At 36.3% G+C, this 72,089-nt stretch overlaps 3 protein-coding genes across 8 annotated transcripts; 1 reads left to right on the plus strand and 2 right to left on the minus strand.

Moving 5' to 3' along the window:
* The first annotated feature begins 12,782 nt into the window (after positions 1-12,782).
* On the plus strand, positions 12,783-13,963 carry LOC131164296 (uncharacterized). The gene is made up of 2 exons (XM_058121382.1): positions 12,783-13,008; positions 13,126-13,963. The coding sequence occupies exons 1-2, from the start codon at positions 12,949-12,951 to the stop codon at positions 13,723-13,725; spliced, it is 660 nt and encodes a 219-aa protein (XP_057977365.1). The 5' UTR covers positions 12,783-12,948; the 3' UTR covers positions 13,726-13,963.
* Positions 13,964-15,845: 1,882 nt separating this feature from the next.
* Positions 15,846-32,505, minus strand: LOC131164417 (uncharacterized). Of its 6 annotated transcripts, none has more exons than XM_058121586.1 (8): positions 31,970-32,505; positions 22,956-23,015; positions 22,738-22,820; positions 17,251-17,315; positions 17,131-17,164; positions 16,470-16,540; positions 16,262-16,374; positions 15,846-16,174 (listed from the first exon to the last, which is right to left on the minus strand). In XM_058121586.1, the coding sequence occupies exons 1-7, from the start codon at positions 32,250-32,252 to the stop codon at positions 16,284-16,286; spliced, it is 687 nt and encodes a 228-aa protein (XP_057977569.1). In that variant the 5' UTR covers positions 32,253-32,505; the 3' UTR covers positions 15,846-16,174; positions 16,262-16,283. The 6 variants fall into 6 exon arrangements, with proteins under 6 accessions (XP_057977569.1, XP_057977570.1, XP_057977573.1 ...); XM_058121587.1 differs by having other exon boundaries at positions 16,270-16,374; positions 31,970-32,459; XM_058121590.1 differs by lacking the exon at positions 17,131-17,164.
* Positions 32,506-47,568: 15,063 nt separating this feature from the next.
* LOC131163727 (uncharacterized) lies at positions 47,569-54,223 on the minus strand. The gene is made up of 7 exons (XM_058120429.1): positions 54,089-54,223; positions 49,829-50,241; positions 49,559-49,728; positions 49,402-49,482; positions 49,134-49,209; positions 48,951-49,043; positions 47,569-48,015 (listed from the first exon to the last, which is right to left on the minus strand). The coding sequence occupies exons 1-7, from the start codon at positions 54,106-54,108 to the stop codon at positions 47,813-47,815; spliced, it is 1,056 nt and encodes a 351-aa protein (XP_057976412.1). The 5' UTR covers positions 54,109-54,223; the 3' UTR covers positions 47,569-47,812.
* Between the last annotated feature and the right edge of the window lie 17,866 nt (positions 54,224-72,089).

The raw sequence follows: 72,089 nt of genomic DNA on the forward strand, positions 1-72,089 counted from the left end.
ATTCTCTCAAATATAATTTAAAAAATTATTAGGGTGTGCTAATTTCAATGTACTTACTTGGCTTGTCTTTGTTGGGCTAAGCACTAGCTAGTGCTGCTGACTAAGAAAAAGAAAAATATTAGAATTGTTTATAAATTTTCTTTGTTCAAATATGATTACAAGTCCTAAGTACCACTAGATAGGAAAAAGTTGGACATATATAAGACTTTTACAATAGAGATGGTGGAAAGAGAGAGAACAAAAAAAAAGTATTAAGATCACAAGTTCAAACATTAGGATGAATGTGGAAAGAAATAAACATTAGACTATGCTATTGCTTAGTCAAGCCCAACGAGAACCTTTTCTTCTTTTTTTAATTTTTTTGGGGTCCATTGGATGCTTGTTCAATCAAGGATCGGCTATACAATGGGACACAGTCAACCTTTTGTAGACACCCCATTTTATCCGAGATTTTATCTAGTAAAACCTTACATTTTCTTTTTTGTTTAATTATGTATGTTTTAATTTTGATGCCTCTAGAGTCTTCTCCTAGGCATGATCTCTCATTTCACTCATTCTCACCGCCCAATTCAAGCATGCATATAATAGATTATTTTACAATATTTTTCAAATACAATAAAAAATAATAAATAATAAACATAGAAAAAAAAATTATAAAAAAAAAAAAAGCTTCAAGGGGCCCTATATTTCAATGGACGTGTATGCATAGAAAGAGAGTTTTCAATTTGTAATGGATTGATAAGTGTAAATAAATCAAACATAAAAAATCAATCAATCAATATGAGCAATCATTATCATTGTTGACTTTTTGAGTCTGATTTCTGATTTTGATGCTCACGAAACACAAGAATCTTATGTGTGCATCTTGTTTATAAGCAGGTTTACAATACAATACACACATGAGAGTGGATTTATGGAAGCCTAAGGAACTTAAAGATCATACTCATGGCATATTTAATAGGAAAATGAAGAGCAAAAGAAGAAGACTTGTTTGTGCTTCATTTGTAAATGCATTTATTATGTTTGAGTCTATAATTGCATCTGCATGCATGATTTGAATGAACTCAAATGACCATAGTTTGACCATAGGGAATCACAGAACCTTAGGGATCATCCTTTGGTCGACTGATACCTTAGATAGATTCTAAGTCCTTGCATATACACTTAGAAAAATCTCCACTATCAATCAGGGGTAAAAACAGGACTTAAGTGTTAAAATTTAAAGGGCTTCGGGCGATCGAACTTGTTCGTTGAAAATGCCTCGATCAACCGAATTTACGAAAAGTCAAAATGTTGACTGAAGGTCGGGCGATTGAACCGAAATGAACTGAGTGTTCTCGGTCGACCAAACATTTAATCCTGACTTTTCCAACAAACCGAGCGACCGAAAGTTGAAGTTCGGCAGACCGAACTTAGGCCCAAGCAACCAAACTTCGAGCAAGTTGGAAATCACCTTAGACTCAGCCACTCGAAGCTTTGACCAGGCACTCAAATATCAAAAATGCACTTTTCTTCATGTGTCTATTCGGGCGACCGAATCTCTCAGGTTACCTTATTTTAACCGCGGTAATTAGGGTAATTTTTTCATTAAACATTTTTAAAAATCCCTAATATGTCCCTAACGGTCAAATTTTCGAATGAGTCTATATATACCCCCTCCATTACTCATTTTTGACAATTAGATTAGTGAGAAAAATTCTCCCAAAATTTTTTTTCTTCAAAATCTTTATTATACATTCTCTCTTATACTCTTTTATTTGAAAATCGTTTTGAAGAAGGAGTTTGATTAATTCCTTTACTTCCTTCACTAGCAAGCTCTTTACATTTGAAGGTTGTTGAATAGGAATATTTATTTTTGGGCATTTGGTTTTTTAAAGCATTATAATTTCACTTGTGTTTATTTGTTGAAAACTTTTTTAAAAGTGAGCTTATAAGTTTCTCCACATATTTCCTAGGTAAACAATCTTTGGAGAAATACTTTCTGATTTGGAAACCTTTTTGCACATAGATTTCAAACTCTCATATTTTTGTTTGTGCGAGATCATTTGAAAAGCATAAACCCTAAGTTCTCCTGTATTTTCTTTGAAAAACACTTTTGGAGAAATAGCCATTAAGGTTTTATATCTTTGAGGTACTTATTATATATATCTCACTCAAAGATTAAGAAAATTATTTTTTGTGAAAATATCACTTGAGCTTACTTCATATCATATGTGAGTGCATTAGTTGATTGTGCATAGTGGTACACTTCTGCTTGTATTAGAAGCAATCTAGTTGTACAAAATATTTAATTTGAATATTGGTTGTATTCCTGATGTATGATTAGAAGAGGGAGACTAGCCCTGCGAATAGTCCTGGACTTGCTCAGACCCGGTTAGGAGAGCACCGGACTGGTTCAGACCCGGTTAAGAGAATTAGGTGCACCCTCCTGGTAAGGTGTTGTAAATGGTGTCGCTCCACCCGCAAGTGAGCAACCGTAGTGGAATCCTTTTACTTGTTAACTTGAGGCGGGGACGTAGGCAGTATTGGCTGAACCCCGATAACATATCTAGTGTCAGTTTTATTTTCTACAATTTACTTCCTATACCTGTATGTTAATATTTATTGCTTTGAACGTTTGATATACTAAGATTACTTTAATTGCTTACATATCTACTCAGTAGTTTATCTGTTTTACTATTGTGAATGATTGGAAAATACTTAGACAAACCCTAGGTTGTGTACTACTACTGCTGGTTAAATTGAACTTATGAGAAAAATTTTAAAATACCCAATTTACCCCCCTTCTTGGGAATACACCAATTCCAACAATCATTTGTTTTAAAATTGATTGATTATTATTCACTTTTTCCTTATAAATAGAGCTTCTCAAAGAAAGAAATAGGAGGTGGAAGGATTTCCTATAGTGAGAAAAGAGAGACAAAAAAGTAAGATTAGGAATTGTTAAAGGGAGAGAATAAATAAATAAATAAAGGGAGTAAGACAAAAGGGTTTGGAGATATTGAAGCAAAATAGTGTTTGCTCACAAAATATTGAAAGAAAAAAAATTGGGAAAGACTTTGAGAGAAAAAGATTACCAAAAGAAAGTGCAAAGGTTATAGAAAGTAATTCAAGAAGGAGTAAACAAGAGCCTAATAGGTAGGTACCCAAATGATCTCTCTCTCATCTTAACTAAAGCATGAGTCGATTTGACTACGATTAGGATGAATGCTTTAGATTAGGACTCGTTGAATGATCGAACAGAATTCAGAATTAAATTAAATGGCAATCTATGTTGGCGTGATTGGCTGCTAGCCAATCCATACCTAATATTACATCAAACCCCTGCATATCTAATATCATGAGACCAGTAGGTAGTACTTTTCCCTAAATGGTCATTGAAAAATTTCTAAGTACCTTCCTAAACCCCACAATAGATCTAGTCAGCGTGGCAACAGAAAACTTTACATCTAACAGTTGTACCTCAATCCCAGATACTTTAACATACCCCGACGATACAAAGGAATGGGTGGCACATGTGTCAAATAAAATAATAACTTTATATGATAATACAGTAAGAATACCTGTCACAACGTCTACGACAGTCTCGACGTCTCTTGGCGTCAGAGCATGAACCACCGCTGGGACCACATTCCTTTGCTGGCTACCACCCCTGGGTGCCTAATTATATCTCTAGATCTGTCTAAGGGCTGGTGCTCTTTTCGGTGACCATTGACATTCCCATTTTATGTGTCCAAGTCTTCCACAATTGTAACAAGCATTACTCCCCAACCAACATGCTCTTGTATGCCTCCTACCACAAATAGGGAAAATAGGGTATGCCTGCTCACCCCAATACCCATGATCTCCTCTCTCCTGTCTCTGAACTCTACCAAATCTATTTCCCTTCCAATGGCCTCATCTAGAACTCATATAAAATCTTGAAGATGCAGGCCTTTTTCTCTAACTCAAGGTCCCCACATCCCTGTGGCTCGGTGCTCTGCATCCCGTCTCAAACCCCTCTCAAACATCCTAGCCTTTTTCACCTCATCTGAAACAATATAAGGAGCGAAGTGTGACAGTTCAATAAACTTCGCTGTGTACTGTTAGACTGTAAGATTTCCCTGAGTCAATCCTAGAAATTCTACTACCTTCGCCTCCCTTACGGTGGCGGGAAAATAGAAATCAAAGAAGATCTCTTTAAATCGGCACCAGGTCATAGCTACTAGTACCTGTCTCTGTTCCACCAGTAATCTCGTAGACGTCCACCACCTTTCGACCTCACTTGTTAGTTTATAGGCAGCATAAAGAACCCTCTACTCATCGGTGCAATGGAGGGCCATCAGTATTTTCTCAATCTCCTGCATCCAATTCTCAGCCACTACAGGATCGACTCCTCCTAAGAATGCCAGAGGATTCATCTTTGTGAACTTCTCAATAGTACAGCCCCGATCTATCGATGGTCCTCCCTACTTTCTGGAGCTATGTGCAATCTCATCCATAACTTGCTGAGCCACGCTACGCAGTACTGCGTCTGAATCACCACCACCCACACCAAAGCAACCTGTACCATCATCTCCACTAACGTGAGTACTGTTGCCCCCAAGATCCATCCTACAATAAGATAAACATAATCTGAGGACCTTATTTGTACAACATAACTAGTATATTCATCAAATTTTAAAATCTAAAAACATCAATTAATCTATTGTCCTTATCCTCAATTAAAGATTCAGTCCAGTAATTGAGAAACACAACCTGACCATAGTTTACTATAGCTTTCCTGAAATCGTCACCCAAGGAAAGGCACAGAAAACCACAACGAAAATTCTGCTTCCCAATCACTAAAAAACCCTAAATACTTGCCTTCATTTCCCTAACATTGATTCACCAAATTCCTAATCTATTCCTATACACTGGTATTATTTTCGCTGCACTCTATAGTCTACAAAACCTAGCAACCTAGGCTCTGATACCAAATAGTAACGACCTGAAATTTTCATTCATTTTTTTTCTATTTTAATATAATTTCTAATACCTTACATGAGCATAGCTATCATCATCACGGCCCAGAGTGGGACCGTGGAATCTTGTGCATTTCATATAACACCTAAGCAGCAGAAGTACAAACATATCCAACATATTCCAAAATACAATACTAGAGTACTATATACCTATCTGTATCCATACACACATATACATAACACTTCCTAAAAGTCCCAAAACTACTGTGGGCTCCACAGACTAGCCTAAAACTCACCCCAAAAACTACGCCAACTCAACACCTCCTCTACCTCTAAGCCGGCCTTGCTCGCCTCTCTGGATTACCTGAAATGTTTAATAATGTTGGGGTGAGACACCTCTTAGTAAGGAAAAACACGTTATTACCAGTGTGTGGCATATGAGTTAGTTGACAACATACCATTTAATTAATATTGTATACAATATACATCAAGGAAAACCATCTGCTTAATAACACATGCTTATGTCAGTTAGAATATGAAAATTTCCGAGTTATCTATTTGAAAGTAATTCTATCTATAACAAGTAATCTTTGCTTTTTGTGTGCACTATACATATACATAAATCTATAAACTTCCCCCTAGATGGCTATATGTCATGACTTACCCCCTCATTACTAGGTTGTGCGGCCCATAGGCGGGGCTAAACACTGATTGGCCCTCCAGTGCTATCCTAACTAAATGCATATATGTATGCCTATAGCACGAAAGGCCCACTCCACTTGGTCGGACGCTAGGGAGCTCACAACTCTACATGAGGGCACAATCGGTTGTATCATACTCTATCTGAGATGTATGGTTGCACTGTCTATACTGTATCGCAATGGTACTATGCTCTATAAACTGCTGTGTTCCATCGGGGTCTGATACTGTATAATAATATTTCTATATAAATCTAACTGTTTTACCATGACTCTATATTTCTATAATAACCATGATTCTGTATCAACTGTATAGCCATGACATTGTAATAATTGTATGTCTGTATATTCTGTAACTCTGTAATTCTGTATGTCATGGCTCTATGTTCTATATAATCTGTATTTTTGTATGTCATGATTTTATGTTCTACATAATCATGGTACTGTATAATTACTACATAATCATGGTTCTGTAATGTGCTGTAAATTCATGGTTCTATAAAAACACAGTATCATCACGTTCTGTAATTCACTGTATAATCATGCTCTGAAACATAACATATTTAATCATGTATCTGTAAATCTGTAAAACTTAATATGGTCATAGCCCTGTAAATAAAGTTGTATAAGTATTATCTCATGACTCTATAAAAACTATATAATCATGTTTCTGTAAATTTGTATAAATATTCTATGTTATTCCAGTATTTCTCATGCCACACAATTAAATAAAATTCTATAAATATATTCTGTAAAACTGTATAATTCTCATGCTCTGATCAAATACTATGTTATACTGGTAAAATTTCTAATAAAGCTAGCATAATATGTATTCCCCTTACCTAACTATCTAGCTATAGATACTATTTTATAATCTCACGCATGAGGCATTCATAATTTTCAACACCATGAAATAACACTCATGTAATTCCCAGTCACACAACTGAATTTAATATAATAATTATCACATTCATATTTTTTTCCCAACTCCACATATCCAGAATTTCTAAACTATAATTTACCTGGACTCCTAGAAAGATTCCTGCTGGGGTCCTCAACCCATACCTGCAGGGTCCCAAAAACACCTTAATCCTAAAAATACAACACCCCTATGTTACTTCATAAAATTCCAATATATCCTCATACCATGCAAAATCTAGGCTCAAATAAACCTGATAATACTAAAAATACCCAAATAATCTACTTACCCTGATTTTGCGATGGTGCCTAAATTGCCAAAACCAACAATCTATTCCAGCAGACTTGTAGAGAATCTCTCCATGATCAACGTGGCGGCTTTTGATTGTCGAAATGGGGAGAAATAGAGCCAGAAACATAGAGAGAAGGGGAGGGAGGGAACCGAATTGGAGAGAGAAAATGTTTTCTCTCGTTGAATGTGATTTTCGACTATTTATAGACCTCTGGCCACGTGACCTCGTCGACGAGCCATGACACATTGTCGACGAGTCTAGGAAGGGAGTCGTCGAAGAACACCCAAACCTTGTCAACGAGTTTCAGGCCTTGAAATCAGCCCTCTCGATAAGTTCTCGTCGATGAGACACGTGTCCACGTCGACGAGTCCAAGAAAACTGTTTGTCGACGAGCCCCTGTAGAGCCTCCTTAAAAAAATTATTTTCTCTCTCCTTTCTTTATTATTCAATTTCTATAATTATTCGGCTTACTACATATCTATATATGGCACCACCGTGTCCACCTGTTTGGGAGGTGTCGTGGCGTAATTTGTGCCGTCCAATCTATGCTTTCTAAGGAAGGTTGGATCACTGTCACATCAATGATATGTTTCCTTTTTCACTAAGTTAATGTCATGTCGCCACATAGAGGGTGACGTCATGCTAACGTCACCTACCACGTGTCAACCTTTGGATTCAATATTAAAATAAATAAAAAAAAAACCATGCACTGCCACGTGTCTCTACAGATGACCAACATGTGGCAGTCTCTGACTTTTCCGGCCTTTCTCTCCCTAGAATTGAGTTAACCTAGTTTAGCTCGGATCAACTTAGATTGACCACTGAATCAATTTGAACAAACAACTAGATCGCCTAGGTTTTTTTTTTTTCTTTTTAAATTTATTTTTAATTCAAAAAATTAGGAAAATAGTAAAAAAAAAATTCAGCAAAAATTAGAAAAAAAAAAATTTTAAATCCCAAGCCATTGTTTACTCAGGGACCAAAATATTAAAAAAATGAAAATTCCAAAAATAAAGAAAAATGAAGAAAATTCCCTAAAAATCTTGAAAATTTCCAAAAAAAAAAATCTAGAAATTTTTAGAAATTTGGGAATGTTTTGAAAATCCTTTCTACTTGAATTTATTGTATTTTCATAATCATTTTACATGTTTGATACTCGTATGCATCATATTGTGTGTGTGAGTGTATGTGTGCCTCATGTTGATAAAATAAAGGGTAAGGAGGTGTTTTAGATCTCACCTATATATAACAATTCTGAGGGAGTTTATCTAATAAGATCCCCTCCTTAGAAGTTTTTATTATACATTCCTAAATCCATTCGATTTTGTATTCTATTTTGAAATTTCAATATTCATTGAATTGTTAGGAGCTAATTAGTAAGGACTATCTTATCCAATTTGAGATAATTCATCGTTAATTAGGTATCGTTCATAAAACGGGTGTGTAGGGGATACTAATACCTTCTTCTCACATAATTATACTCATGATTGATCTCAATTTTGGTAAAAATAGACTGAGACTACTAGTTCCTTGACCTTAAGATTAGCCTAGAGACCAATCAACGAGTAGTAATTAGGAGAACTAACTGCACAAAAAAAAAATAACAGGTTAGTGGTGACTCCATTGAATCATCAAATTATTATCGTCCCTCATAATCCTGAATCCTTCTTCAAAACATTGTGACACCTTTCATCTCATACTAAATTGTATTCCCTTTTAAGGTTATATGAAAGAGCTCCAACATAGCCCATCTCGCATTCCATACCCATTCACACCTTTCTCAAGATTCAAAGACAAAATTTCTAACATGCATAAAAGTACCAACTTTTAACAAAGATATGCTTGAGGGATGAGTTTGTTTTGATTGGCTATGGTTCACAGAACTAGACGACCAGAATAGTCGCGATAGTTATCCAATTTTGTATCTAAAGTACCATTTATAAAGAACAAGATAGCTACAAACTAATCGTTTTAAAAACTAAAATATTTTCCAACTCTATTGCAATCTTTGTTACTTGGGTATGTACTTAATTAAGTTTGTATGAAAATGAAACTAATTGTCAAATATTAATCAACCTCTCAAAATTGTAGTTATGAATTAATACGTGCATTATGACTCTAAATTCTAATTCGCATGTAAAATTCCTAAGCACAATTATAAAATGAAGTAATTGAATCAAAATTCATGAAGCTTTAAGATCATTTGATCTTTTGCACTACAAAATCAAAATTATAAACTAGAATAGAGACAGCTTTCACCGAAGAAGGAAAGACAATATTTGCTCTCTTGCTTCTTCTTCGAAGGCTTTGAGTTAGGTTAGGAGGGAAATTTTTGTCTTTTCTCTTCTTATGTTGGGTTATGGAGATTGCTATCTGGGTTGGTTAGTGGTGGATTATTTAGCCATATTCCACATAAATGGGCTAAATCTCCCTTCTTGTCCAGTCTTATCCTATAATTGGTGCATATATTTTCCAAACATGAGTTAAGGACGTAGCCATTGAATCAAACACATCCTTAAAAGATTGAGAATATAAAGGAAAGTCTTAACATCTAACTCTCTAATTATTGAGATGTTTATTAATTAATGACGGCAAAGAAAAGCCTTTTAATAAAAAAAAAATCATTTAGCAAAGAAAAAGAGATACAAAAAGAATTAAGAGCCTTTCATTGAATAAAAAAATATTTAAATAAAAAAAGTAGAAAAAGTAAAACATATTCAATGTGATAATGAAAGCCCTTGATTTTAATTAATATATATATATATATATATATTTATATATATATTAGATATTTGTTAGTGTTTTAAGGATTTACAAACCTCAAACCTCTTTAATTACAATACATTAAGACAACCCAAACATAAGTGGGAGGTGAGCACATAGAAACTCATTTAACGTACAAAACAAGTCATGAATCCATAAATGACAAAAATTAATGACAGAGCCACATTTTTCCTCCAATCAAAAGAGAGCCCGAGTCCCGAGAGAAAGAAAAGGACCCCACCCGCCCAAGCATGACCCACCCGTATGAAGGCATAAACGGGTCAAGGGGTCAACCCGTCCAGATGCCAACCAACAGAAACAGCAGAGGCAGAGTCGGAGCATATGGGTGCACGAAATTCAGAGATCGCGTACGGAGAGACGTACGAGGGCAGCGTCCTATAGGGGACGCTGTTGGTTTGAAAAGCTGACTCATTCAAATGAAATTTTTTTAAGGTTAAAGAAAAGTTGTTGCTTGTTTTGCGTTGACCCATCCTATGGTAGTGAATCGGAAAATGGGTGTACGTACGGGGAGCCTCATCATTTTGAACTTTGAAGTTTGGAGATGACCTAATTTTCTTTATTTTTTTTAATTAAAAAAATAATGATGGGTGATATCGTGATTCGTGCTTTATAGATGATTGTCCCGTTATCTGATATCTTCACACCATGAAAAGCCTCGAGTTCAAACTTTGATCATGAATCAAAAATATTACAAAAAAGATATCATATATATCTTACGTCATTTAATTTAGATTCAATAAATTTTTAGACCATCTTATTTTGTTTGAAAAAATGAAAGGGGAGGAAAATAAAAGAAAACTTTATTTCGATTATGTTTTTATATATATCAAATAGTATTAAACTAAATTTATGATATGATTAAAATTTTAAAATTAAAATTTTACTCGTGTCGTGATTAATGCTCTATACGTCACATATCGTGAAGATTGGATCACGAAAAATTTCAAGTTCAAACTTTGATAATGAGTCAAAAAAAATATAAAACAGATATTAAATTATATCCTCCATCATTTAATTTAGATTCAATAAATTTTTAGACCATGTTTAATTCAAGCATTTTATATGAAGAAATGAAAGGAGGGGAAATCAAAATGAATTTTATTTCTATTATATTTTTATTATATATCAAATGGCATTAAAATAAAGTTATGATATGATCAAATTTTTTTAAAAATAAATGTTAATAATATGTAAAACACTAAAGTAACTCATGCCATAGTCCAAGTAAATTTTTCTTTTCTTTTTCATATATTATTTCAAGTCCAAATAAGACTTTAAGGACAAAAAAAAAAATGAAATGACATCATCCTCTGTATAAATCATCCGAAGGGGATCCAATTTATATGACAAAAAAATATCTACAGAAATGCTTTGAGCACTAAATAGTCGTAATTCTTTATTTTCATTCTTATAAAATTATTTTTAACCATCAAATATGGTCTTAATAATACCATGTGTAAAACATCATTATTATTATATTATCAAAGATGCTTAGTTGCTTTGACTTAATAATCTTATATAACATATATAGCTTTAGCGGTCGTCTTTTTAAAAACTTATTAAGTGGACTAAGTCTATTAATATCATATGACCGTATATCGAGCTTATGAAGATTAATTGTACGTGTGTTGGCTTTTTGTATAGTCATTAAAAGATCGCATGAGACTTAATTTAGTCAATAAATTTTTTTTTTAGATATGACATGATTATATTTGAGGTTAATGACATCAACAATGGCGATGCTAAAGTAATGTTATTAAAAAATTATTAAGCAAAATAAGTTGATTATAAGACTATAAAAAAAAAAAAAGCTATCTACATATTTATTAGCTTTTCACTAACTTGAATTATATATTTTTCAATTAAGTACTCAATACACCTAATATAGCTCATAATTTTTCTTAATTATGACATAATTATGTGTTTTATTCATGACATCGATAATGTTCGGTAGCTAAAGAAAATACAAGAAAAAATAGTTATGTAAAATATTGGGTCTACTAATTAAGTTGTAGGCCCAATGGATGTATCTCCTTGCCACCTTTGCTTTGATAGGTTGAGTCTAGTGCTCTTGCATTGCCTTGATCTATAGCCAATAGACATGCGATTTATAGGCCCAATACCACTATTTTTTTAAAAAAATTAGGACATAATTAATTATAATAATAGCTTGTTCTATATAAAAAATTATTAAAATCACATCATGTAATGCTATAAGACTCTCATGAACCTAACTATAAACTAACACAGGTGACCAACAACTATTTTTACTTTTTCTTCTATTGGAGATTAATTAACGAAAAAAAAATTATAATAGACAGTTTCTACACATAAAATTTAAAACATATCACACTAATAATAAAATGTTACTTTAATAATTAGACTCCCACAAGAAAAAAGATGGTTTGGTGAAAAATCTAATAGTGTGAGTTTCTTATATGCTTAAGTCCTCTAAATAATAGCATAAGTACTGTATAACATTTGATGTCTTGGTGGGTTTAAGGTCTTATAAAGAATTATTTCTTCTCAAGAGAAATAATTAATTATAAGGGATGTAAAATCTGAAACCCATAATGTTATATTAATAATTATACTAATTAAAATAATATAATCTTCCAATTCATAAGTAGTCATTTCTTACGAGTCTCTCTCTCTCCTAAAAAGCCTTTATGAGTAGAAAATGACAGGCAATAGTGGAGGAGGGAAATGAAAATCCAAGGAGATGAGTGAGAGAGATGACATGGGGTGGATGAGCATTAGTAAATTTACCAAAGCTGAAAGATCAAAAACAGCAATGATTAAGTCGGCCGCTCTCTCTTCTTTCCACAGCTACCTATATTAATTTGGTACCTTCTCATAGTGTCATGGCAAAAGCTTAGCTCAGCTCCCTTGCTAGATAGCTAGTGCCCATTGCCCACTCAGATGGTTAGGCCTTCTCCTCGACAGAGTACCCCCAACCCTCATATATGGTTATTTTAGGAGGGGCGGTTCAGAGAGACTTCATAGAAATTAAAAACATGGGCAGGGGGGGCGGGGGGGCCAGGCTGGTCTCCTTGGGCCTAAGCCCTCATCAATAAATTACTAATCCACAAAATTGCCATCCCAATCCCACACGTTGGATTGAAGCGGTGCAACGTCAACGCCCCACGCCCTCTCCCAACCTCCATCTTTAAAACCTTCACCTCTTCCAAATATGCCAATTCACTCTTCTCTTTTCTGAGCTTCCGTCCAACACTACCCAAAAACAGAAAACACCCTTTACGAAAAAAAGAACACAGCAACCAAGAGCACAAGGAATTTTTAAAGAACAACATGAAGCTGGAGTGGTCTCCCGAGACAGCCTCGAAGGCTTATATCGATACCGTTAAATCTGTACGTACGCAGCCTTACTTGTATGTAATTTTGATTTAATTTCTGGGTTTCGCTTGATTCTTGGTTCTGATTGGACATCGGCGTTTTTTTTTTTTGGGGGGGGGGGGGGCCCTGCAGTGTGAAATATTCCAGGAGTCGGGTGTGGCGGAGCTGGTGTCGGCCATGGCTGCCGGGTGGAACGCAAAACTGATCGTGGAAGCGTGGTCGCGGGGCGGGGTTGTTATGACGAGCGTGGGGCTCGCCGTGGCCAGCCAGCACACGGGCGGGAGGCACGTGTGCGTGGTTCCGGACGAGCAGTCGAGGGCGGAATACGCGGAAGCGATGGAGAGGGCGGGGATGTCGCCGGAAGTGGTGGTGGGAGTAGCGGAGGAGGCGATGGAGGGGCTGCCGGGCGTAGATTTCTTGGTGGTGGATTGCCGGCGGCGGGACTTCGAGAGAACGATCAGAGCGGCGAAGCTGGGGCAGCGCGGGGGGGTGGTGGTTTGCAAGAACGCAAGTTCAAGAAGCGAGGGGTCGTCGACGGGGACGGTGTGGCGGAGTGCGGTGGGGGAAGGATGGAGGGTGGTTAGGGCGGTGTATTTGCCTGTGGGGAAAGGGTTGGAGATCGCGCATGTGGGGCGGAGCAGCGGGGCGGGGGAGAAGGAGATGGGGAAGAAACGGCGGTGGATCAAGCACGTTGATCAAGAATCAGGAGAGGAGCATGTCTTCCGAAGATGAACTCACTCTGGATCTAAAACTGAAAGGGGCATTGATGATGAGTGGGTTTTTCTTTACTTTTTTATGAAATGAAACTCATGAAATGTAGAGGATGATATGCGGATATGTTTGCAGGTTTAGCAGCTTCTTTTTCTCTTTTTTATCTTCTGTTTTGAATCCGCTCCTGCAGACCACCGATGACTTGTATTGTGTTGTATTGTACATAAATTCTATAATGAAAATGAAACAAACACGTTCATGAGTCCAGACCATCCTCGCTGGTTATCTCCTTTGATCTGTGCACCCAATAATAATAATAATAATAATAATAATAATAATAATAATAATAATAATAATAGCATTAATGATAATATACTTTGAGTGAGGAGATATTTCGATGAAATAGTTTGCTTTTCTTTCAAGAAAAAAAAAACAATAATGATAATAAGGGGAAAATTGGATCTGCCATACCCCGTCATGATGCTTAGTTGCCCAATCTCCTAAGGTGCAAATAAAAACAAAATCAAATCTTAGTTCCACTAAGTGGGATCGATTATATGAATCATTTTTCGCCAATTTATATGATCATGGATCATTTCTTTTAATAGAATCAAGAATATTAAATTCTTATTCACTATCTCCTCCCAAGTTATTTTAACTACAGGTCTACCCCTACCCCTTCTACTGCCTCTTACAGTAATTAAGTCACTCTTCCTCACATGCATTGTGTGGCCTACGTTACAAGTGTCCATATCATTTGAATCGTCCTCCCTTATCTTATCTTCTATAGGAATTACACATAATTTACCACGAATATGTTCATTCCTTAATTTATCTTTCAATGTTATACCACTCGTCCATCTAAGCATTCTCATCTCAACAACTTTTACTTTTTGGATATTATATTTTTTTATCACCCAACATTTCGATCCATATATCATAAATGATCTTATAGCTGTCCTATAAAACTTCCCTTTCAATTTTAGGGTTATTCTACGATCACATAGCACACTTGAAGCACTTCTCCATTTTACCTAACTTGCTTTAACTCTATGCATTACATCATCTTCAATTTCTCTTTTAACTTGCATAATAGATCCAAGGTATCAAAATCTACAAGTGCTATTTATTTTTTCATCATCATCAAGTTTAACTTTGTCTGCAATATTCCTCCTATCATTAATAAAATTACATTTCATATATTCTGTCTTATTTTTACTTATCTTAAAGCCTCTAGATTCCAAAATTTCTCTCTATAATTTTAACTAAGCATCTACTCCATCCCTAGTTTCGTCAATTAATACAATATCATCTGCAAACAACATACACGATGGAACCTCCTTTTGAATACTATTTGTCAATTGGTCCATCACTAAAGTAAAAAGATAAGGACTCGAGCAAATCCTTGATGAACACTTATGGTGATTAAAAATTCTATATTTCTCTATCTATAATCCTTACATTAGTCATTACTCCATCGTACATATCTTTAATGAAATCGGTATACCTACTACATACACCTTTTTTTTCCAAAATCCATTATAGAACTCCATGCAAATGAAACGAGGGAAAATATTTTTAAAAAATTTTATAGTTTTATTATATTTTTTCCATATATAAAATACTATTTAAAATAGAATTTTTTATTATAATTATAAATTCAAAAATAAAATTGTAGAGAGGTTTGTTTATAAATTTATTACATATTTTATTCTCACTTTGTCTAAACAGTAAAAGACAATCTTTTATATATGTTTATTATAATGTTTTTTTAGGTCCAAAAGAGAAATAGAGGTATAGTTTTTATTTTTTTAAAAAAAATTAAACAATTACAAAAATTAATGTTCATTTTTCAGTTTCCAACATTGGTGCATTAAAGTGGCAAAACAACAAAAAGAACGTTTCCAAGCTTCCTAAAAGCAATGTGTCAATTTTGTAATTGCTGAATGAAAATTCAAAATTGTACTCAAAAACCTAAACTTTGCAATTTAGACTTTGATACATAGAAGCTTAGATTTGAATTTGAATCAAATATAATGTAACATTGTACTGAAATTCAGTCAAATTCACCCAAATATCTATTTAAATCCAAGGTTTGAAACTTACTCCCAATCTCGAGAATTTTGAATCTTCAGAAAGCATTGCAAACCCCGAAAAAAGATTTGTTACTCAAATCTAAAGTGTACGTCCACAAGGACAATTTTCTGAATAAAAGCGAGTCCAATATGTCAATGGTAGCGTCTATCCTGTAAAATTCACGTCTTTTTGCCAAGTCTACAATAGAATAGTTGTTACACAGAAGAATGTCAATTCTGCCCAACATTTGGTATATATGCTTAACGAGGAGTGCAGATATAGCGTCCTGGACTCCCCTCCCCAGCTGTGATTGCTGACATCTCTCAATCACTCATATTGCTTTGTCATATCGTGCATTTTCAACAGCTCTATATCTTCCCTTTTTCATTCCCACCTAATCAAAATCACGAAGATGCCAGGAGAATAAATATTTACCAAAAACCAGAAATATAAAGTGCTAATGAAAGGAGATAAATCTGACATTTATACAGGGATCTCAGTAGTTAATCCCAACTGTCTCGGGCTCTTCTGAAAGCCTTCTTTTGTGAAACGGCCTTCTTGCTCTCCAGCCTTTTCCGCTCCCCAATGGCAGCCCTTCAATAAAAGTCGAAATGAAAAATGGAAGTCTAAGTTGTTGCCCTTCACAATCCATGTGACAATACTAAGAAATGCAACATTTAAGGCCTTACAACTTGGCAATTTTCTTCTTTTGCTCTTCTGAAGGAGGGGGTGGGACGTATGAAGCAGCATCAATGATTGCCTGTTTTGCTCATTCCAAAAATAAATAAAAAACATCATATGAGTGAGCACAAAGAAATACCTTGGAACCATTAACAATGGGTCACACTATTTTTTTCTGAACCCAAACTATTTGCATCTTAATTTGGAGGCATTGGAACTAAGCCCTGTTCATTTGTTGGAAACAATTTTTGTTTCCATTTTCAATTTCTCAAATAAGTATGAAAATGTCACCTTGATTTCCTGTTTTCTGGAGTCAAACAAGTTCTAAAACTTCCCCATTGTGATTTAGGTGTATTTCTATATGCATTCACTTTACAAAAGGACAACAGCAGAAAATGGTAATGGTCAACCTAACTGCAAATTATTCAGTGGCCAAATCTCATTTTTGGATTTCTCTCTTCAAATTCCACATAAAATACACAAACCCACAAAGCACTCATAGACAAACAGACCAACCTCAGGGAGATGAACAAGTGTTAAGCATGTTTTCGTCACTAATACCTTCCCCATTTGAACTTCATGATGTAGATGCATTGGTGGATGTTATGCTTTCCAAAGAAAACAACTAAAATTTTTGGTAAAAAGGAAATAACAAGCTTCATTTGATACCTGTAGTTTCCCTAGAGCATCTTCAATGTTACCCCTAAAGAACAGCAGAATGAAACCCATTGCTTTCACAAAATACAAGCAAAAATGAAAAGACACAAGGAAAAACGAGCAGAAGTTAACTTCTGTGTTCTGGTTTTTGTTGAAGAAATGACGAGCTCCCCATCTTTATTTATCCGATTCTTTTCCTGTGCATAACCAGAAAAGTTGACAAGAGCACGTCAAGCAATGGACAAAAAATGGAAAATGTGTATTGAGCAAATTTAACCAAGCATTCAAAAAAATTGGTATACAATATGCAGGGATGCAATAGTAGTGTACGGTACAGCACAAGTTACAGAGATCAAAGATGACCATTTCTGGGACCAAGGCCATTGTTAAGATTTTGATTAAATGAAATGACCTAATGCAAGTCAAATACATTCTTAATGACCATGATACCCTACTACCTACCACGAATTAATATACTAACGCACTTAATAATAATATTTAAAGAATAAAATAACCATTAACACTCCCCCTTAAGCTAGAGCATAGATATCATATGCTCCTAGTTTGTTATAAATAAATTTAACACGAGCATCCCCAAAGCTTTGGTAAACAAGTCAGCAAGCTACATATTGGACTTCACGTAAGTGGTAATGATGAATGTATTTTGTTTGCTCATGGAATACTAGGTTGGAGGCAATATGAAGAGTAGCATGATTATCACACATCAACTTTATAGACTAAGAATGTGAAAAACCCAACTCTTCTAACATGTTCTTCAACCAAACAAGTTCACGAGTAGTGTATGCCATAGCGCTCTATACTCTGATTCAGCTCTTAACCTAGCCACCGCAATTTGTTTCTTACTCTTCCAAGAAACTAAATTACCACCAACCAAGATACAGTACCCAAATGTGGATCTTCGGTCAGAAAGCAACCTAGCCCAATTTACATCTGTAGATAAAAGTGTGACCCTAATCTCGATATAAAAGGCAACTCCCAAGTATACCTTTAATATATTTCAAGATGCGAATTACTGCGTCCCAGTGACTTGCCTAAGCCTTGGAGAATCCAAAGATTGACTTACAACACTTGTCGCAAAAGATATGTCCAACCAAGTGACTATGAGATAATTCAACTTTATAACAAGTCTCTGGTATTGTTTAGGATTAGACAACAAATCACCCATTCGACACTAACTTGCTATTAAGATCTATGTGTGTATCAATCGATTTGAATCCTAGCAGTCCAATCTCATCCAATAGATCAAGAACATACTTCCTCTGTGACAAAACAATTCCCATACAAGATCTAGATACTTCTATACCCAAGAAGTATTTCAACGGTCCCAAATATTTGGTTTGAAACTTAGTCTGTAGCAAATGTTTAAGGGTCTGAATACCTTGATCATCATCTCCTGTAATAACAATATCATCCACATACACAATGAGAAGGATCCTACATAATAAAGTATGACGATAAAACACAAAGTGATCCACTGCACACCGTCGAAGGCCAACCTAAGTACTACAACATTGAATTGACCAAATCATGCTCTAGGAAACTATTTTAAACCATGTAGTGTCTTCCTAGCTGACACACACTAAGCCTAATTCTCCCTGAGCAACAAACCTAGGTGGTTGCTCCATATAGACCTCCTTCTTAAGATCACCGTGCAAGAAGGAATTCTTCAGGTCTAACTATTGTAGAGGCCAGTGACAAGAGGTAGCCAAGGATACTGATGTAAGTTTGGCAACCAAAGAAAAAGTGTCGGAATAATCCAAACCGTACACTTAATTATCGCCTTTAGCAACAAGACGTGCCTTTAGACAAGCCACAAAACCATCAAGGGTTGACTTTCATAGTGTATACCCAACAACAACCAACCATAGACTTGTTAAGAGGAAGAGATACCACGTCCCAAGTATCATTGTCCTATAAAGCATTCATATTTTCAACCATAGAATTCCTCCACCCATAGTGGACTAAGGCTTCCAAAACAGATTTAGGAAGGACAGCAAATGATATAGTAACAAAACAATAATAGGAGGATGATAAGAATTCATAGCAAACATAGTTGTAAATGGGATGTATGTTGTATACATGTGCGTTTACCTTTCCAGACAGCAATGAGAGGATCAACATAGTGGGAAATATAATCATTAGACAAAGAAACATGTGCATTTACCTTTTTGGATAGCAATGGGGGGATCAACATCATGGGAAATATGATCATTAGACGAAGAAACCAAAGGTGTGGTAGTAGAAACAAGAGGGGCCTCTCTTCCTTGGACCTGCCATCGTGACTACACCTGCAAATTAGGAGATCAAGCTGATGAAAAGGACTCAAATTATATAGAGACATAGGTGGTTGATTGGATAAGGACAACAAACTAGAATCTATAAGATTAGGCAGAGGAAGAGACTCATTGAAATCAAAAGCACTCAAGGACTGAGCATAGTAAGGTGCAGACTCAAAGAAGGTAACATCTACAGAAATAAAGAAGTGATACAGCATAAGACTATAACAATGATATCCCTTCTGAGTGCATGAGTAGCCCAAAAAGACACATTTTATAGCATGCGAATCCAACCTATCCACCTTAGGAGTTAGTTGATGAACAAAGGACACACGCTCGAATATACGAGGAGTTAGAGAGAATAAAGGTAAATGAGGTAAGAGAATGGAGTAGAAAATGTTACCACTAAGAACAATGGATAGCATCATGTTGATAAGATAGCAAGCAGTAAGTACAACATCACTCCAAAACACTTTAGGTACATGCATTTTATAAAGTAAGGTAGAGTGATTTCAAGGATATGTCTATTTTTCCTCTCTACAACCCCATTCTGTTGAGGAGTGTGGACATAAGATGATTGATGAACAATACCAAATAGAGTCATATAAGTAGTGAACTGAGTACTGAAATACTCTTTAACATTATCACTCCGAGGTATTCGAACTAACAAACCAAATTGAGTCTTCATTTTAGAACAAAAGGCAAAAAATATATGAAATAACTCAACAATTTTTATTAAATATAGCCAAACCATCCTTGAATAATCATCCACAACGTTTACAAATTACTAGAAACCTAACTTGGATACAACTCTACTAGGACCCCAAACATCAGAATGGACTAACATGAAAGGGCTTGCAGCCTACTTATTGACTCGGGAAGCAATAGGTACACAATGATGCTTTCCCAACTGATAAGACTCACAATCAAGACTAGACATAAAGCACAAATCAGGAACTAGACTTTTCAATTCAACGAAGGATGACCAAGGCAACAATGAATTTGGAAAGGTGTGGCAGCAACAGTGCATGCAGTAGAAGGCTATAACGGCTCAAAGTGATAAAATCGACCAGCTTCATGCCCTTCGCCAATCATCTTCCTCATCTTCAAATCCTGAATAACCATAGAATCAAGGAAGAATGTTATTAAACACTTCATGGATTTGGTAATTTTGCTAACAGACATAAGATCGAAAGGAAACTTGGGAATATACAAACCAATGGACGAGAAATAAAAGAAGTGGGATTTACAATCCCAATTCCTTTAACGCAGTGGTGGATCCATCAGCAAGAGTAACACAAAGGTAAAGTTTCAGGATTCTAAAGAGTAGAAAAGAAATTAGGATACCTATAATAAGATCAGTGGCGTCGAAGTCAAATACCCAAGGACTAGGAAGAGAAGTACTGGATAATAACCATGCTATGGGACTACCTGTTTGGGCAAGAGAAGCAATGGGAAGAGAAACTTGTTGTGACAATTGATACTGTTGAAACTTGGAATACTCTTCCTCTGACATAGATACGAGTACGTTGCCCCCCACTTGGCCCCAAAGGTATGGAGTCGGTGGTGCTGGCTGCATTGGCTGCCTCCAAAGGTATGAAGTCGGTGCTGGCTGCATTGCAACACATGAAGGTCTACTGTGGAGATCCCAACATTGCTCAACAGTATGATTATGTCATTCACAATGAGCGCACTTCTTAGGAGTGTCTTTACTTCATCTATCTCTACCATCACAATCACTCAAACCACCTCAATAACTTCTATGGTTGTTTAAGGATGTCCTCTTAGAGCCAAACGCAAGAGCGGGAGTATGTCTGCTAAAGGAAACATGAAGGACACATGAATAAACATTGGCAAATGATGGCAATTCTGCACTACCACGTATCTAATACCAAACTACCTCAAACTTGGTTTTCAAGCCCGCTAGAACTCGAAGGACAGTCATCTACTCCATTTGCTTCTACATCTCACAAACGTCAGCGATTGTAGGTTGCACGATGTAAAGTTCCTCATGAATATGTACCTCTCCAAAATAATCCGCAATGCTCCCAAATTACACCTAGGATAAATAATACATACATGTAATGTTACTAAAGTACAGAAGCTTGGCATAATCCCAAATCTCCTTGCATGTATCTAGATGCATGCACATCCATGCAATCTGGGGCTTCATCGAACTCCACAAAAGAGAAACAATCAACGCATCTTCCTAAATCCACACTTTTTTTCTCTACTCATCAAAAGGATTAGAATGGAGCAAGTGTTTAAATTTTCCTAATCCTACTAAATAAACTCGAATAACCTTAGACCATTGAACATAATTCTTTCCATCCAACTTTTCAGTCGTTATATGTGGCAAAGATGAAGGACACATGCTTTTGGGATTCATAGACTCCATTCCAACACTCACAAATCAGTAGCCACACCACTGTCAAACAAGAGAAACAATCAAAACTAATCAGGACAACCATAAACTAGGTGAAGCACCAAAACAACCATTGACGAGGTGAACCACCTTTGAACTGATACAACACTACCACAACCTCACAAATCAACTTATGAACACTGCCACTGCTCCAAGAAACTCATAAAAAGCCTTTATGAACATCGAACAACATACAAGGGCATGGTCAAAAAAGGTTGGATCTTTGGAGCAAAAAACATGTCCAACAACTTGATAATATGGTCTAGGGAGGGAGTCAAAACATGATGGAGGGTAAAAAAAGAAAAAGGCAGCCAGAATCTTTCACGCACTCCAGCATAGGGTCAAGATTGCTGACAATTGGTCAGCACGTGGCAGCGATGAGAGGGTGTTTCCCAACGGTGGTTGAGAATGATAGAGTTTAGGATGGATCACACTTTGATACAATGTTGAAATTTTGATTAAATGAATGACCTAACTTGAAGATAGGTCTCTCCCTCTATTTATAATATAAATAAATAAAAAACATTCTAATGACCATAATACCCTTACTAACTCTCACTAATAAACATAATAACGCACTTAATAATAATATTAAAGACTAAAATAACCATTAACATACATCATCCACTAGAACTTGGTTGTTAGTCAAACTTTCTCAAAAGCAGTATTTAACTAAAAACAGAGCAATATATTCACAAGAAAGATGAAAAAAATTAAGAGGACAAAATACTAGACAAGGGGATTTCTCATTAGAGATCCCTCCGAGGCAATAAAACATTAATCAAAATGTACTCTGAAAAATGTGGCTAGGGTAGGAAAAATTTCTTCGAAAAATATATATATTTTGGTACAAAAGATATTTGATAAAACATATGACAAGATATGGCAGTTACAAACCATTTGCATAATCCTCTCCCTGACCCTATCACTTAGCCAATATGCATTTTTAACATTGAAGCGCATGTCCACTTTAGTGTTCACTGTACACAATAACACAAAATGTTTTTGTAAGTAGTAGCCCCCAAAAAAACAGGGGGATATAAAATGGAAAATCTAGAAACTACAGTTCACAAGAAGAATCAAATTAAGGACTATGGTCGAGATAGAGTAACAACCTTTGTTTACATTCTGGCCTCCTGGTCCACCACTTCTTGCAAAACTCACATTAACATGGTCTGAGAGAAGAAAAAGAGAATCAAATAAAAGGATATTTTATTCAAACAAGACAATTATTACAAATCTTACTTTGCAGTTTTTTTTCCCTTCATAAGAAAACAAAAATGTAATTTAGAGTAAGATTTTTCATGCTGATCACATATGCCATAAGATGAGTATTGGAAATGATTAGATGAATATCAATATGCCCAAATAAGGGCAAGAATAATGACCTTTCCTTTTTCTTTTCCCCCTTACCCTTTTAACTACAGATAGCAAGATAATGTTTAAGGTTGTGAAAAATTAGGGAAGCCTCACAATTGGCATCAAACTTACTTATAACCTAAAAAGATCAAGATTTCAACTCAAGATCCATAATCATAAATGGTGGCCATTCTTATTTTGCAAAGACCCTCCAAAGATGAACTTGACTTGTACATATTAAATACACCCTTTCACAATGCATTACTGAAATAAAATACAAATTGCACAAGCTTTTAAGAATGCCAAAGGTCAAAATGGAAGTAATGAGACATAGCAAACTAACTACAAGTTAAAGGTATATCACCCCTATCGGGAGACTTAGAACTAAACTTGTACGCCGTTTCTAACCCACCCCCCCCCCCCCCCTCCTCTCCCCCCTCCCCCCTCCCCTCCACCCAAACAAAAGATTGAAGTAATTTAACTTCAAATTTGTTGCACCCGGGGGGAAACTACTATCACACAATAAACAAAAGACCTAACATAAATCCAATGTGGCAGCAAGAAGAATTACTTCATTATGGTTTAAATTTTTCTTTCCCCTCAGTGTTAGGAAAAATCATAAACGAAGGTCCAATCCCTCAAACAAAACCAAGATAAAAATTTTACCCACACTAATATAATTGCGTTTTACTTATGTGTCATTCACATTGGATGGCTCCTAACTGATATGTCATCCTCAATCTATTGTCAGTGATTGTGACAAAGTCTCTACCAACAACTTTTGAAAGCAGTTTTCCGTTTGCAAGGAACACAATTGAATATGAGCACTGCATATCTTCCACGATCAGATGGGCAAATTGAAGTTGTTAACATGTGTTTGGAGATTTATCTTCGTTGCTTTGCTAGTGACAAACCAAAGGATTCGTTGCTTAGCTTATCGTCTTGACTTACCAACAGGCTCTAAGGTACATCCAGTTTTTCAGGTCTCTTGCCTAAAAAAGAAGTTTGGAGAGCAAGTTAGTAGCAGCACCACTTGCCTAATGTTGTGCCTATGGGTGCAGTTCAAGTGCAGCCACAAGCAATTTTGGATCATTAAGTGGTCAAACGTAGAAGTTGAGAGATCATAGAAGTTTTAGTTCACTGGTTACCATCTAAAGATGCAACTTGGAAAACTTATCAATCCTTGGAGGAGAGATTTCCAAAGTTTATTGCTACTCAGCCCTGAGAAAAAGGCTAATTTGAAGGAGGCAAGAATTTTAGGATTCCCAAATCAATTGGGATTTCTAATTAATGTATTATGATTTCCACTGAATTCTATTGAATGTCGGGAATATTTAATGTTGGGATTTTTATATAATGTGTTAGATTCACAAATCAATTGGAATTGAGTCAATTAAGGACTTGGATTGGATAATTTACATTCCCAAAAGGAGTAAGTTTCCCTAACTTATATATATGTAACCCTGCGGGGCTTTTCCATCCAAGCAATAACATAATCCATAGCCTTTGACTAATTTGGAGGCCGATCCCCTCTAAGTGATCAAACCCTATTTTCTCTTCCTAAAATTTCCCCAATTTCTCCAAGATAAAACCCTAGGGTCTTATCATACCCACTCTTTATTCCCCATGCAAAATTTGTTTAAGGGCTGTAATATCTGTTTTTGAAAATGGGGAGTGTTGTTCTATCCACCTTTTTTCCTTGCCAATTTCACTTGAGCTCAGGGCAAAATGATCCCATTTCTTCTTTTAGTGTAGACTCAAGCAGTCCTTTACCTTCTTGGGATTTTCAATTCAGGAAAGCCTTGAATGATAGCGAAAATATTGAGTTCTTTTCTTTGTTAGTTATGTTGAATAATTGTAGGGTATCTTCTGAAAATGATAGTTGATATTGGTTGTTGGATTCTTCAAGTGTTTATTCTTGTAAATCTTTATATGAATTCTTGGTTGGTACCAATTTCTTGTTTCCACTCTACAAAGTTATATGGAAGGTCAAAAACCCCCCTTGAAATCAAACCATTTCTTTGGTTGGTTTGGTTGGCTGTGCTTAATAGGACAAATACTAATGACTTGTTGCAGATGAGACCTTGTTGCAGATGAGACCTTTAAAGGCTCTCTCTCCTGATATATGCATGCTTTGTTTTGATTGTTCAAAATCTGGTTCACATCTTTTCTTGCACAGCGATTTTGCATGGAAGATTTGGAAAAGCTATTCAATTACCTTGAAGAAAGTTGATTTGTCTAGAACAATGGAGGAATTTTTAGCAATTACTCTTACGGGGTGGGTTTGGTAGGAAGAAGGAAGGAATTGCATTATGGAATTGTGCTTTATTTGCAGTGTTCTAGGGCTTGTGGAAGGAACCTAGCTTGCGCATATTTTCAGGGAAGAAGTTACCATATTGGTTGGCAAGGGAAAAGGTTCATTTTATGACCTCTTTATGGTGTGTGGGCAGTGGAAATTTCAAGGGGTTGCGTATTTCAGATGTCAACCCAATTAGCAGACTCTTCTTAGTGCATGTTAATTTTCATTCACTGTCTTTTATTTTCATGTTTTTCTTTTCTTTTCTTTTTTTTTGGTTTTCCTATTGTTAAAGAGATGACTTCTCTCTTCACCTAGGGATTCCCAGATTTCATGAAGGAGATGTTTTCACTCTTTTCTTTATCTAATGAATTTCTTTTTCTACCCAAAAAAAAAAAATACGCATGTTAGACAATAGACATAATTTTTCTTTGATACTTTCAAAACCTTCTTTATATTATGTCATCATAAAAAAAATTAATTATGTTTGGGAAAACTCTCACACATATTCCTACCTATTTTTTTTTCTTTTCTACTTCGCCCTTAAACAAGCAAAACTGCCAACCCGATCCAACCCACCCAAAAATCAAACTCACCCAAACTGTATAATCAACAGTTTGATTTAGGATTTGATTTTTGACAAACTGACAAGATTGGATCAGTTGGAATTTTAGGCCCAAACTGATCCAGCCCAACCCATGAAACACCCCTACCCATAAAGCTTGGGGATGATACAATTGATGATGGAAGGATGCTAGAGTGGTGGTGGAATGATGATGGCAGCAGCAAGAATTGAACTGATTCAACTGAAACTTTAATACCAATTAATGTAGGACAAATTGGCAATTGAAAAAATAATGGAAAATAAAATAATATTAAGGAAAAATTAAGTGGAAAAAATGGAAACATAAAAGGAAGGCAAGACATAATAACGGTTCTCATTTTCAATTGCAAGCTCCCAAAGTACATACGACGTCTTTATATAGCCTTAAACCATAAATCTAAGGAAATAAACTAAGAGGAATAATCCAAAATCCCTAGATATCTTTTAGAAATAACAAAATAAACCCTAAAATTTTTAAACTGACAAAATAAGCAATTAAACAAAAATAGATATCAAATCTTCTTCTTTCTTCCCGCATCAAAGGAGCTTTGACTTGAACACGAAATACAAAAAACTTGGACTGGAACACAAATTGGACAAAAGGGTTGGATGGATGAAGACCAATCTCGTAAAGCCCTCCATTAGTTTCCATGTAAAAAAGGATTCCCTGTGGCTTTGTCCTTGAAGCAGAACAAAGATGGGTGAAGTTCAATAGATACTTGATTGTCTTTTGTGAATTGGGAAGCACACCAAGAAGATTCTTAGTGATATGAGGGACATTAAAAATATTCCAAAGTTGAAAAGGGGGAGTGGAAGAGGAAATATGTGATTGACCAATATTAGATAGAGGCAGCTTCATACCATTTCCAACGTGAACTTGGTGACTACGATGATAGCCAGAGTGAATTCATAAAATGTTTAGGTCCAGGTTGATATGGTCCATGATTCCTGAGTTTGGATAGCTACTGCAATCAATAAAAATTAAGTTTGTAGCCATAATAGCATTAAAACAATTTGGCATATCAGAAGAGTAAGCATGATTGAATAACTTGAAACATTTCAGTACTGTGTCCACATTTCATACGAATCTAACATTGAACTTATCCTCCATTTCCACAAGAAAGATTGCTATCGGAGTTTGAACCACCCCATTATTAACGATAAGTTCCTCACCCTGCATAGGATTTTCAATTATTGAACTGAAAGTAACTGTTGAATGACGTATTTAGAATTCACTGAATGTTGTAAATTCATAGAGGTTGACATTTGTTGAAGGATTCAGCAAGAGTATAGCTGTGAGATCATCCATAGGTACATGTTCACATCGTGTTGTAAGAAAGGTCACAAGATTCTGTTAGCTTTAGCCTAAAATAATCTAGATGGTTGTTACCAAGCCACCTCCAACAACACACAGTCCTGCAACAGACAAATTATCTGCAATATCATTTTCATAACTTGAAGATAATTATGCACAGATTGTTACTTTCTGGATGCATTTCAAAGCTTGTACTTCAGCTGAATGAAATGTGTAGACTTTGATGCAAATAGATGACAAACACAAGACCATACAGAATCAGAAGTCACACATTACGGTGACAGATCAAAAGAAGGACCAACGAAGATGAAAGAGAAAAGGGGGTCCACAACTTGTCCAATAATCCTCTTAGTCCACAATGGCAATAGCCAACCCAACAAGAGTTTTTCTTGGCTTCGCCAAATAGTAAAAGCAGGATTGATTTGAGAAGTTTGAATAGAAAGAGAAGGGGAATCAATAATACTTTGGGAAGACAAGACAAGATTCCTTCCACAACCTCAAGTAAATCATGCCCCTTAAGGAATGCACAGATTTGAGATTTCCATTTGCTGTCAAGTTTTATAGGAAGAGAATGACAGAAATTCAATCCAATTGATGGAACACCTGCTTGATGTGCCTGAAGCTGAAGAACTTGTCATGATGAAGATATGATCATGATGTTAATCAAGTTTGGATACCATGAACATGCAAAAAATTGAAATGCAGTGTGTTATATCTTCCGCAACGACATTCAAATGACATTGTAATATGGGCATATAAATGATGTTTTAGTTACACAGCTAAAAATACATGTACATTTGAAATGAATAGATAGCTACACAGCTAAAGATTCATTACATTAGAAATGAACAGATAGTGCAGACATACAGCATTCAAAACATATGAAACGAGCGAAGATATGTTGGAAAGAAGAGGAACGGGAAGAAAAGGGAGGGAAGGAGAGGATAGAAAAGGGGGAAGAGGAACAATGAGCAAAAAAATAACCAAAAACAGTAATTCCAAGTAATAATAAACCATTGACATCCCATTTTGACAAATGTGATCATCAGATATAATGTGTAAAATTAGAACTGTATAATCTTCCCTGGGGAAACAAAGGGACAGCGACACAATTTGTTTCTGCCCCCTGCCCTGCTCCACCGTTCCCCCTCTCTTGACTCCCAAAAATAAAAGTTACAAAAACCACAAACAATTTGACAATTTCATTATGGTAGCATTCAGGATTACAAGTTTGGAGCCGTGAATTCAAAGTCCAAACTTGTGTTGCCAGAGACAATCTATGAATTTTTATATCAACATTGCCCCATCTTACACCCCTAATCCATTCACCTTAGAAAAATTGACACATTCCTTTTTAAATTAAATTTAAAAAACAGCAGCGAAAAAACAAAAAGCTTGTTTACTTTCTAACAAATGATTATTCCAAAAGTTAGAAAAACAAATAGAGGTATAATAAGGTCTTTCATTTCTTGTTTAGTTAAATGAACTAAATTCAATAAACCTATATAATGATCCTAGGGCGATTAGGGGTCTTCTAATTGGGAGGGAGGAGGAGGAAGTCTCTCATCTTCAATTTGCAGGCAAAACTATTTTCTTCTAGGAGAATAGTGTTGGGAGATCCACAAGGTCCTTATTTTGTTAAGAATGTTTTAGAAGATTTCAAGGTTAAAGACAAATATGTCCGAAAGTGGTAACTGGCATTAATTTGAGCGTTGGTGAATTAGAGGGTTTTAGGCTGCATACTAGTTGCAACTCTTTGGTTTGGTCTTTCTTGTATCTTGATTTTCCCTTGGGAGTAACCCACTAGCCCTTTTTTAAAGAAAAGGAAATTCATTTATATTCAAGGAATTTACAAGGGGCAGAGGATAAGAGATCCTCTTAAAAAAATAAAAATTAAAAAAATAGTACAATAAAGCTACCTCCTATCCCCCTAAAATTCCTACAAAAAAGTGAGCCCAAAGGGAAGCAAGGAAAACAACTCTATCCCAAAAAAGTCAAGGGGAATTAGCTTTAAATATTAAAATTCCTATAGTTCCTTTAGATCCATAGAGTCCTACAGGGTGCGTAGACAGCGCGTCTTCATAAAGCCACAGCATCAAATACCTCTTTTATCACACCTTGCTCCTCGAACCTGAGTATCACACCTTCAAGAACGTATCAACCATCTGGGAGAGCACCACAACCTCACCAGAAAACTGAAAACAAAAGAACTCAAAGCCGCTTAGCCACTTGATAGTATAGGAACATGAGTTTAGTTGTTTCATTTCACTCAAAGTAGACAAAGCACATAAGGTCTCCTCATCTACAACAAATTATTGGTATTAAGCCTACAGAGGACCAAAGTACACAAGAGAGCTCTAATTTCGAAAATAACCTATGCCCAAATGAAAATATTCATGGGAAACTCAATGATTTTATGAGTTGAGAGAAGAAATTTACGGAGAAAGAGCTAGAGGAGTCCCCCTACCCAAATCCTCAAATCATGTCTGACTTAGGGACAAGAAGTATCCAGCAGTCTGACCCCCCCCCCCCCCCCCGGCAAACAAAGAGTAGAAATCTATAATCAGGGAGCTATATAATATGGACATTCTAAAGAGTAGGGGGGCCAAAGACTCCAACAAAACGTCTCCCACTCAAATATATTCCCAAATCCAAATGAAATTTCCATTTCCAACTTGGAAGCAAGTAAGAGGGTAGAATAAATGGACTACCTGAGAAATGAATTTCCAAGGGCTTGTATTAGAAGCATTGCCACTCCCTCTAATATCCCACCCATGTCAAGAAAACCATATTTTCTTCTAATTACCATGTGCCAAATGGAGTCAGCCTCCAAGAGAACCTTCAAATTCCAAAGCCATTTTCCAACTGGAGAAATGCCTTTAGGCACCACATCCCCGAAGCCCAAAACCCTTTATACTTAGGTCTCCTAACCCAATTCCAACTAGCAAGATGGTCTCTCTTACCCTCTCAACTCTTGACCATAAAAAATCCCTCACACTCCTCCCTAATTCCTCTGCCACCCCTATAACCCTTTGACTAATGCTTTTTGGGATCTAAACATTGAGAGAGTGGAGAGAACATAATGTTGGAAGAAGGCTTACTTACTATGGTGGGGTAAGGATTACTTTTATTAACGCTTCTTTTTTGAATATGGACATTTATTTTTATCCCTTTTTAGGATTCACATGAGGGTGGCGAGGACTTTGGACTTGGGAGGGAATTATGAGATATCTTCTTTGGTTTGGTTATGAGAAGAACAAGAGGGATCACCATGCTAGTTGGGATGTGGTTAAGAGAAATAAATCTGAGGGTATTGGGGCTAAGTAACATGGTATCTAAAAATATCTCTATAATTGGAAAGTGGTTATGGAGTAATTTTGGAGGCTCCCCAAGTTAATTCCCTATGCCACCAGGTTATTAAAAGTATGGAATTCATAGGAATAGGTGGGATGCTAAAGTAAGTGGCAATGTTTTCTATGCGAGTCCTCAAAAGTCCATTTCCCACTTGTCTATCCTTTCTTTTTGCTCATTTTAAAGTGGGTAATGGTAACAAAAGTTGTTTTGGGGAGGATATTTTGGTGTGAGAGATTCCGTTGGAGCTGGTGGTGACCTGTCTTCTAGACAATCTACTATTCATATTGAACTAATTGAACTTCTTCCTTTTCAAAAAGGACTTTCTTTCATGGGATTTCCGTTTCTTTAGAAGTCTCAATGTAAAATAGGTTGATGAGCTTACTTCTTTACTAGTGGTGTTGAACTCATTTGTTCCTACTATGTGGGGAGATGCTTGGCCTTGGATCTATATCTACTCGTCTTTACTCATCTTCTAAGACCTTCAATTCCTAGCCCTTTCCCTATGAATAAAATTGTTTGGCAAGCAAGGTTTAATATCCGAGCTTCCATCTCAACTCTAGATCTCACCAAGAATAACACAAATGACTTGCTTCAGATAATGAGACCTTGTAAAGATCTTAACCCAGATGTTTATATGCTATGCCATGGGTCAAACAAGACTAATGCTCATCTTTTCTCCATTATTTGGTGGGTGGCAACATACTTTGAGAACGCTCTGATTTCTTATTTTGGAGAGGCATTGGTGGCCCCGCAAAGTGTGTATGATTTTTGTTGGTGAGATTTTGGGTTTTGGGAAGATTAGGTGGAGGATTGGAGGGCATTATGGACTCGCACTATGTATGTCATATTTGGAACCTTTGGCTTGAAGAATTGCTAGAATTTTCAATGTTCAGAAGAATTCTCCGAATTTGCTTTGGGAGAGAGTACTTATTTAACTTGTTTCTGGGCTCATTTTTTTGGGATTTTTGAGGGCTTACCGCAGTCCCACCTTCAAAGGGGTTGCAAGGCAGCGAGACTGCAATTATTTGTCTTTGCCTCATCTCTTGTACTGTTTTAGTTTGTACTGAAGTTTTTTAGTTATATATATATAGTGGAGTAAGGCACAGTTGTTCCAACTTCCAACAAAATTCAATACTAACATTTTGTTTTTTTCTGGCATTTTCTCAGTAACCGAATGGAGAAAGGGAAAACGCCCACGTACCAAGAGTAATTTGGGGAATAGGTTCATTTCCGGCCGAAAGAGCCGCCTGCTCAGCTTCCTGCAGAAGCTGCTGAACCTGAGAGTGCCGTGCCGAGACTTTCTTACTGCCTTCACCGGAATCTGATGCTGCGCAACGGAAACGACAGAAGCTGATCCCACGGCCAGGTGTGCGGACGAGATTTGGCAACGCTATGTGGAACGAGCGATCTGACGCCAATGACAGCGATCGTGGACGGAGAATTTCTTTAAAGATCATGTTTGTAGCAGTTCTTACAGCAGCCATTGCTACAACCCTAGGGCAGAAAGGGAGGAGGAAGAGAACTGGATAGCGTTCAACGTTCACTCACTTTGGATGAGGGGAGGATGTCTAGGCTTGGCTTGTGTTTCTTCTTCGGTAGTCGTTACGATGAACAAACCGGTGAAAACAACGAGCAGTTTTGTTATGTATCAGCCATCAAGACGACATCGTGTTTGTGGACTAGCTATCCTCTATTTGTATGTTTAGTGCTGCTATATGTAACCAATCCCAACTGTCCAAAGAAACAGAACAGGAGTTTTTTCCGGTTTTATAATTAAAAAAAAATAAAATATAAAATAACACTCTGATTGGAAAAATTTTTCCCAACATAATGCTCACGTAATCTCACAGCTTCATGCTGCGAGATTTAAAAGCGTAACCAATGAGAAGCTAACGCGTGGCACGATGCAGAGAAAATCTTGCAGCTTCATGCTGCGAGATTTAGAGACTCGGATAAACAGGGTGGTGACACGTGACAGTGAGCAAATCTCGCAGGTTAGTCCTGCCAGATTTATGGCTCTACTAACTACCCTTTTTTACAAATTTAAATTTAAATAATAAACATTCCCTTTTAATAAATTTAATCATAACTTTCTCTTATAAATATAATTTAAAGTTAAATTTAAATTTAAACTTAAATTTAAATTTTTAAATTGTAAATATATAATTAAAAAAAATTTACATAAAAGAAATTATTGATTATAAATAAGTATTTTGTCATAAAAATTTGAATAAAATCCAAAAAAAAATTTCAAAATATGATTCTAACCCCTGAATTTACAAAAAATACTAAAAAATTTCTTATAATTTAATTTTATTGACGAAATGAATATTTTGTTAGTTAACTATTAAATGCATGTGGAATAACAAAATTTGTCCTTAATAAAATGATATTTTAAAATGACATTAATTTAGTAAATAAAAAATATATATATGATTATAATTGATTTCTTTGATGCTTTGGGACCGAACAAAAATAAGTGGATTAGAGACCGAACAAAAATTTCAAATTGACTGCTTTGATGCTTTGGGCCAACTAATTCTTTAAGTATGACAAAATAATTTGTATTATTTCAAAATTTTCTAAAAATATAATTAGAAAAAATAAATTTCTCAATAAGTTATAAAAATGTCTAATAATTATAATACTGCAAAATGTTTATTAGATGTAATATTTAAAATTAACAATTAAACATTTTGCAAGACAAATTTAAATTTGTTATTTAAATTTAAATTTAAATTTGTAAAAAGGGAAAGTTATAATTAAATCTAAATTATAATTTTAAAAAATTTAAATTTAATTAAATTTTAAATTTATAAGGGAAAGTTATATTTTAACAATTAAACAATTGTTATATTTTAAATTTAAGTTTATAAAATTTATAAACTTAAATTTTATATTTTAAATTATAATTAAATTTAATTATAATTAAATTTAAATAAAACACATTGTTAATTTTAAATATTACATCCAATAAATATTTTGCAGCATTATAATTATTAGGCATTTTTATAACTTATTGATAAATTTACTTTTTCCAATTATATTTTTAAAAAATTAACAAAGTGTTTAATTCTTAAATTTATAAGGGAAATTTTATAAGGGAAGTTGTTAAAATTATATATTTTAAAATTAAAAATTGAAATTTAAGTTTTAATTTAAATTTAACTCTAAATTATATTTATAAGGGAAAGTTATGATTAAATTTATTAAAAGGGAATGTGTTTAATTGTTTAAATTTAAATTTAACTCTAAAATATATACATGTGGACTATTGCATAAAAATAATTTTAATAGACATTCAATTTACAACCCCCGAGTCATCAAGGATGGGACTGTTAAAAAATATTTGAAAATCTATTTTAAATATAATTAAAGCATGACATAATAATTTTTTGCATGTAGTGGTAAATCAAGTTAGAAATTTTTGAATGATGGAGGGAAAGAGAATATTATTATGAGACCCAACAAAACAAAGTACTAATCTATTAGAATTTAACTGAAAAATGATTAAAATTATACGAAATTATCTTAGGATACTATCATATGGGTAGGTAGATTATTCTTATTTAATTTATTATTTTGAGATAAGGTATAAAATTTTTTTATTAAAAAGTTATTTATTAAAACTCAATTACAGTTAAATACAATAAATAGTCTTAAACACCTATGACACTAGTTTCCACGCACATTTAAATATCTAATTTGTTTTCATAGTCTTGGAAAATTATACGAAAATTATCTTAAAAAAAATTCAAGCTATTTTTTTTTAATACACAAGTAATCTTACTTTGACTGCCCACAACACTAAATACACCGCAAAAAGTAAAATCCATTAACCAAATACCATACAAATTTTAACAATACGAATTTTGCGGTAAAAGACAATTCAATTTAAGGAATTAACTTAACTAGACATGCAAATTTTAGCGATACGAATTATGTGTCATTTTTCAGATTTGGTAGTATTGAATTCTTTAGAGATACGAATTATTAAATGATATATACAGAAGAATAAAAAATAATAATCAATTATATACAAATGAAATAAAAACAATCAATGATATACATACAAATAAAATGCAATTAAAATAATGCTAAACTACTCCGTGCCGCAGCGAGGTCGTCTCCGGGGTCGTGGTGGCTGCCGTCTGCGTCTACCCTCTCCCTACTGGTTAGCATCATCAGGTGTCCTGTCCCGTCGTGCTAGATGTGGATCCTCTCCCCCAAGAGGTGTTGCATAATCATCATCAGCCATGCGGGGCGCATGCAGTGAGAAATGATACGATGTCTCGGGACGAGAACGAGGCGGCATAGGGGGTGCATCGACCTCCACCCCATCGAAAAGATCGTCCAATAAAAATGACATTGATAGGGTAGCAGCAGAGTTAGATGGGGCATCAGATGGTCTGCTTGACGGTCCGGCAATATCAGCTGCAGTGGAAGGGGCATAAGGCGCTGACAGACGGAACAAGTACTCGACCTGTACGACTGGTGGGGAGGACATGGGAGTCCCTGGACGACTAGAGGAGGCATGTCGTCCTCCTCGTACTGGAGCTGGTCGACCTCCTCATGCTGGTACATTAGGTCGACCTCCTCGTTCTAGGATCCGTCAACCGTCCTCGTGGACGAGGTCCAGTGCAGCACTCATCAATCGGTGGATAGCAGGATCCGAGGAGATCTGGTCTGCTTCAATGACTATGTCAGCCTGCAGGATATGAACATATATTATTAACGCATTCAAATCGGAACGTATATATCATAAAATGAGTTTTGGCATTAGTCTTCTTACGAGTCTCAAATAAACAGCTGCGGTCCTGTCGACGAAGCGGCGTGTGATAGACTTATACCAAGTGAAGTATGGGTCATCTAGACGCATCGGACTGTGCTCCGCCACTCCTCGTACGATGTAGTCTCGCCGATGCTCCCATGCAGTGACGAATATCGCGTGCGTACTCGACCAGTTTGTGACCCCTCGACCGCGCCCATCCATGCCGTGGAGATCGTCCCCAACAATATCTACCCCCGAAGTCATAAATGGGGCGGGAATGACCTATCGAAACCCGAACTGTCGCATGACTCGATCGGGGAGATACCACTCAATAATATGAAAGCATATGAGTGGCACTCGAGCTACCCACAGGTCCCTCCCGTCTGCATAGGCAGGCGGCATGTCGGCTAAAATCTCTTCCGTGTAGGGCATCCATAAAAACTGCAGTTAGACAAAACAAAAATATAAGCGGACTATACACAATTGAAAGAAAGAAAGAAAGAATATCATGTGCTATACTTTAACTGATTTATACCTCATGCTCCCGGTGCATGTCCAACTCGAACCTATACCAGGGCAATGTGTGAAGCACAACCATCGATGCCCTCAAGTCGTCCCTCCATCTATATAAGATGAAATGTAAGTTCCCAAATGTAAGACTACTACGTATTACGAATTAGTATTCGTAATAGTTATTGAGTGAATGAGAAGGGATAGATAAAATTTGTACTAACCGGTATGCGAGTGGGAGAGGATCAATCGGACGACCGTCCTGACCCCTCTCAATCTGCAGGAAACCTCGCCGCGTAGGCGCGAATGAAGGAAATCTCTCCCAAGCCCAAACCTCGAGTAAGCAAAGGGGGCCCACAATCTGTGTCTTCGAGTGGTGCGCGGCGTGACACATCTCCCTATACAACCACGCCAAAGTGGCGGACCCCCAACTATACGAGTGACACGCTCTAAAGTCCTCAAGGAGTGGAAGGAACATCAGATGCGCATAACTGCCGGAAATATCTGAGAAGATCACCCCACAAATCAAACACAACAAGTGGGCTCGTGCGTGGCATGCTATCGTCTGAAAATCTACATGTGCCGGGAGCTCACGAAACGCATCCCTCTCAAGGAACCGCATACAGATGCGTGCACCAACCAACTCGCTGTCAGGAAGAACGACGCCTAACAAACGCTCGCACATAGTACGCAGGGCGAGTCGACCCTGACGGTCTGTAGGTCCCTCCACTGGTCCGGCAGTGCGACCAGTGACGGCTTGCCCATCAATCAGCAACCCGAACAAAATAGCTACGTCTTGTAATATGACGGTGGCCTCGCCATGAGGTAGGTGGAACGTGTGCGTCTCGGGTCTCCATCACTCCACCAATGATGTGACAAGATGCCAATCAAGCTGGATATGAGCAATCCGATAAATGCCATAAAACCCCGCATCGCGTATCAGCTGGACAATGCGGGGGTCTGCCTCTAACCAACACTCCACAAACTGTGTGCCCCCTCGGCAGCACAGGGGCTCCGCATACCCATCAGCCCACGCTCGGCTGGCCCTGTGATGATCGCCCATCGTCAAAACGCTCGAATCGGACGGCCCTGGATCAATCCTGGAAATGCATCGTTGCATCAGAATAGGTATATACCAAAAAAAAAAAAAATGGTGTGAAATAGTCTAAAACTACATATGACATCAACGCGACGGTCCAACTACATCGCCCGAGTGGGTCCTTCTCGGACACCTTGTGCGATTATGCCCTTCTTAATGACAAATACTGCACGTGCTCCTCTTCCTACCTTCCCTAGCATCCATCTCATTGTGTATACGGGAGCTCCTTGGATGACCTTTATGTCGAGCATACGCTGGATTTGCCTGTATAGTCGGCAACGATAATGCTGGCCAGTACGCCTCATGCATAATCGGCTGAAAATCTGCCGCATATGTCGCATAATGTTCAGCGGTGCTCCAACAAGGTTCAACGTACTACATGGCATTGAGTCGTGTCTCCACACATGCAGCGAGAAGGTGGGAGCATGGAAAGTGCATGGCTTGCCACTTCCCACACAAGCAGACGTGCAAATCCTGAATGCGCAGGGTTTATACGTTGTTTCCTTTATGAGGTCCCAACTGTGCAGTCGTGATGCTAAAAGTACCTCTAGATCGGTTGAACGTCGTCATGCGATGTCCAGTCGCCTTCAACTTCCTTCTTTCATCGCAAGCAATATATGAGGAGTTAATGCATTTCCTCCTGATATTGCATTACGAGTAGCCTCCCGTCGGCTGTTGAAATAATGTGCAATGCGATAAAATGTCAGTTGCACAAGGGCAATGATTGGGAGGCTACGAGGGCCCTTAAAAACGGCGTTGAAACATTCGACGAGGTTTGTCGTCATGTTCCCATACCTTCTGCCACCATCGTGGCACTGAGTCCACATATGAAGAGCGATTTGATCAAAGAACGTCTTCACGGGTTCCCCACCCTCATCGAAGATCTTCTCCATCCACATGTTAAACTTTCTGACCTGATGCTCCCTTCCCGCTCGCTCAGTTATTCGCTTAAGATTGACACTGTGCACTTTCGTGCTGAAGTTGCTTACAACATGTCGAAGGCAGAATCGGTGGTGCGCACGCGGTGGCGGCAAATCGAGATTGTGAGACATTGCAGCGATGATCCCTGGATGCCTATCTGATATAAGGCAAATGTCGTCCCTATCGGTAATGGAACGAAGACAACACAGAAACCAATTCCATGTGTCCAAACTTTCCTCTTGCACAATAGCGAATGCAAGGGGAAATATTTGCCTATTTGCATCCGGGCACGTTGCAATAAGGAGTTTTTCCTTGTACTTACCGTACAAGTGTGTCCCATCTATACATATCATAGGAGGACAGTGGGGAAAACCCTGAATAGATGCTGCGAACGCCCAAAAGACTGATACAAATGTTACGTTCTGATCGCTGTCTGGTATAGGGTTCCACCTCCACTTGACGACAATACCAAGATTATAAGTGCACATTGCTTCCATCCACCTAGGCAAAGTCTGATAAGACTTCTCCCAATAGCCGAATACTTGGGCAATTGCCTTCTGTTTTCCTAACCAAATCTTCTTATATGAGATGGAATAGCCGAAACGACCATCTATGAATTCTTTCAATGTAGTGATTGAGGTCGACGCATCACCCCTTATCATATTCACAATCTCCCTAGCAATAAGGGATGACGTGATTTGGCTATGGTCTTGCGAGAGGAGTTCATTCAAGCATGTGTGCGAACCACCATATTGAGTGATTTCAAAAAATCGATGTTTCTGATGATACATCGCACACAGTCTCCAACTGCATTCAGAGTTCTTACACCTAACAACCCATAATAGTGGGGTCGACTGCAGGACGTGGAAATCATGGTCCGTTCGAGCGCGGTATATTCGCACAGCAGCTATCAATTGATCTTTCGACCCAAATAGCATCCCTTTACTCAGTTCTGATGATTCATCCCAACGAGTTACCCGTATAGGAAGCTCGTCACCATGGGACAAATCTGCAGCATCTACGTCAATTACACCATACATAGGAGGTTCGTCCATGGAATCTGCCGTATACGTCGCATCGTTCGATTCACGGGGGGGTGGGTCGACATCATCGGGGAACTCATTCGTCCCTTCACCAATTTCCTCCTCGTACGTGTCATCTTGTAAATGAACATCGTTCGTGATGTTCATCCCCTCGTCTAGCGCGTTGTTCGTAATAACGAACAACGATCCTGGTTGTTTTGCTGAAACTTCTTCTCAAACACCATGATAATTTGTATGAATAGTAGTTCCTTCGTACGTCTGCGGCTCGAATGACGATCGTGGACATTCGTTCATATCCACAACAGGCATCCCACCAACATCTGCATCTTCTTCATCTGCTTCAACCACGTGCTCAATAGACGTTCCTGGCTGCCCATCTACGGCGACTCGCGGAATACTATAACTAGCATCGGTTTGTCCGGTTATAATGTTACCCTCGATGTACAACAATACCGGAACCGGAATACTGCTTGAACTTCCTGCCATCTAGATTGACGCCCGCGAAATATAAAAGACCTATGCAAAACAACAATTTTATGTATAAGTGATATACTAAGTGAATAGTAAACAAAAATTATTTTCACTACGTTCATGTGCATGCAATATTCTCTAAATGTTTCACTTGTCACTTTGAAAATATTCTTGCATGAAATTCTGACTTTTCTACGAAAAGTCGTATCGAAATTTCGGCAGCATGCCGAGTGTAATTTGAACATTTACCCATTTTTACAATGACCCTTAAACGTTTGCAGATAATATAATAATATAGTTTAAGCATGCGAGAACCTATGATATCTACCAGCATGCAATTCACTTCACTGCATCAGCCATGCAGGGGGCATTTAAATTCGCACTTAAAAAAAAAAAGGACTTCTTAGATATAACATATAATATCTTTGAAACTTTTTTGTAAGTAAGCCTTCAATTAATGCGTGTCACAAATATTTATTTAATATTTTATAAAAATTAATTAACACTTTATATTTATATTATATAATTAAATTAATTATATATATATATATATGTATATATATATACATATCTCAAATATAGATTGCAATGCTCCAAAACATCATGTGCCATTGAGTGTATACTAAATAATTAACTTATAATTCCTTCAACTTATATGCATGCCACTATCATATTCACATTGCTGCCAAACATGAATAAAAATTTGTTTTTAATATATCATTTATCTCCATTGAACTCATATTGTCACTAATTTAGAAAGTTACTTTTGATACATTAGAAAGAAAATGAGATTCATTTTTCTATTTTTTCTTAAAAAAAATTTGGGACGAGTGAGAATCTACACATCAGTTATGATTAAAGTTTAGGCTATGTTGAATTTTATATAAATTTAAACAAATTTAAATATAAAGTTTCAAATTTGTGTCCTCAAATATAATATAATTTAAAATTTTTGACAAGTCAATATAGAGAAGTGATGCGAAAAGCTTGATGAAGATGACACTACAATGATAGATCTAAATAATTATCTCACAAAGAGAATTAGTTAACCACATACCTTTTGTCATTTATATTAGAATCTTCTCTTTGTAAAAAGTAAGGGATTATAGTTTTATTAGTGCTCGTCAACATCGAGTTTGTTAAAATTTTAAAAAGTAGGCACATATCTTACATTATTGTAATTATTTATAAAATTACAAATAAAAATAAAACTATTTCTAAAGGTAAATAAATTTTCACTATTTTTATTGTTTTCGCATACATATCTTGTAAAATAAAACAATAGTTTACTTTTTATAATTTTTTTTTTAAAAAAAAAACTTGAATAGAAGAATGAAAACTATTTTCCAACAAATAGACAAGTCCTTACTTTTCAATTTCAAGATTCATGCTCTAAATAGGATGAACGTAGTTTTTACCACTCTCGATTCTTAAACTCACTACTTACTCTATTAGATAAATTACATGAATAAGGGCATGTAATGTTTTTATTCATTTTTAAAATATTAAATATAAATGAAAATAATTTCTTGATGACAGTGACTTAGGGATGTTGATGGACTAATATATATATATATATATATATATATATATATATATATATATATATTGTATTTTTTATGATGTCTAATATCGTAAGCTTATCGACAAATTTCAGTTTTATTTTGGACACATCGAAAATAAGAATTTAATTACTACGTTAACTTCAACAAGTACTTGCAATTAAAGTAAGGTAAGTTTCAATTGTTTCAAATATGTGTTTGTATTTATCATGTTTATTTACTTACTAGCCAATTAAGATATTAAGGACAAACATTTTAAAAGTAATTAATTGTGATTATTGAATGGGCCAAATAAAAACCAAACTGATAAATGAAAAAAATTAAAATTTTGTGACCAAAATTGAACCAAAGAAATGATTAACCAATTTTTCGATTTGGTTTGGTTTGATGTTGCAGTTCGATTTTTTATTATGAATCATAAAATCTTAAGTAATATCAATTAAGCAAATAATAAATAAATTTTATAAACTGAAATAGTCAAAACTACTCAAGTGATACAATTGAAATTAAACATTGAATTTCTAAAGATAGTAATAATAAACCTGGAAATGGAAAAAAAATTTATTTTCAAGAACTAAACAGGCCCTAAGTGTACAGCAATACCAAGTTGTACAGATCATTATGCACACAGAGTATATACACATACTAACAGAAACACAAACATGCATGACATGGGTAACTAATTTGTGAAGAAAACTCAGGTTTATAAATATAGATATATTCATAGATCTTATGATACTTCATTGCTTTCACTAAAATTGCACGTAAATTAATTTAGTAAATTAAAAAAACTAACCTTCCTCTCTAGATGCAGCAACGAACGAACCCAAATAGTCGGAAAGAAAATATGAAACGAAACCAACTCAAAACAGAAAATAAATCTCAGTAAATAAAATAATATATTCACGTTTTTTCTAAATAAAAAAAAAACCTACCCCATCTTTGGCCCTTAAATAGCCTCACCTTTGCCTTCGCCCGAACGGTCACCTGCCACCTCGAACGGTAACCTGCCACTGGTCCTCTTTGCTCAGCTCGAACGGTCCTCTGCAACTCCTCTGCGATATTGTCTTCTGAGAGACTCGGGAAGGATTTGAGCAGACGAAACAAATCTCGCAGGACTATCCTGCAAGATTTACCACGTGTCACCACGCGGATGGATTTCAGGCGTAAATCTCGCAGCTTGGTCCTGCGAGATTTCCACCACGTGTCACGTTCCAATTCGATGCCCTCATTAAATCTCGCAGCTCGAAGCTGTGAGATTTGGTCCAGCGCTCACCACGCGTCACCTGCCCGTTGTTTCTCTCCTTGCCACGCATCGAAGCCAGAGCGTCCCATGAGTTTAAATCTCGCAGCATGAAGCTGCGAGATTACGTGAGCATTATTTTGGGAAAAATTTTCCCAATCAGAGTGTTATTTTATATTTTATTTCTTTTTAATTATAAAACGGGAAAAAACTCAACATAGCAGTCTAGATAAGGCCACATCACCCATTTTAATGTTTAGACCAGATTATGCACGTGTCACCCTGTAATTGTGACACATGTCCCACTAACTCTCATATAAAAACTTATTCTCTCTCCTCTCTTCTTATACTATACTTATTTCTATTATCTTGTTCACTAGTTGGTTATTGTTCAATGTAGTTATGTGTTCATGATTGATTGCTTGCAATTTTTTTGTTTTTTTGGATGACATGGGAACTCCACCCATCAATGAGCCATTTAGATCCCCCAATGCGGCACCAAACCACAGGGCGGCAGCCTTCCCCCCTAGTTCGCGATTCGAAAAATTGAATGTGGACACAACTTACTTACTGTCGGGTTAAACGTTCGGCCAACTCTCATCCTAAGACACATCGCAAGACCCTTCACCCAGGGCTCAATCTGGGAGCATCAACTGCATGCATCAACCAAGACTCGAACCCCCGATGCCCCCACTGGATTGCCCAGCTCCTTTCCATTGCACCAATGTCTTGGGGGCTTGATTGCTTGAAATTTGCAAAAGTTGTTGGTGGCTTTGATTGGTGCTCTATTACTATTTCATGTTCTTTCCATCACTAACCTCTAGCTGCTACTAGTTGCTGCCAGCCATCATACCTGTATGTGCTATCTTGTTAGGTCGTTTATTGTCTACAGTATTTGTTGCGATCTACCCCATTCCATATAATCAAGTAATTCCACTTGTAGGATATTGCAACTTCAATCCCACATACTAGCCCTTTTAGAGTTATAAAATTCTACTATGTGCTTGAAAATTATGCGCTTAGAAACTAACCTACCAAACTTAGTTGGTTTAACCACTCAAGTGTTCAAGTCGAGCATATGAGGTAGCCACCGAGTGGGGTCAATTCCGATTGATCAAACTTAACTATTTTTAAATTGTATCATTTTTTGTTTAACTATGTCCGATCATTCTTGATTTCAAATCATTTTTTACTTATAGTACGCACACACACACACACACACACACACACATATATATATATATATATATATATATATTCAAAAATTGTATACTAACTTTTTAAATAATTATTACTTTATAGGGTCTGCGGGCTATCACAAGAAGAGGAGGACGATGCCGAGCACTACAGTCGGATGCACTTTTTTTCTGTATTTTTTGTTATCTGAACATATCATGTATATATGATGTTTTCGAACAACTTGTATATGTTTTTTGAACAATTTATGAATTTTTCATTAGTTCTGGTTCAATATTATGTGTGCAGAAATGTAATTATAGGTTTTTACAGGGATTAATGGGTGATTTTTAAAAAAAAATTAATTATTTTAAACTTTTAGTGATGGTTTGTAAGACTTTCAATGATGACTTTCAATCAAAAAAATGTGCAAGTTATAGTGGCAGTCTTAATCTTTTAGTAACGATTTGCTAGTATTAGTAACGATTTCAAACCATCACTAATAATCTTTTTTTTTTTTTTTTTGGTAGTGTTATAAACCAATCAATTTGTAGTAATTAATTTGGTGTCCTAACCTCAGTCAAGACGAAAGAGGTTAATTAGTGGCGACTCTATTAGACAAAATCTTAAACCCATCATTCTTATTAATTTCTAGGTTTCCATTTAGTTGAGGTGATTCAAAGATTTGAACCCCTTTTTTCGGTAGGAGATCCTCTAGGATGTCGTGGCAACTTGGCAACTCCATTGAAGAAAATAGAGAGTCGAATCAGGTATTAGCCTCTGATTATCTTAAATTCAACTAATCAAGACTTGATAACTCTTTCATAAATAAATATTGTTTTACTGCAATGCTAGCATAATAAATTGTGATCTTTGTGATACTTTTTCCTTAAGTTTCTTTTTCACACACACTTCACGAGGTCTATACCCCGAATATTCCCTTCTTAGGTTAGTTTGGACAGAAGTAGTGTTAGCCTTTAAGAGGCAAGAGCATTCTAATGGGAGTATGAAACGTTCCACTTGGGATGTATCCTACCCACTTCTAACCTATAATGGGTGAGGATGGGAGCTATGTTGGTCGTCACGTTGTAAAGTATACTGGGAACCTGTCATCATTAAGTTTTAGAGTTTGACTTCACCAAGTGAGCTTTAAAAATCCCAATCCTAGGATAGAGCCTCAGAATTGTACATCTTGCACTTAGAGACCTACTACCTTTGAACAAAAGCTTCATCCTTCTTTGATCAACCATTTCTGCTTGTAAGTATGCATTTGTTCAATTATTGTATAAAATATAGACTCATTGCATTCTCTATTCATTGGTTTTTCCTTTTAGGAGGCATTGGTTCACGACTTTTTTATTATTTTCTTAGAATAAGATGCTTATAAATGAATTAAGATTCATGTTGGAGAATACTTGAAAATTTTAATCTTGTTAGGTGCTTCATTATTATTACCAAATGCCTCTTTAAGTTATGTGCACGTCCATGTTAATCCAAGATAATTGAACGCAAAGTTAGGCATATATAGTTTCATAGTTTTGGTATATATATTATCCTTCATCGATATAGGCTGCATAGCATGAATATGAAGAAACACAGAATATTATATTGTGCAAAATTTTTATTTTTTATCATTAATTTATTTTTTATTTCATTTTCTTATCTTTCCTCGTCATTCAAATTAGAAGAAAAAAAATAAATACTTCTGTATTTTGCTTTACCTTCATTTTGTTTTTATTTTTTCAAATTTCAAACAAAATCTTAGTGTAAAATTCAATAAATCAATCTTATTTAATAAGTCGGCTAAATTCCCTCTTTTCTACTATTGCTTCTATTTAGACTTAATTTGACATTTATACCTCTCTCCATGTGGATCATAACTTACCTAACAAAACTACTTCAGCACCTTTAGGCCCGTTACTGGAGCTTTGATTGCCAACTTCCCAATATAATCAAGTCACCCTCTTATACATGGTCTAAGGATTTTGCGAAGACCTACTTCTTTGGTAGATGGTCACTTGGACCTTCATTGTGCCCCCTCTGCTAGAAAGCATCCCTTTCTCAAAATTATGGGACTTTGAGGTACTGTTTTGCCGAGTTCCTTTAAGAGAATTGTCATAAAAATAAATTTTGAATAAGACAAAAGTTATAAATTCACCCTACTCAATTTTATTTCATTCCTATCCATCGAACATGCAATAAAAAATATCTTGTCCATACAAAACTTAGCTTATCTAATTCATTTAGAAATTGTTTGGAGAATACCCATCACCCACTATTCATTTAGTAACTCCTCTATCGCGCAATGCAATGACAAAGGAGATAACAATAGCCTGCAAAAGATCTCAATAGTTCTAGTCACAAAACATTATTTCAATCTCTTCGCGAAGAGTGAGAAAAGAAGCGTCCAACCATAGATGAGTTAGAAAAGATAGTAAGTATAATTGTAATGGGTTAGCTTGGACCGAAGTAGTGTTAGCCTTTGAGAGGCAAGAGCATTATAATGGGTGTATGAAACATTCCACTTGGGATGTATCCTATCCACTTCTAACTTATAATGGGTGAGGATAGGAGCTATGTTGGTCGTCAGGTTGTAAAGTATGCTGAGAACTTGTCATCATTAAGTTTTAGAGCTTGACCTCACCAAGTAAGCTTTAAAAATCCCAATCCTAGGATAGAGCCTTAGAATTGTATATCTTGCACTTAGAGACCTACTACCTTTGAACAAAAGCGTCATCCTTCTTTGATCAACCATTTCTGCTTGTCAGTATGCATTTGTTCCATTGTTGTATAAAATACAGACTCATTGCATTCTCTATTCATTAGTTTTTCCTTTTAGGAGGCATATGGTTCATGATTTTTTTACTATTTTCTTAGAATAGGATGCTTATAAATGAATTAAGATTCATGTTGTAGAATACTTGAAAATTTTTATATCATGTTTATGTTTGTGTTTCATTGAGAACATGAAAATCTTGTTGGGTGCTTCGTTATCATTACCAAATGCCTCTTTAAGTTACGTGCACATCAAGTTAATCCAAAATAATTGAAGGCAAAGTTAGGCATATATAGTTTCATAGTTTTGGTTTATATATATATATATATATATAGGCCACATAGCACAATATGAAGAAACACTGAATGTTATATTGTGCAAATTTTTATTTTTTATCATTAATTTATTTTTCATTTCATTTTCTTATCTTTCCTCATCATTCAAACGAGAACCAAAAAACAAATACTTCTGTATTTTGTTTTACCATCATTTTATTTTTATTTTTTCAAATTTCAAACAAAATCTTAATGTAAAATTCAATAAATCAATCTTATTTAACAAGTCGGCTAAATAATCTCTTTTCTACTATTGCTTCTATTAGACTTAATTTGACATTTTTACCCTTCCATGTGGATCAAACTTACCTAACAAAACTACTTCAGGACCTTTAGGCCCGTTATAATCTACTGGAGCTTCTATTGCCAACTTCCCTATACATAGTGCAAGGATTTTGCAAAGGCCTACTTCTTTGGTAGATGGTCACCTGGACCTGTTCATTGTAGCCCCTCTACTAGAAAGCATCCCTTTCTCAAAATTATGGGACTTTGTGGTACCGTTTTGCTGAGCTCCTTTAAGAGAATTGTCATAAAAATAAATTTTAAATAAGACAAGTAATAAATTCCATTTTACCCCACTCAATTTTAATTCATTCCTATCCATGGAACATGCAATAAAAAACATCGCCTATACAAAACTTAGCTTATCTAATTCATTTAGAATTTGTTTGAAGAATACCCATCACCCACTATTCATGAACTCCTCTATCGAGCAATGCAATGACAAAGGAGATGACAATAGCCTGCAAAATATCTCAATAATTCCAGTCACAAAACATTATTTCAATCTCTTCGCGAAGTGTGAGAAAAGAAGCATCCAACCATAGATGGGTTACTAATAAACCCATAACAATGAAAGGGCTTTCCTACCATAGTCCAATCCATCACAAGGGTTAAAAACAGCAGTAACTTTACTCTGGAGCTGAAGTGGAAACTAAAGCATTCAACTCAATTCAAAATAACATAATGATCTTCAAGTAATACCTTTTTATCACACTGGACTTCATATCATATCCAGCAGATTAAAAGCATGGTCCACAAGCCGTCATCAGTTCAATCCTAAACAACTAACAAGGACAATATACCCTCATGATTTTAAACTTCTCGTTGATTCTATATATTTAGGGTGATAGCAGCTCACCCTCTTCCCCTAGATGGACCCGTCCAGAATGCACCTTCTGTTTTTTCCGGTCCAGCATGCTGTAAGTGAGCATGAGAAGAACCTGCCCTCTCCCCCATGCGTGGATTCATTTCTCCTGCAGGTTGTGACAAGTGCTCTGTTGATGGAAGGGCCCAACCACCTCCTCCTGCCTGACTGTTCTGTCCACTGCTGCAGGACCCTACAAACCCAAAATGCAAACGAACCGTGTAAGACACGACACAAGCATTCTGCAAATCTGGCTCAACAGAATAGCACATTGGCTGATAGAAATAAGGTCCATTTCAACATAATAGAACAGATAACTGAACCTAATGGCAGTTACTATCATGATTATCATTTAAACAATAATTAAATCTAAACCCAACATTACTTCGTTAATAAAACAGTTCCTTTACAGTTATTTGGGATAACAAACAAGAATGCCAGATAAAGCAGAGACAAAAAAGAGAAGTTCAGCCTAAAATATTCCAAATAAGACTCAAAAGCCTATTGACATGCTCACTTTACCCAAAACCCAAAAACCTAATAAAATCCTAAACAAACACAGCAGTTCCACAACTATAGCACATACAGAACTTAATCTTCTATCAAATGCACAAAGAGAAAAAAAGCAAAGAAAAAATCCACAATGAAATAAAGGACTACATAATGTTTTGTTTACTCATTGTTCTACAAACTTATGTGTTGCACATACTTAGGCTTGTCCCATGTGGCCATAGAGATCCTAACTGCATAAACTTAATCTATGCATTACAGCAACCACAATTACATGGTAGTACTGGCCAAATTATTGCATCTGGTTATATGCATTACCCCTTATTTGACTAGAGTAGTTTATACATAATCAAGTAAACATGAGAATAATGCCAGCGAAGACATTATCCTATGATAAGGCTAGCAATGGTACCACTACCTTTGACACAACTTAGTAATTAGTAATCCAGAAACCACAAACTAAGAGTACAGGAAATAAATATATCAAATGCTTCGCATTTTTCAAATGAAAAACAATCCTCAGCTACTTTTTAAAATGACCAAGGTGAATAAGAATCCTAGTTTGGCAACTTACGCAAACAATACGCACATAACCATATCAAATAAGTCGGTGCTTACCACAGCTATCAAGAGCATTGAATTTCTCAGACCAACCAGGCAAATGCTTTCTTGCATTTACCTTCCAAGCATCATCAAAACCAGCAAGTTCATCTGATAAAACCACAAAACACATTCTCGATCACCATCTATAAAACCCTACCATCCATAAGAAACATCATATTATCTATGATACAAACACACCTTCATTGAGATTGTGCAGTGTCTGCATTGTGTCCACATTACCACCAGAGTGGAGCTTCCTTGTGACAGAATGACCCTACAGCATAATGAAAATATCATTCTTGCATTCACAACACAACTTCAGTAATCACATCTCATGGAAAAAATGAATCCAGAACACGATAGTCGATTGAAATCAGAAGAAAATCTCTTTTCTATATGCGCTGGGAGGAGATCGGGGGCAGAACAAACCCAATGTTTATAAAAATTAAAATGAAAAATGGCCTACCTTATCATAAATTCCCCTAGAGATGTTATGAGTTGCTTGACCTGTAGAAGTGTCAGCTTCTTTGCTTTCTTCAAGTGCCAACTGTTTCAAAACAAACATAAAAATCTTAATAAAAATGCAAAATACTCGAACTAGCCAACTCTAGAAAGTCACATACTCCATCACTCCCTGTCCTCCTTGTTTTAGATGAAGTATAGTATGCTCCGTTTGTTCCACCATAAGTGACAGTGGAGCTTTGAAAAGTGAAACTATGAGTTTGAGGCTGTGGCCTCATTCCATCCACTCTATTGTAGGCATTCCTATACTGCATATGCTTGCTCTTCCTTCCTGAAAGATACAGACAATTATCAATTTCCTATTAATAATAAGGATAACAAGCGGACCCTGAATAGTAATTGCCATACCAATAACCTGATTCAGAAATTACCTTCAGCTTCATCATCCGGATCCTCAACATAAGGCTCATCAGTAGACCTACAATGTTTTCTTGGATTATCCTTTTTCTCCTTTCCTTCTCTCTCATCATCAGAGTTTATTTCTTCAATAATAGGTCCCCTCGGCCTACTGGGCTGGGGTACTTGATGTTCCAGAAACCCAGCTGCAGGCATTTCAGCGAAAGGCCTTCCAGCTGGAGCAAAGAAGCTAGACTCAAACATGCTACCAAATGGGCGTGTGAAGAAAGGGTCATCAAATGGGTCCCTTCCTCCAAAAAAATTGGGAATTAGACTCGGCTGGCCCCCAAAACTGCCAAATCCGCCAAAAGGATCACCAAAATTAAAGAAAGGATCTCTGCCACCTCTGCCACCTCTGCCTCCCTGCATTGTCTGGGTTCTACAATCCCTAAAAAGGAACAATAGTAAATTAAAACACAATCCAAAACTTAAATTGAACAAGAAGAGCTGATAAAATATAGTTTTATCACTTAAAAACATAAGAGAAAATGATCAAGATAAAGGGGGGAAAATATAACATCACTATAAGGACCTCATTTCAATTTGCTTTTTGACATACAGCAGCAAAGGAGGTCAAGGATGGCAAACCCCCCCAAAACCAAAAAGGAAAAAAGGCTAAAACTTCTAAAATTCATGCTCATGGTTTTAAAATGCAGTCCCTGATAGCATTGCATAATGGCTGTGTGGGTGTCGGAGGAGGCAAAGAAGTGGCCATTAAGTGTTGCAGCCATCACGAATTTTTCCAACCATGCCAAAACAGAAGAATAAGAATGTAATCTTCTAAAATAAGATTTTGATATTTTGGGCTAATTAAATTCAACATACGAGTGCTTTTTAGCAGAAAAAATAATTTTTAGTTTAATTTTAGACTTTTGTGGACTGTCTAAGAAATTATATTTCTTGTACCTTTCACAAATTTAATGACTAAAAATTTTATCAAAACAAATAAAATAGACAAGCAATTAATTAGAGACATTGAAAAGTGCATAAAATGATTTTTAAAAAGTCTGTATGGTATACATCAATTTATCATACATCATAATTGATTGGCTGAGGCAGTCTCACCACCATAAGATATATAGTGCACATTATTTACTTAGAATACCACATTAAAAAATAATAAATATATACTAATCAGTTTCTAAATATAATAAACGCTTGTAAACAAAATGAAAAAACTGCTTTTCATTGGCCAAATATTTTTTGGCCCCCGGGGGGGGGGGGGGGGGGGGGGGGGAGGAGTTTACAATGGAAAAAGTTTAAAACTTAATAAAATTAGTTTTAGTAATTTTTAAATTATTTACCAAACAACAATCTTAAACCAAGTTAATCACAAGTTTACAATATGCAAACAAAGATTTAATGGAAAGATAAACAAATGAAACAAACAAAAAAAAAATTTGATCAAATGGCTGATCAAATGAAGTTTCCAGAACCTGAACAACTTATAATTCAAATTTCAAGCTTAAATCTTTGAAGCATGAGTTTAGTAGATCTAAGTTGGATTGTAGCAGAAGAAGAATTAGAGCACAAATGGTAGAGAAAATCTGCCAAAATAGAGAAAATCTAGATTTTATATGCAAACAGACCATATTGCTACTGTAATGGCTAACAAACAGTACCGCAGCAGCCATTAGTCACCCCTAAAAATTATGGGTATGATAGTAGCTCAGTACTGCACCTAATCTTCTCATTAAACAATTTTTAAGAATAATAATTAATAGTTAAAACAAATATCAGCAACAACACTGTTGTATCCCACTATAGAATCTTATCTATATCTTTAACAAGTAATACAATTGCGTAATGATAAATTATGTCATAACAACGTTTGAGCTCCACACTAACAACTTCAATCACACAATTAAGATTGCTAAAATCACCAATCAACTAACATAGGTAAATGCAACTAACCCCCTACCTTAGTGAAGCAAGTACAACCACCAAACTATCAGTCATCATGATGCCATGACTAACCTCATATCAAGCAGCTGCAGCACTAGAACTACCATCCTATCAAAAATCTCACTAATGACCATGCTGTAATTTTCACCACCACCAATTCATTACAAATACACACATTAACAAAACAGATTGCATACATCCCTAATCAACTTGTCCATGAACACTTAAGCCATATAATAAAATTACAAGTTGAAAATGCAAAGCAATGCTAAAAGCTTTCCCAAAAAACTCCTATCAGTTATTAGTAGAACCTCTTTTTAGCCAAAAATGAAGCAGAAACAGCATTATCACAGGAATAACCATGCGTTTGATACGGTTCTGAGCACAGTGGGAATTGCATTGGGTGGAATTCAGGTTCAATTGTCCAAGATATTTGGGCCTGTGGACCAAACAGGTGTAACAACTTGCATTTTTTTCTAATGAGTGCCTTTGAGGGAATTTATTGTTTATTATAAAGATCTTAGATAGGCTGTTGAATTCTTCTTTTTTTTGGTTTAGAGGAAAAAGTACCATGGAAGACTAAGCTACGCTAGATTTTGTTGATATTTTATGTTGTAAATGATCTTTTGTACTTGACCGGCACCCCCTTGTTTCCTTTTAGTAAAATTCCCTTTTTCATTACAAAAATGATGCAGAAACACAAATATTTCCATCTTGAGACAAGGACAAACTGAACTGAGCACAAGGAATAGCAAGTGAACACAGACATCACTATCAAAATAACAAACTATACAGGCACAAATCAGTACCAATTAGTCTCAGAAAGCAGAAAAGTTTTTCCTCCCTTAAAAAAAACAACCTTCAATGAGGAAAGCTCTTCAGCCATAAGCATAATATCTCATTGCAATCATTTCCTTAAACAATGCAAATTAACAATCTATCACACGGGAAAATAGGTAACTAAAATGAAGTTCTCGGAATGATCCCAATGGACTAATATTTGCACTTCTTAGACATATCTATCAAAATCTCTTAAATCTCTATACATGTGAGAGAGATCTAGGGGAAATTTTCTCGGGCATTAGGACCCTGCAAAAAATAACAACTAAAAAAGAAAATGAACATGTACAAATTTCAAACAAAGAAAATAGTGAAAAAAAAATTTTCAGGATTAGTCAGACAAGCACCAACTTGCTCAATCACACAATTTCCAACAGGAAATTGGCTCAAAAAATTATTAAAAAAGGAAAAATTTTCAATGATAATTCCCACCCTAAGGGTGCTGGGTGCCTTGGAATACTTTTGCTAATATTGTTTCCATTTCCATTCCCCTTTTCTAAAGTTGATCACACCTAACATATTTTGAAACACGTGTCTCAGTTTCCAAATGAGAACATCTTTCATGAGACACAGACTTTGCAACAAAGCTTCATCCTTCTTTGAAAAGAAAAATGAAACACAGCAAAATATGGAAATGAAAACAAAAAGTTAACCAACATGTTCCTATACGCATCCATGTAGAAATACACACAGAATATGAACAACATAGAATTATTCCTAATTTTTTTTTAAAAAATACGTAGTAATTGAATTTCATCTGTTTTAGATAGATTGTAAACACCATAATGAAACATAAGAAATATTTCCAATAAAACAAAATGGACCCCTTGCAACGGAGAGAAAACAGGTCAAACCTAAAAGTTTGAATGGCTGATTGAAGGTATTATTTTGGCAAGACTAAGTAAGAAACTAGTGATACAATTTTATATACAAAAAAAAAAAACTAGTAATTCAATTCATTGGTTTCCATATGAATCTTCAACAACCAAATTGAGCATTAATCGCTTTACAACAAAATAAAAGATAAACCTAGCATCCTGTATGCGCTACGTAATTCAACCATCCGGCCACCATTTCACTACCTCGTATATCAAATTTCTACAACCTAATCAACCTAAAATTTAACATAGGGCACTGGCAGCACAAAACCATCAAATTATATCCTATAAATATTAAATCATTTCTCGAAAGCGAAGAACATATTAATCAATTACATCAAAATGCTGCTTGAACCGTGTGGTTCATCGTTTAAACGAATCAACAACCAAACGGCCTCTAAAAATAAATTACAAGCCATGAAATCATTAACAAAAGAAATTACCTAACAACACTAAACCCTAGAAAGTGAAAAAAAAAATACAACACGAGACAGAGAATTACCTCAAGAAACTAATAGATGAGAACGTCAAATGGAATCAAAGATGACGAAGAAAAAACCCTAACTGAGAAAGAGAGAGAAAATTCGGCGTAAACAACTTCAGAAGCCTTACAGTTTTGGCGCAAGGGCCATATACCGTATGCGTGGTGAGGGGAAAACCAAAAGAGGCGTAATAGAATGTTCTAGTTCTAGCAGGATTTTTCACCACTTATTAAAGTCGCCGACTATCCAAACCTGAGAGAACATGTGTCGAAAGGCTATCTTTTCTGAACGGGGTACGGATGCCAAACCCAAACCATGGGCCCGGTCCATAGAAGGAGGGCCGGCCCAAATAAACTGAGTTTTTAGGGCCCAATGGGAAGCCATGTTATTATTTATCAGTTGGGATAGGATCTAGGACACATAATAGAAGATACTACTATCTTATTTTATATTTTAAAAAATTTTCACGAAATTTGAATGATCTTATATTTGGAGAAGTCTTAAATTTAAATAAAATGTAATATAAAATTATATTAAAATTTATTTAAATTCAAAATCCAAAATTCATGCTCCCAAACGCAATGTAAATAGGACATTCTTTCTTGTTATCATCTTTCTAAAACTTAATATTGACCTCATAATAAATATTTTTTTATTTTTAAAAATAAAATTTAAGGGTATAAATATATCGTGCGAGAAAAAAGGAAGTGGTTGCTCTTCCAAATTCTCTACTCCTACAAGGCTACTCTTTCTATTTTCCATTTTTTTTCCCTTCATTCTCTACCTTGTTTTCTCTTATTAATTCTCTCAGTCAAGCATAATTTTGAACTAATTTCATAATTTTCCTATGATTACATCAATTAGCATTTGGTATAGAAGAAAGTGAAAAAGAGAGAACTATACAAGAGAAAGTAAATATCACTTGGTGTACTTAGCTTACTACTTTGAGATGTATATATAGTTATACAAGAGAGTGAGGTTATCATAACATTCTGATGTAGGACTAAAAACTATACACTATGTTCAATACTCCTGCTCAAGCTGAAACGAAGATGTTGACAAGTCGAAACTTGGAGAGAGCAGTCTGTAATAAACTTGGGCCAACAGACTTGGTGAAGACATCAACAACTTGGCCTTTGAAAAAGATAAAGTGGGGAGAGATAATCCTCGAATGAACTTTTTCCTTGATGAAGTGAATATCCACCTCAGTATGCTTGGTCCTCTCATGCATAAATGAATAAGAAGAGAGAGATATAGGAGACTCGTTGTCACAAAACAACAAAGAAGAGTCTGTCACAGGAAAGTCAATCTCAAATAGGAGAGAGCATAGCCATAGGATCTCACAGGTACCTTGTGCCATAACACAGTACTCAGCCTCCGCAGATGAACGTGAAACCACCGCCTGCTTCTTACTTTTCCAAGAAAGAAGATGATCGCCCTTGAAAGTACAAATACTTGAGGTAGATCATCTGTCAATCTTGGACCTAGCATAGTCAGAATCAGTAAACACGGAAAGACCTGGTTGTATTCTAGATAAATAGAATAATCCCAGTCCAGGTGAGTTCTTCACATACCATAAGATGTGATAGACGGCATCAAGATGTGAATTCTGGGGAGAATGCATGAACTGAATTACTAAGCTCACTGCATAAGACCGAGTGTTGATCAAATAGATGAGGCGACCAACAAGTCTCTGATACACCAAAGGGTCTGTCAATAGATCACTAGACTTTGTAGAAAGGGAGACATTCGAATCAAGGGGCGTAGAAGCAGGCTGACATCCTAACATTCTAGTGTCCATTAAGAGATCTAGGGCATATTTCTGCTAAGAGAGGGAAATGCCCTTGCAAGAGTGCGCTGTCTCAAAGACCAAGAAATGCTTGAGGAGTCCCAGATCCTTGATGTCAAAGGTATCCCCCAAGTCCTTTCTAATCTGAACAATTCCAAACAAGTCATTACCTATAACAATAATATCATCCACATAGACAGAGGTAATGGTGCAAGGACAATGGGAGAGACGGCTAATAAATCAAGTTTGGTCTGACTGGCACTAAATAAATCCCATAAAGAGAACCACATCACTGAATCTTCTGAACCATGCAGGAGGTGATTGCTTAAGCCCATATAAGGACTTGCGCAATTTACACGCCTTTCCAGAATACTCCCCCTGAGCAGAAAAATCGGGCGGGGATCCATGTAAATAGTATCGATAAGATCACCATTCAAAAAGGTGTTCTTGACATCAAATAGATATAAAGGCCAAGTGAAAGAAGCTTCCAAAGAGATCAAGAGGCAAACGATAGTAAGCTTGTCCATAGAAGCAAATGTAGTATGAAAATCCTGACCTGAAATCTACGTAAAACCCTTGGTCACCAAGCGAGCTTTATGCCTTTCAACAGTACCATCTGCAAGGTGCTTAATTGTGAACACCCATTTACAGCTCACAGTGCATGCACCTGAAGGAAGGAGAACAAGATCCCAAGTATGTTGTTGCTGTAAAGCTTCCATCTCAGTACGCATGGCTGCAATCCATTTGGGGTCCTTGAGGGCCTCATGAACTGAGTGAGGTATGATAATAACATCAACCTGTCCCAAAAAGGCTCGATAACTCGAGGAAATATCCTGATAATAAAGATACTGGGAGATAGGGTAGTCAGTAGAATAGGCTAAAGAAAGTCTATCAGGAACTTGATGGATTCCAAAAGGATACCGTGAGGAGGGAACAGGGGGATCAGGGACTATAGGAGACATACCTGAGCTTGGTAAAGATATTAGTAGAGGTTCCAAAGGGCACGGTCGGCGAGTGTAAACCTGTGGAATGAGAGATATATAGTTTTGCCTAATGGGAGCAGAGGTAGGAAGCTCAGAAGATGAAGACGACACCGAAGAAGAGGGCACTGGTACAGATGGGATAAAGATAGGCTCAGGTTGAGGAAGTGAAGATGGCACTGGCAGAGATATGGAAGGAGAGGAGTTAGTGTAGAAGGGGATAGACTTATGGAACGTGACATCGAGAAAGTGATAAGTGTGCCGACCAACATGATCATAACAACGATATCCATTAGACATAGAGGAATACCCTAGAAAAATGCACTAGATGGCCTTATCATCAAGCTTGGTCCGAGAAGGGCTCCGGTCATAAACAAACCAGGTGCATCTGTTAGAATTGGTGTATTCCCAAGAGGGGGGGGTGAATTGGAAATTTAAACTTTTTCTCCTAAGTAAATCTATCCAATGACAATATATAAACGTCCTAGGATTTGTTTGAGCAATTTCCGAATGCGTAGATAAAAATGATATGGAAATCAACTCAAACACATCATTCACACCATAACATACATGTGCAGTAAATATAAAGTGTAGAAATATAAACAAGGCACACGATATGTTATCGGGGTTTGGCCAACTGTGCCTACGTCCCTGCCTCTAGCTCGCAAGCCAGAGGATTCCACTAAAGGCTCACTTAAGGGTGGAGCGGCACCGTTTACAACCAGGTCAAATTAACACAGGGCTGGCCTCAACCTTAATCAGGTCAATTAGTGGGGCTGACCTCAACCTACACGCCTTAACAGGAGGGTGCACTTAGCTTTCCTAACCGGATCTAAGCCAATTCAGGACTATTCCAGGGCTAGTCTCCCTCTTCAGACCCGTGCCTAGGAATACAACAAATGTATATTTAATCAAATGGTACAGTGATTGTGCTTTCGTGTAAAGCAGATATGTACCCAAATACGCGTAATAACACACACCACAATATGACTCAATATGTAAGCTCAGTGTGGTTTAGATAGTTTAACTCTCAAAGGTATGTTCTATCAGTATAATGCGTACGTGAGAGTATCAAACAAGCAATCTTTGTATCACAAGATATTTAGCATATAAGTTCACACAAAGATGTCAAGTCTCAAGTATTTCAATTAGCAGGATGTCTCAAGCATGTAAGTATCAAATGATGTATATGCTTGGTTTGCAAAAAGAGTTTAGTCTTTGTATTCAACTAAAGATATAAATCAATGAATATTGTAACAAAAATTTTTCTCACACAAACAAATATCTCTTCAAAGATTTATCAAGATAAAATACACTAGATATTTGAAAGCATTTTGAAAATTATTTTGCAACCAAAAACAAATGCAATCTTCTCAAGATGTTGCAATGAAGGTGCAATCTTAGAAGATTAAGTGAAAGTCTTCTTAGGATAAACTTATTAACAAAGTCTCCTAAGAATACTTAGGTTTAGCTCTCAATGAAAATAAATAAATCAAATATGAATGGGAGAGCAAACCTATGGATACAAACACTCAATCCACTTACAAATGATGTAAGCACTAATAGAAGGTAAGCATGAGTAAATGAGGCTAAAAAATGAGTAGTATAGGCTTTTGGGTTTTCAAAGAATTTTTCCCTAATCAAAGTAGCCAATCATGCTAATTTTCACAAATGATCACATATATATAGACATGAGAGGAAATATGACCGTTGGGGACCTATTGGGTATTATTAAGAAAGTTTAATGATGTTTCAAATATTTTAACCCTGTTTAAAAAATATTTAACAGCGGTAAAAATCAGGGCAACCCAAGAGGTCTGGTCGACCAGAACAGTTTTGGTCGACCAGCTCTTATATGGTTCGGTCGATCAGGGTATTTTTGAACTAAAGGCTTGGTCGACCAGGAGAAGGTGATTTTTCAAATCTCTGAGGTTCGGTCGACCGGGCCAATTTGAACTGGCTAGTTCGGTCGACTAGACCACTAGGATTTTTCTTGAGGACCCTCGGTCGACTAGGTAGTTGGAGTACAGAACTAGATTGGTCGACCAGATGGTCAAAATGTTGACCCAAGGAGGTTTCGGTCGACCGGGGCTTTTTGAACTACTTAGTTCGGTCGACCAGGCCAAAATGAACTGTGTTGGCCGATCGACCAAAAGTGCACCAAGTGTGCATTTCAGTCCCGTTTTGAAACATACAAACCCTATTCAAGTGTCTAACACATACAAGTGCAAATGTGTGTATCCTAAGGTCACTTGGGGTCCAAAATAGAGATACCGAAAGAATCCGGTCTCGGTCGACCCTAAGGTCATTCTAAGGCCTTTTTCATTTTATGGTTTATTTGAGCTTACGTAATAAATCATACATGTGATGTGTGTGAGCTTATTACAAACCAAAACCTATTTACTATTACAGACCCTTAAATAAATATAAAGTATAATACAATTTGGAACAAGGTCTTCAACTTTACTCTCTATTTGTGCATTTGTGATTTCCTAATATAAGTTCCTGCACAAAACCTTAAACACCCATTAGTTGCAATGAGTATTTGTCATAATCAAAACCAGGGCGTGACCTATAAGGTCAACATTCTCCCCCTTTTTGATGGTGACAAATACGATTGGCAAAAAATATAGGATTAAGCCTAAAAAGGCTCCCCCTCACAATATGCATCAAATGTATGTTCAAACATAAGTTCTTTTACCCAATATTTTGCCTCTTTCCGTCTCCCCCTTTTGGCAACAGCAAAAAGGGTCATTTTAATTAAAACCCTAGGCAATGGGTGTTTAGTACATTTATATAAGAATAATTTTGGAAAGAATTTTTGAAAAATTTCGGCAGAGTGCCGTTTATAAATCGAACTTTCCAAAAGTAAACCTATATAAATGTAACCTGTTTGAGTTTAAATTTCGTAGCAATTTATCCACAACTATTCAAACAGTTTAGTATGGTCTAATACAACAAATAAACTATCAATATGAACATGAATTAGACATGTTGTGCAACGCAAATGATGATCAATGTAAGCATGCAATAGAGGTATAAAGTGTGCAAATAGACAAGAGTCACTATTACAAAGTCTAAATCAATAAGAAATGTTGACTGCATTGGTCACGCCCGGTTTTGATAGTGACAAATACTCTTGTATTTAATAAATATCTAGTTCATGTGCAGGTCCATATTAGCAAATCATTAATGGCACGTGAAAGCTCAAAGTTTGAAGACAAATAGGATGCTCTCGATTGTAACATTTTTGTAGTGAAATTTGTCTGTAATAGTAATTAGGGTATTCGGTTTGTAATAAGCACACACATCACATGTATGATTTATTTTATGAGCTGAAACCAATCATAATGCAAAATGACCTTAGAGTGACCTTAGGGTTTTCCCTTCGGTCAAGCGACACCAAATTTTTTCGGGTGTCTTCAAATTGGATCTCAAGTGACCCTAGGACACACACATTTACACATATATTTGTTAGGCACTTCATTAGGGTTTGTATGCTTCAAATTGGACTGAAATGCACACATGGTGCACTTTCGGTTGACCAACACAGTCAGTTCATTTTGGCCTAGTCGACCGAAACCTCTTGGGTCAAAAGTTTGACCACCTGGTCGACCGAACCAGGTAGTTCAAAAAGATCTAGTCGACTGAAACCCTCCCTGGTCAACATTTTGACCATCTGGTTGACCGAGCACTTTTGTTCTCCAACTACCTGGTCGACCGGAGGGTCCTCGGGAGAAATCCCAGCTGTTTGGTCGACTGAACCAACTAGTTCAAAATGACCTGGTTGACCGAACCTCAGAAAATTGGGAAATTGCCCTCTCCTGGTCGACCGAGCCCTTAGTTCAATATTCCCCTAGTCGACTGAACCATATGAGACTTGGTCGACCGAAACATTTCTAGTTGACCAGACCTATCAAGTTGCCCTGATTTTTACCGCGGGTTAAATATTTTTAAATAGGGTTAAAATGCTTTAAACATCATTAAACTTCCCTAATTATACCCAATAGGTCCCCAATGGTCATATTTTCTCCTATGCCTATATATATGAGATCATTTGAAAAAATTAGTATGGATTAGCTACCTTGATTAGAGGAGAATTCTATGAAAACCCAAAAGCCTATACTACTCATTTTTTAGCCTCATTCACTCATGCTTACCTTCTATTTGTGTTTACATCATTAGTAAGTGGATTGAGTGTTTGTTTGGAAAGGTTTGCTCTCCTTGTTCGATTTGATTGACACGATTTTATTTGAGAGCAAAACCTAAAGATTCTTAGGTGACTTTGGTTGATAAGTCTATCCTAAGAAGACTTTGATAGATCTTCTAAGCTTGCACATTCATTACAATATCTTGAGAAGATCGTATTGTATTTTGGTTGTAAAAACATTTTAAATATCTATTATGCCTTTATCTTGAAAAATATTTGAAAAGATATTTGTTTATGTGATAAAATCTTTGTTGCAATATTCATTAACTCATATATCCTTTGCTGAATACAAAGATTGAATATCTTTTTGCAAACCGAACATATATATTACTGGAGCATCATATGATTAAGGAAACCTGCTCATTGAAATATACATACATACATACATATATATATATATATATATGTATATATTGTTTGACTAGTATCTTTGTGTGAGCTATTAGATTGAACATATCTTGTGATACAAAGATTGTTTGTTTGACACTCTCACGTACGCATTATACTGATAGAAAATATTTTTGAGAGTTGAACCATTTAGACCACATTGAGTTTACATATTGAATCATATTGTGGTGTATGTTATTGCGCGCATTTGGGTACATATCTGCTTTACACGAAAGCACAATCACTGTACCATCTGATTTTATACACATTTGTTGAATATCTAGGCACGGGCCTGAAGAGGGAGACTAGCCCTGGAATAGTCCCGGATTGGCTTAGACCTGGTTAGGAAAGTTAGGTGCATCATCCTGTTAAGGCGTGTAGGTTGAGGTCAGCCCCGCTAATTGACCTGGTTAAGGTTGAGGTCAGCCCTGTGTTAATTTGACCTGATTGTAAACGGTGCCGCTCCACCCTTAAGTGAGCTATTAGTGGAATCCTCGAGCTTGCGAGCTAGAGGCGGGGACATAGGCATAGTTGGCCGAATCCCCGATAACATATCGTGTGCCTTGTTTATATTTCTATACTTTATATTTACCACACATGTATGTTATGGTGTGAATGATGCGTTTGACTTAATTTCCACATCAATTTTATCTACGCATTTGGAATTGCATAGAAAGGCCCTAGGTTTGTGTAACACTGATTGTAGGATTAGTTGAACCTAGGAAGAAAGTTTAAAATTCCAATTCACCCCCCCTTTTGGGAATACCTCTTTTCTAACAAGAAATACCAATAACTAAAGCTTAGTTAGACTTGTAAATTTCACTCGAGACTCCTTAAGTATTTGATGATTATGTGAAGATGAGGTTTAATTTTTCATTCGATTTTCACTCATCCTTTCAAAAAGATTTTAAACGCAATTTCACCATAATCATGCTTGATGGCCAGAATAAATCCACATTTTCAAGAGATATAGCAATGAGTGCATGATAGCCTAGTATCAAGTGTTATAAATAACAGTTAAGACTATAAATATGTTTCTTAGAACCTAATGATTTGAGTGCTACATAGCTCCCCCTAAGAACAAGCATTTTGGTCCAAATTACTTTAAATGTATATAGATATGCACACACAAAAAGTAATGTTTTAATCATCTGGGCAAATGTTTGTAGAAAATTCGACAGCATGCCGGCTGTAAATAGGACATTTCCCAAATTTTACCTGTACAAAAATGATTCTCAAACAGGCAGTATCACAATAGTAAGGCATGCGAGAACCTATCATCAACCAATAGGCAATTCTCTACAACTGCATCCTCCATGCAGTAGGCATTCAATACTACTCATGCATTTCAATTCAATACACATTTAATCATAAGAGCATGCAAGGCAAGATACTGCAGATATATATCATAATCAAATAGGGCAGTGTAGCATAGTATCTTCATAAGATGTCACGAGAATACAAAGTAAAAGTAAAATTGTTTTATTTAGTACAAACCAGATGATATAAGATAAAAATAACAAGAATCAAGGCCACACAATCTGATCTGCAGACAACACAGGAGTCTAGAACTCCCCTCCATCATCTCCTCCATCACCATCGTCGACGGCATCGAAATTGAAGTCCATAGTCATCCAATCTCTCTCATCCTGCATCTCTTAAATGCAGTCACTCAGCTCACTGAAGCTGGCTTTCATGGATGGCAATGGAGATGGAGAACTGCTGAAACTCCTCCCGAAGTGCAATGGATGACGATGCCAAGTCCTGCAAGTCTGACTGGATTGATCCTCGAAACTGTGTGAACGAGTCAGACAAACTGGTGATCGCAGCCATAAGATCCAAGTTTGATGGCTGCAGAGGCTGTGGTGGCTCTTGTGGGGCCTCTACCTGTGTTGTTGCTACTCTAGAGGGCATCCAAATATTCCCAACAAGCTCGTACCCCATCAGTATTAGGGTCACTCTAGAGAAGGTGTTAGCAGGTCTTCTCCTCTTTAGTGAAGCCACATTTGACCTAGTGACTCCGATGTTCCTGAATAGCTTGTTCAGAATGCCCCTATATGGCATTATCACTCGGTGTCCAATCGTCTTGGCCATCATCCAATGGATTACTAGACTGGGTAGATCCAACTTCTTCCGAGTGAAAACACATCACATGATAAAGCAGTCCAAAAATGATACGTGCATTCTAGACCCCGCCTTGGGCAGGACATTATAGGTGATCAGATGGTGCATTATCATAGCCTCTAGGGTGAATTGCCTGTACTGTGGAGGGTGGTTCTGGCTAGTAGTGCTAGGGTCATACAGAGTCAGGTTTGCGAATGTGGGTACTGTAAATTCCAGCTCAAAGATCCAGGAGTTTACCACATCGGGGCACTCAAAGTCTCCACGGTCAATGTCGAGGACATCTGAGATATACTGAGCGTCAAAAGGCACATCTGTTCTTAGAACACGGGAGAAGTACCTGTTTTCATCATTGCCCAAGTTGGCGTAGAACATCCTAACAAAGGTTGGCTAATGACTCCCAGGCTGGTAGGAAATGAAGGTTTTCCACCCTTGATACTCAAACATGTCCATAATATTTCTAAAATACTGATTCATGAAGTCTAAATCGAGTATCTTACCTAGTATAGCCTCCTTGGGATGGAACTCTCGTATATACCGGACTTTGCACCTCTTTGAGAGAAAATACTCATCCTCTATGTGTGCAATATCGTGGGCTTCAATGTGTGCCATGGTAGTGCAGATATGAAGCTTGGAAACTGGGTTTGCTAGGATATGGTGAAGGATCTATCAAGATTTCTCGTGCAAATAAGCTGAAAATGAGAAAATCATATATATATATATATACCATAGCTCGGTCGGCCGAAAGCCGATACGGTCGACCGACACTTGAGATTTCCCAAGCACTGACACAGTTTGGTCGACCGAGGCAAAAATGAACTGGGGTGGTTGGTCGATCGAGAGGGTGTACTGTACCATGTTTGGTCAACTAGGAGGAAACCGAAAGGTTCGGTCGACCGTGGGAATGTGTTCTCTGGGATTCGGTCAACCGTAAGGGTCAAAGTCAACACTATTCTGGTCGATCGGGGCACTTTATAATTGTAATGCTCGATCGACCGAGCAAAGTGAGTTTGCCCAATTTTGCCTGATTTTGATCCAAAGTTCTCTTTAAGGTCCAGATTTGTTATATTACAACATAAATATGATTTTTAGGGATTCTTGGTGAAGGGATATTGCTCAAATGAGGTGCATACCAAGAATTGACTTTATGACCTATTTTGGGCACCGAGCACTAAGGTGTATGAGGTTTTTCTTAAACTGTGCTTTGTGGTGATTGGAGTATCCTACAGAAATGATGACATAGAGGAGCAAGGATACGAACCAAGAAAAGAGTGAAAACTCACCGAGTATGATCGTGGTTTGGTGAGGATTTCCTATGGATGAGATAAACCAGAATTAAAGGATTTGCAACTTAAATTCAAAGGAACCAATTCCCTAGAGGATTCCTCTAATTTGGTTATAGTAATGAGAAGCACTTAATATGCATTAGTCATTTATGATCAATGGTGCTTTAAGCCTAAAGTGATGACTTGATTTCGACTTAGGCTTTTCATGTTTAAAAGTGAGTTTAGGGTATAGTGATATAGGATATAAGATGGAACCCTAAAACTCAATTTTGTGCAATGGACAACTACTGCTTAACTTAATGATTTTCATGTTGGTATGGGTCAAGCATTTTGAATTAAGTGCTAGGCAAAGATGCCATGTCCATTTGGAAGTGGATAAAAGTCTTAGTATGATAAGATGGTTTAGTGAGTGTGTATACTAAGAATTTCGTTTTAAGTATCAATCACTTCCCAATACTACAGTTGTCACAACCCCTAAATCTAGGAATGAAAGAAGGATAACAAGAATGCATTTTCAATTTGAATTTGATTTTCTTTAAGTCCTACAGGGTTTGCTTTCATAATCACCCACATCATTTCTTTTTCCATACTTTTAGCATTTTTAGGTCGAATATACCCTTTCATTGAACAAGATAAGCAAGATGTATATGCATATGACAGATTAAGCTTACTTGTTTTATTCGTATTTGACGACTTATGACTGTGGGATTTAAAATATGAACCCTTGTAAAAACGAGTTTTCCTTTTAGGGCCAAAGGGTTTATTATGATATTCTTATCATTTTTAGCTTTGAGTATAGGTCCAGAGTAATCATTTATTTCTTCATTCAAGCATGCAATATCTTCTCAATCCTTTTCTTTTCAAGAACAGCATGAAAATTTTTCAACCCCTTTAATTGCTTTGCTATTCTTTTGTTCTCATTCTTCAAACGTATTTTGTGCTTTGAGATTCTAACTAGAAACTTGTGCATTTTCAATAAAGTCTTCTCTAGTTTCTCATGCGACAACATGCTTTCAATATTTAAATCAGCACATGATTCACCAAAAGAATTAACACAATAGTTTTCACATGAATCATTGCATGCATGTTCAACAGGACTATCACAAATATTCTCAAATGATTCAGCATTTGATACATCACCTGGTTTAGCACAAGAATCATCACAATAAATATCATATGAGCAAACAGATGATTCATCACAAGATTTTTCATAGTAAACATCGAATGAACCATTTACAGTATTATCAATAGATGATTCAATATATGACCCATCACAACATTCATCACAAAAACCATCAAATGAGCTAGAGTGAGAATCATATATCTCTTTGTTGATTTCTAGCTCATGATTTACCTCCTCTTGATCATTTGAGCTTGGAGCATTCGGAGGAGTTACGATCTCCTTCTTTTGGGATTCTCCATATTTCCTTTTTAGTTCATCCCAGATTTCCTATGCAGTTTGACATGCCACAAACTCAACAAAAATATTAGAATCTAAGGCAAGATATAACATGTCCATGGCATTAGAACTAATCATATTAAAATCAACTTCATTTATTTGTGCACATCTTCCTTTGGCAGTCACAAGCCAGACCCTCTAGTCCATAGATTGTAAAAATATGGTCATTCTAATTTTCCAGATGGTGTAGTTGACACCACAAATTAATGAAGGACTGGTATGTGACTGTCCCTCACTGAATGGGGATACACCAATATGAGCCATTGTGATCTTTTTGTAAAAACATTTAAGTCAAGTGCAACGAGGCTCTGATACCAATTGTTAGAATTGGTGTATTCCCAAGAGAGGGGGGGGGTGAATTGGAAATTTAAACTTTTTCTCCTAGGTAAATCTATCCAATGACAATATATAAACGTCCTAGGATTTGTCTGAGCAATTTTCGAATGCATAGATAAAAATGATATGGAAATCAACTTAAACACATCATTCACACTATAACATACATATGCGGTAAATATAAAGTGCAGAAATATAAACAAGGTACACGATACGTTATTGGGGTTCGGCCAACTGTGTCTATGTCCCCACCTCTAGCTCGCAAGCCAGAGGATTTCACTAAAGGCTCACTTAAGGGTGGAGCGGTACCGTTTACAACCAGATCAAATTAACACAGGGTTGACCTCAACCTTAACCAGGTCAATTAGCGGGGCTGACCTCAACCTACATGCCTTAATAAGACAACGCACCTAGCTTTCCTAACCGGGTCAAAGCCAATCCGGGACTATTCCAAGGCTAGTCTCCCTCTTCAGGCCCGTGCCTAGGAATATAACAAATGTAAATTTAATCAAATGGTACAGTGATTGTGCTTTCGTGTAAAGCAGATATGTACCCAAATATGCGCAATAACATACACCACAATATGACTCAATATGTAAGCTTAGTGTGGTCTAGATAGTTCAACTCTCAAAGGTATGTTCAATCAGTGTAATGCATACATGAGAGTATCAAACAAGCAATCTTTGTATCACAAGATATTCAGCCAATAAGTTCACACAAAGATGTCAAGTCTCAAGTATTTCAATCAGCAGGATGTCTCAAGCATGTAAGTATCAAATGATGTATATGCTTGGTTTGCAAAAAGAGTTTAATCTTTATATTCAACTAAAGATATAAATCAATGAATATTGTAACAAAGATTTTTCTCACACAAACAAATATCTCTTCAAATATTTATCAAGACAAAATACACTAAATATTTGAAAGCATTTTGAAAATTATTTTGCAACAAAAAAAAAATACAATCTTCTCAAAATGTTGCAATGAAGGTGCAATCTTAGAAGATCAAGTGAAAGTCTTCTCAGGATAAACTTATTAACAAAGTCTCCTAAGAATACTTAGGTTTAGCTCTCAATGAAAATAAATGAATCAAATATGAATGGGATAGCAAACATATGGATACAAACACTCAATCCACTTACAAATGATGTAGGCACTAATAGAAGGTAAGTATGAGTGAATGAGGCTAAAAAATGAGTAGTATAGGCTTTTGGGTTTTCAGAGAATTTTTCCCTAATCAAAGTAGCCAATCATGCTAATTTTCACAAATGATCACATATATATAGACATGGGAGGAAATATGACCATTGGGGACCTATTGGGTATTATTAAGAAAGTTTAATGATGTTTCAAATATTTTAACCCTGTTTAAAAAATATTTAACTACAGTAAAAATCAAGGCAACCCAAGAGGTTTGGTCGACCAGAATAGTTTCGGTCGACCAGCTCTCATATAGTTTGGTCGACCAGGGTATTTTTGAACTAAAGGCTCGGTCGACCAAGAGAAGGCGATTTTTCAAATCTCCGAGGTTCAGTCGACCAGACCAATTTGAACTGGCTGGTTCAGTCGACTAGACTGCTGGGATTTTTCCTAAGGACCCTCGGTCGACCAAGTAGTTGGAGTACAGAACTGGATCGATCGACCAAATGGTCAAAATGTTGACCCAGGAGGTTTCGGACGACCGGGTTTTTTTGAACTAACTGTGTTGGCCGGTTGACCAAAAGTGCACCAAGTGTGCATTTTAGTCCCGTTTTGAAACATACAAACCCTATTCAAGTGTCTAATACATGCAAGTGCAAATGTGTGTATCCTAAGGTCACTTGGGGTCCAAAATAGAGATACCGAAAGAATCCAGTGTGATACCGAAAGAATCCGGTATCGGTCGACCAAAGGGAAAACCCTAAGGTCATTCTAAGGCCTTTTTCATTTTACGATTTGTTTGAGCTTACGTAATAAATCATGCATGTGACGTGTGTGAGCTTATTACAATCCAAAAACCTATTTACTATTACAAACCCTTGAATAAATATAAAGTATAATACAATTTGGAACAAGGTCTTTAACTTTACTCTCTCTTTGTGCATTTGTGATTTTCCAATATAAGTTCCTGCACAAAACCTTAAACACCCATTAGTTGCAATGAGTATTTGTCATAATCAAAACCAAGGCGTGACCTATAAGGTCAACAGCATCCAAACAATCTAGGAAGAAGGGAGAAAAGGGACCTATCAGGATACAGAAAATAAAGTGGAGTAGAATTTTGCAATGCACAACGTAGGGTACAATTGAGAAGATAGGCTGTAGTGAGAATGACGTGGGGTCAATAAGACTTGGGGACTTGCATCCTCGAAGAAGACAACGAACAATAGACTTGATGTAGCGATTTTTGGATTTCTTCACACCATTCTGCTCAGGAGTGTGGGGATAGTTCAACTGTTGGAGAATACCCTGTTGACACAACTCAACACGAAATTCATTACTGAGGTACTCACGGCCATTGTCAAACCTTAAGATACGAACCAAAATATTGTATTGAGTCTTAATCATTTGAAAGAAAGCCTGAAAATGAGTAAAAACTTAGGATTTATTTTTTCATGAGGTAGACCTAGGTACAATGCGAATAATCGTCAATAAAGGTGACATAATATCGATGCTGAGTGAGTGAGGAGACAAAGAAGGGACCACTAACATCAATATGAACAAAATCAAAAGTTGCAAGAGAATGGTGCATATGAGATGGATAAGATGAACGAACATGCTTAGATAATTCGCAAGTAGCACACTGAAAATTAAAATTCTTGCAAGATTTATTAAATTCTTGAAATAGCCAACACAAATATTTAAAATTTGCATGTCCTAAATGGGCACAAATCCAAGATTTTTAAATAGAAAATAGAGAAAACATCAAAAGGTAAAATAGATGTCTGAACGCTAGAAGAGGATGCGGGATAGGAAGGTTGATTGCTAAAGTAGTAGAGCCCGTCCCTTTCAAAACCCCTACCAAAAATCTCCCTCAAACTTAGGTCCTACAAGTAAAAAGAGTAAAGTAAGAAAACCACAACACTATTATATTGTTTGGCAATATAGCTAATAGATAACAAGTTATAGGAAAATTATGGAACATAATAAACATGGAATAAAGATAGAGTCAAGGATAAACAGGCAGTGCCTTGGGTATGAATGGAACGAGAGGTACCATGGGCAATGCAAATAGTACGAACTATTGAAAGGACATGAGATTTAATGAAAGATGCCTCACCAGTCAAATGGTTGTTCGCCCTTAAGTCCAATATCCAAGCGGGTGTGCCATCGTGCATGCCAGACTTACTTAAAAGGGTAGTAGAGTTACCTGCAGCAAAGGTGGCTATAGAGGAGGATGCATTCGGTGTAGTAGAGACAAGAAGGCTAATATGAGACTGAAGTAGAGAAAGCTGGGCCTGGAGTTGAGAGAAATCTAGAGCAGCAGGAAATGTAGGAGTAAGAGAAGCTGGAGGTGCAGGAAGAGATTCTGCAATAGCTCCAATGTTAGAAGGTCCTCGACCTTTGCCACGGCCACGACCATGAGAAGCCTGTATGGAGTAACGCTCCTGCAGCTTAGGGTGGAGAATGAAGTTGTTGACTCTATGAGTCCAATCCGATTTTGATAATGACAAATAACTTGGTATTTGACCTGTGCAATTGAGTTTGTGAACAGAATCATGATTTAGAATGCACGAATGGTAAACTTGTGTGGAAGCTATGAGGAACCTAAAGTACATATCACTTAACTCAATCCATGGAACTAGAGGAATAAAAGGATGAAGAAGCAAAACTTCAAATTCAAGATCTTCAATGGGAATGGGTATTTAGAATTGAATGTATGTACATATGTCATATGATATAATTCGAAGCTCAAATATTCCCGAGACTGACCTTAGGACTTATGCATTTCATGAAAGATACATTTACATTAGTTTTAGGTTGAATAAATTTTTAGAGGCAAAATTCTAGAGGCTTCGTCGATGAACCCCATGGCCTCGTCGACGAACGTATAAAGGTCACTCAGTGATGAACAGTGTTGTCTCGTCGACGAACAAATACCGAGAGCCCAAAAATTTCAGACAGTGCTCTCATTGACGGACTCATGGTCTCATCGACAAACGAGTGTTGACACTCGTCAGCGGACGTACCCATTTGTCAATGAAGGTCACGACGCTGAACGGCGTTTTAGCGAGGATACACACAAAAACCTTTATTTTTAATTGATCCAATGGCCAGGATTTGATCAACTTCTGAGAACACTTATAAACCTAATCTCTAAACCCTAGAGCATCACTTTTTTGCATATTATCGAGTGCCTTGAACTTTTTGCCTACATTCTGAGAGCCTTGAACATATTGCTGAACTTGTGCCTGCACTCCAAAGCATTTTACATCCAGTTTTGGGCATTAGTTACATTGATCAAAAGGCATTCACGCACATATTTTGTAATCGACGTTGGTATTGAGGTTTGAGTATTTTGAGCAATTAAATCTTTTTTTTTTTTGTTTCCCACACTTATTTATATTTAATATATTTCTTGGGAGCAAAATCATAATCTGTGCATTTTATATTCATTAATTGAATAAAATACTTGAGAAAAGTTTTTCTAAAACTAAAATATTTGAGATATTCAAATCTATATTTTCATTCAAAGATTTGGTATGTGATTATTGCAAAAACTGTCTGATTGCAAATTTTAAGAGCTTCTGGATACATATTCTTGAGGAATATCTTTTGAAAAATATTGTTTAAATTTTTGCAATATTCAGAATCATATTTTTATTCAAAGATTTAATTTTATAAATTATTTGATAGTAAGAACATAGATCTGCATGTTATTCAATATTATTTTTAAAAGGATCTTATTTTCTATTCTTGTATAAAGTGATCTGACATCAAACCCTAAGATCTCCAAAGCACTCATTTTTTTTAAGAAATTATTTTTGGGAGATATTGATTAAAAAGTAAATTTGGGAAGCATCTCATTACTCATATAATGATCTTTTCATTACATACATATTGAGCTTCATGTTTTATCATATTATGTGTTAGGAATTCTATTGTACTCACTAGCTTGGTTAGAAGCATTTTGAGTTGTTACAGAAATTGTATTCATTATTTTGTATTCACGGTTTGGGCTGTGAACCGGGGTTGAGGAGGAAGCTACGCCTCTTGTAAGCAGCGGATTGTAAGGGAAGCTTTGTCCCATTTAAAGGAATGATTTTTTAGTGGAATCTTTTAGTGGGTTGCTCAAGGTGAGGACGTAGGCTGGGGTAAGAGAGTTTGCATCTCTCTTACCCTTACCTCTATTTAATTTTCGCGTAATCTTGTTTGTGTTAATATTGTGAATATTTAAAATATGTAGTAGGTATACAAAGTAATTGGGTAAATTAGGTTGGTTGATAAAATCAATTATTGGGTTGATTAATTGAAAAACATTGGGGTAGTTGTAAGTAGCTTGCAAGTTTGTAATTGATAGTTATCAAAATTAGAACTTGAAAGACTTCATTTTTAAAATACCCAATTCACCCCCCCTCTTGGG

The sequence above is a fragment of the Malania oleifera genome, chromosome 9 (genome assembly GCF_029873635.1).
Source record: "Malania oleifera isolate guangnan ecotype guangnan chromosome 9, ASM2987363v1, whole genome shotgun sequence".
In the NCBI taxonomy this organism is placed as follows: domain Eukaryota; kingdom Viridiplantae; phylum Streptophyta; class Magnoliopsida; order Santalales; family Ximeniaceae; genus Malania; species Malania oleifera.

What these genes read in the sequence shown, in the direction of transcription:
- LOC131164296 (XM_058121382.1), top strand. Translation starts at nt 12,949, where the DNA reads ATGAAGCTGGAGTGGTCTCCCGAGACAGCCTCGAAGGCTTATATCGAT. An exon ending in ATATCGATACCGTTAAATCT is followed by an intron (nt 13,009 to 13,125) that starts GTACGTACGCAG and finishes GGGGCCCTGCAG; the next exon opens with TGTGAAATATTCCAGGAGTC.
- LOC131164417 (XM_058121586.1), bottom strand. Translation starts at nt 32,252, where the DNA reads ATGGCTGCTGTAAGAACTGCTACAAACATGATCTTTAAAGAAATTCTC. An exon ending in ACAAAAACCAGAACACAGAA is followed by an intron (nt 17,165 to 17,250) that starts GTTAACTTCTGC and finishes GCTGTTCTTTAG; the next exon opens with GGGTAACATTGAAGATGCTC. An exon ending in ATGCTCTAGGGAAACTACAG is followed by an intron (nt 16,541 to 17,130) that starts GTATCAAATGAA and finishes TGAGCAAAACAG; the next exon opens with GCAATCATTGATGCTGCTTC.
- LOC131163727 (XM_058120429.1), bottom strand. Translation starts at nt 54,108, where the DNA reads ATGGCCCTTGCGCCAAAACT. An exon ending in ACTGCACAATCTCAATGAAG is followed by an intron (nt 49,044 to 49,133) that starts GTGTGTTTGTAT and finishes TGGTTTTATCAG; the next exon opens with ATGAACTTGCTGGTTTTGAT. An exon ending in CAATGCTCTTGATAGCTGTG is followed by an intron (nt 48,016 to 48,950) that starts GTAAGCACCGAC and finishes TTGGGTTTGTAG; the next exon opens with GGTCCTGCAGCAGTGGACAG.